This window comes from Nicotiana tabacum, chromosome 7, assembly GCF_000715075.1.
Source record: "Nicotiana tabacum cultivar K326 chromosome 7, ASM71507v2, whole genome shotgun sequence".
Classification (NCBI taxonomy): domain Eukaryota; kingdom Viridiplantae; phylum Streptophyta; class Magnoliopsida; order Solanales; family Solanaceae; genus Nicotiana; species Nicotiana tabacum.
In genome coordinates this window covers 67,588,019-67,660,107 of record NC_134086.1, presented here as the reverse complement: position 1 = coordinate 67,660,107, position 72,089 = coordinate 67,588,019, and the positions used below count along the sequence as shown (strand labels likewise).

General features: G+C 39.1%; 2 protein-coding genes and 1 pseudogene across 4 annotated transcripts; 2 read left to right on the top strand and 1 right to left on the bottom strand.

Annotated features, from left to right (window-relative positions):
- Window positions 1–1,563: 1,563 nt before the first annotated feature.
- LOC107814249 (uncharacterized) lies at window positions 1,564–2,932 on the top strand. The gene is made up of 2 exons (XM_016639625.2): window positions 1,564–1,768; window positions 1,861–2,932. Exon 2 carries the CDS (start codon window positions 1,919–1,921, stop codon window positions 2,825–2,827), a length of 909 nt encoding a protein of 302 aa, XP_016495111.1. The 5' UTR covers window positions 1,564–1,768; window positions 1,861–1,918; the 3' UTR covers window positions 2,828–2,932.
- A 1,524-nt stretch (window positions 2,933–4,456) lies between these two features.
- On the bottom strand, window positions 4,457–11,754 carry LOC107814250 (heat shock 70 kDa protein 8). Of its 3 annotated transcripts, none has more exons than XM_075257263.1 (2): window positions 11,516–11,754; window positions 4,457–6,487 (listed from the first exon to the last, which is right to left on the bottom strand). In XM_075257263.1, the coding sequence occupies exon 2, from the start codon at window positions 6,458–6,460 to the stop codon at window positions 4,739–4,741; it is 1,722 nt and encodes a 573-aa protein (XP_075113364.1). In that variant the 5' UTR covers window positions 6,461–6,487; window positions 11,516–11,754; the 3' UTR covers window positions 4,457–4,738. The 3 variants fall into 3 exon arrangements, with proteins under 3 accessions (XP_075113364.1, XP_016495112.1, XP_016495113.1); XM_016639626.2 differs by lacking the exon at window positions 11,516–11,754 and adding an exon at window positions 7,366–7,572; XM_016639627.2 differs by lacking the exon at window positions 11,516–11,754 and adding an exon at window positions 7,388–7,535.
- Window positions 11,755–30,598: 18,844 nt separating this feature from the next.
- On the top strand, window positions 30,599–65,729 carry LOC107795511 (amine oxidase [copper-containing] alpha 3, peroxisomal-like; annotated as a pseudogene).
- The last annotated feature ends 6,360 nt before the right edge of the window (window positions 65,730–72,089 follow it).

The window sequence follows — 72,089 nt, the reverse complement described above, 5'->3', positions numbered from 1 at the left end:
GAGCCATTTCTGTTGCAACTGTGTTAGCTTTTCCAGTGGGAAGAGACGGCTTGAAAAACTTTATTCAGGAGCTTATTTGGAGATGAGGAAGAGAATGGAATGTATCAAAGTAGAGAGAGAAAGAAAATTGTGTAACTGATTAGTGTATTTAGTGGCTTAGGGCTAGGAGGTAACCAAAATTAAATATTTTGCAATAAACCTTAAAAGGTATATATAGAATATAATTTTTTTAAATGGTATTTATTTAAAATAAATAAAGTGTTTCATATTTTTATCATCCCATCCAAGTCCATATTCCCAATAAGCTATAATTCCATTTTGGCCGCTTAAAATTTTGATGCACCATTATTTTCCATCTATCATTATTTTTTTCCAGATATTTTTTACAAAACATGGGATTTCATCCCAGTAAAAAGAATTTATCTTGATCAAAATTATTAGCTAACATTGAGAATTCGATCTGAGTTTGATGCAAAATTGGGCTAGGGCTAATTAATTGAATTAGCCGTCCCGTCATCCATGTAAAACTAATTACATTATCAGAAGTTGTAATACACTTTATTAGCCATTTATATTTTTCTTGTTTCACTCAAAAAGAAAGTAAATTTAAGTAAGATGAAAGTCAAATACGAGATTTATTTTAGATGTATTTAGCAAAAAGTAATAGAGGTCCAACTGATGAGAGATTTAAGTAGTACACATGGCGATTTGAATTGTAATTTCTTGACAAAACAAAATGAAGATTTTGGAAGTAAACTAAAATTGAATCCTTCATATCCTCAGAAATGGACATATTTCATATTCCATTATGTACAGTTTCCTTAGCACGTGATAGTCTTTCTGTTTTCTTTTCTTTTTATCTGTACCTAATATGCTTTTTTAAGATTCATGTTTGAAATGTTGAAAAAGAAATTTGCCTGTGGAGTTTAGAGGTAAAATGACAAATATCACTGTCAGTCCACCCCCTATCCCCTCTCTCTCTCTCTACCCTTCAAAATTTTTTTTTTATGACCAATTTATGAGAACACCCTAATGGACTGCTGAAATCACATACTCCCCTTATGATCAAATTAAGACAAATTATCTGTCAAAAAGTGTCAAAAGCATGTGATATCACCAAAATGGGGAGATTGTTTTATAAAAATTACTCCTGACAATATGATTTCTTATATGTTATATCCCATGCTTACTCATTCTTATTTCTTCTTTAAGAAATATCTCTACACACTACTAGGCTTTTTATTTTTTTAAACATTACTTTATTTTATATTGACCATCTTCGAGCTTATCTTAATCTTCTATTAAAAAAAATTAAATAAAAACATGGTTGGAAATGTTAGTTTAACATATACTACTATAACTTACAAGAAAAAATTTAATTTAACATACTATAACTAAAGCCGGTATTTTGATAGTACTATATATAAATCTCTCTGACTCTTTATATCTCTATTTTTTAGCGTTTATTTTCTTTTTTCAAGGAACACAAACGATATATAAAGGTGAATGTATGTTTCATTTGCCGACCCCCCCCCCCCCCACCCCCACAAATCCTAATCTTTCACTTTTTACCACCGCAAAATTTGGCTATAATCTAAAGCATAGATTGTCATTTCCTTAAACAGTGGATTCCCTTGTACTTTATAAACAACACTGCACCCATTTCACTTTTAAATAACTCCATTAGAAACCTCCTTGCTTCAATGCTCTGAACAATAAAACACAAAGTTCAGAGCTTTTAAGCTACTTCCGTTTTTGGTTCATTCTGGTATGCTTCACTTACCCTTTTTCCTTTCATATTTCAATTGTTTTAATAATAGAATCTTGAAGGGTGTTTTTTTGTGATGTTGTATAATTAAGGGTGTGAAAAAAGAAGAATCTTGGTTTTATCTCTTGTCTTGATTTTGCTGGAAAAGAAATGAGGGACTTTCCATCTTGTTTTGGTGAAAATGGGGTTCAAGTTGCTGATGCTTCTTGTTCAGCTGTTGGGGGTGTGACTAAAACCCCACAGAATTTAGTCACCTGTGTTTATCAGTGTAAACTACTTGGGAAATCTTGTTTGATCACTATTGTTTGGACCAAGGGTTTGATGGGTCAATGCCTTAGTGTTGAAATTGATGATATGTCTCATCAATGTCTTTGTAAAGTTGATGTAAAGCCTTCTCTCTTCTCCAAAAGAAAAGGGTCAAGGTCTTTAGAAGTAAATTCTTGTAAAATTGACCTACACTGGGACTTTTCACTAGCCAAGTTTGGATCTGGCCCAGAGCCTATTGAAGGGTATTATTTAGCTATAGTTTGTAAAGGACAAATGGTTTTGGTCATTGGAGATCTGAGGAAAGAAGCATTTAAAAAGACCAATGCAACTCCTAGTTTTTCAAATGCAATGTTCATTTCTAAAAGAGAACACATATTTGGGAAGAGGGTGTTTGGTACAAAGGCTCAATTTTGTTATACAGGTCCAATTCATGATATTACAATTGAATGTGACTCTAATGGCATTGACGATCCATATCTTTTGGTCCGTATTGACTCTAAAACAGTAATGAAAGTGAAGCATTTGCGCTGGAAGTTTCGCGGTAACTATACTGTTTTAATTGATGGACTCCCTGTTGAAGTGTTTTGGGATGTTCATAACTGGTTGTTCAGTAGCAATTTTGGAAATGCAGTGTTCATGTTTCAAACATGTTTATCGGCTGAGAAGTTGTGGACAACACAAACTTTGTCTGATCTCTCTGTCATGCCTTGGCCATACGCAGAGAGTTTGAGCAATTCCAAATCATCTGGTTTGGGTTTTTCTTTGGTTTTGTATGTTTGGAAGAACGAGTAATTGGAGTGTTCTTCTAGTATTCCCAACAAAGATAGTATAGTTTTAAGATCTTGTTTGTGAACTTGATTGAGTTAATTTCTAATGAATATACTTTTTTTCTTTTCATCTCTTCATGCTATGACCTTTAATCTTGTTCCTCCAAAGAGTAATTTCCTTTGATTACTGGTTGTCATCTAATATTATAACTAATAATTATGTCCATAAAGTACAACTTTCCTTTAAGTATACGCAAACAAATCTGCATCATTATAGATTAACCAGTCAATTTAGCTCGTCATCATGCTAGTGTCTAACATCATAACTTTGTACAACAACAAACCCCGGAAGGGCACAGGGGCAGATAGGCTGTTTCCGATATCATAACTTTGTATAAACCAAAATTAATGAGTTACCTAAACAAAAGAATTTTTAATTACTGAGGTGGAGAAGGGATTGCTGACTTGGTTGCTGTGGAAAAGTTTCAGGTAATTGGCCTAGATTTTTTCAGCTTTTAATATACTATCTCTTGGTGAGTGTGTGTATGTGTGTTTTCCTCTTCTTTTTAAGAAAAATGTGGGGATTTGTGATATATTAATTTCACTCTTTTAGATTGTTGTCTTTGGACTTACGTTTAGAGGCTTCTATAGTAAACCATAAAGTCATAGGGTCATGAAAATTATTAAGCAGCTTCTATGTAAAATGGAAAAGAAAACAAATCAATATCATGATTAATATGTTATAATTATTGCGAAAGGATCAAACTTTGCGCAGTAAAATGTGAAATGACTCCACAAACTGGGAAAAACAAGTTTTATGGAGCCCCGAACTTGAAAAGTTTGTGATATGGTTTGGAATTTGATGACTGTTATAATAAATAAGGTTGTCGCTGATTTTAAACTTGTTGCTGTAACCTTTGAGATTAAGAACATGAAAACTAGGAACAGTTTGAGTTCAGTTGGTCTGCTATTACATCTTTCTGCGCAAAAAATGATATCTGGTTTCGTCCGTTAAGTTCAGGGTATGATCTTTTGAAGTACCACTGAAATGGAATAACATCCATAAGTTCGATTGTTTTGTAAATAAAACCTAGTGCTTGCCACTTATACATGCATTTCGTGAGGGGTAATAAATTAGGAAGCAGAAAGAGGATGATACATTTGCACTGCAATCTTGTGTTGGCAAATGTATTCTCCATTTATTTCTTAGTTTTATTAATTTCATTTCTTTCGAAATCTTTGGGTAGCTATCATTTGTCACCAGCCATTCGATGTTGTCCTCTGGCAGTAATAACATTATTGAAGATCACACCCTCACCCTTTGCAGGGTCAAAGTTATAGGATGCTTGTTATAGGATGCTTCGTGTACCGAACTGTCTTTTTTATTGCGTGCGCCTGACTCACAGAAAGGAAGTTCTCAGTCCATATCTCTAGTCAATTGGACAAACTGAGACAACACAAATTTGATTGACAAAAGACCTGCTTAACAGAAGTTCATCAGGATCTACTCGTAGTCAAAATGTAAAATTTTACACGATTAGATTATTTTCATTGACAATAACGGTCTACACCGAGTACATATAGATTATTTTGAAAGAGGGTTTCTTTACCTGAGACTGATTATAAAGAAAATTGTAACGAAGGAGAATATAAATTAAATTCAAACGCAGACATGACTTCCAATTCCAGATAAACCAAAGCAGTACATGCATGCCAGATTTTTAAGGCACATGCACAATGAAGCAACATGGATAACAGTTGCTATTATGGAGTAACTATTAGGGAACTACTACTACTATTAAGGCACAACCAAGATTATTCTCCAACTCAGACACATATTTACAATAAACAGTTACCACACTTGATTCCTTCTTCACTACTAAGAACAGCATTTCAACTACCTATATCTCTTTCCTATATCATCTATTCAGCAATCTCAATGCTTCCCTTTCTTCTTCACTGTGACCAAATCTAAAGTAGAGCCATATGTTTTATGCAGAGTTTGAGCAGACCAGGCATGTCCATCATCAACTGTAGGCATCCTAACTTCCATGAAAGGAGGAGGACATTTCGCCCCCGGAATGATTACACCAGCAAAGACTCTCAGCACATTAGAAGCATCAATGTCCATGCACACGTTAATCTCCGGTACACCTTTTGGTACTGGAGGTATTCCCGTGATCTTAAAATACCCTAAGAGATGGTTATCTTCCACAGTTTTCTCGTCACCTTCATAAACGAAGATCAATGCTTCGGCTTGATTGTCGTGGACGGTAGTGAAATTCTGTTCTTTCCTTACCGGGGTTGTGGTGTTCTGATGAATAATTGGTACAAAGTTGCTTCCATCAGCTTGAATGCCAATGCTTAAAGGAGTTGCTTGAATGGTTAAAAGGTCCAAACTCCCAAATGGATCGCTAATTCCCGAAGCTACTGCTCCTTCCAGAGCTGCACCACGTACAGCTGCCTCCAGCGGGTTCATTCCTGAATAAAGCTCTTCTCTTTTGCATATACTCATTACAATATTCCGAACCTTTGGAATGTAGGAACAGCCACCAACAATTATGACATCATGTACATCTTCCGCTTCTAGTTTAGCGTCACACAAGCAGCGTTTTATCAAGGTCTCACATTTCTGGAACACCTCTTTGTTCACCTCTTCAAACTCTGCCCTCTCGAGAAACTTAGATATTTTTGTTCCATTTCCCAAGTCAACATCGACTGGGACAGTCATTTCAGATGAGAGTTTGTGGATGGCATCCTGGGTGGCAACTCGAAGCATTCCCATTTTCTTTATTTCTTCGATTCCGTGGTGTGAGAATAGATCTTTCATGTTTGGTAAGAGGTGACGCATCAGATTTTGAAGTAGGTCCTCACCTCCAACTGTGCTGCCCGCCAACGCCTTGATCTGCGAAACACCTCCTGCTGTAGCTGTTATAGCTACGTCACAATACCCTGCGCCCATATTGAATATAAGGGCTATCTTCTCACTCCCGCTACCCATATTTTCCTGTTCAGACTGTTGTTGCTGCTGAGCATATAACAGAGCAACTGCAGTTGGTTCAGGCATCAATCTTAGAACATGAAGCCCTGCCATGGCGCATGCTCGTTCAATTCGGGTCAACTGGAATCGGCTAAATGAAACCGGAATTGTTAAAACCACATTCCTTACAGGACGTCTCAGTTTAACTTCTGCCATGGCTCTTAGTTCAACTAGAAAGATAGCAAGAACTTCTTCAGGAGTAGTGGACCTCCACATATTGTTCACTAGGGCAGCAATAAATGGCCTAACCCCGATATCTAAAGTTTGAACCAAAAAGGGGAGGTTCTTGCTGGCGTGAACCACAGGATCTGTATCAACTCTGCCAATGAGACGCTTCATGTTGAAGATTGCAGCTCCAGACAACATATCATGTTCGTGAGCCAATTCATCGCTAACACCACCAGCTGGGACCTCATCTTTGAAGGTAACATATGATCTCATCAATTTCCGATTTCTCGTGTTTCTAAGGAGCTCAACCTGAGATCCATTCCAGACTGCCACACTGCATTGAGATGTACCAATGTCAATTCCAATCGCTATCTCAGGGAAAGCAGGTGAAGTCTTTTCCTCCCCGGTTGTTTCACTGTCTGATGCCACAGTGTATGCTTGTTCAGCCATGAACACACTACACAGACTAAAGAACACCTGCAATGAAAATACATACATATCCGCTGATTAAAAAATTGAAAAGTAATCCATTTGATACTTCGTACAAGAATAATCGGTAATATCTATCATGTTCAAGGCCCATCTCTCTGTCCCTCACACACACACACACACCAAAATAAATTAAGAAATATGTACAGATGATTTTTCTCTGCACTTGTGTATTCAATTACCATATGTGACTGTTTTCATTCCAAATTCTGGAAAAAAGAAAAGGGGGAAATGAAATTGAATCAAAATACAGAAACTCAAGCAACATTCCAGAATTAATTAGTGACAAACAAAAGCAACACCACTTCATCTGTGATTAAGCAGATTAAGGATATGAAATAACGAAAATACTTTTACCAAACCCACATGAGTCAAAGCTGAATTTTTGCATTAGGCAAACCAACATTGATGAATGAAATAATCAAACAAAACAAAATATCCATATTCATTCAGAAGGAATCATCTTTCTTGTGATAAGTTTGAGTTAATGGATATGACAAAGAGATGGACAACCCCACCTGAGTAAAAACTGAAGCTTGATTAATGACAAAATCAAACAAAGAATATACACGTGTTCATTCACAAAGCAACATGCTTTCTTGTATACCAGTAAGCTTTAGCCTAAAGAGTATAAAACAGATATTGAAATGGAATAAATATAATAGAATTATCAACCCCACATAAGCAAAAATTGAAACTTGCAATAGACGTACCAACAGTAAAGAATTAAGCAACCAAACAAAGAGAACAACATATTCATTATGAAAGAACAATTCTTTCTTCACTTGTGATAAGTTTTAATGTAAAGGGTACTTATTAAAATCAAAGAAAGCTCAAGAAAATGCAGAGTATAATAATACTATTACCGCACAAGCTAGAAAAGCTCACTGTTTAAGCAGAGACAGAGGGAAACAGAGTAAGCGGAGAAAAAGAGAAGATAATAATATAGAAAGTGCTGAGCAAATGGGAGAGAGAGCCAGAAACTTCTAATAGAAAGAAGAGTCGAGCCGAAGTGTCTACATGTTCTAGAGAGACAAAGAAGGGTCACGAGAGACGGTGGGTAGCTGCTTCCATGGTCGGGTCAGGTCGTTCTGCCTAACCCGTTAATTGAGATGTGGGTTTGGGCCATGAACAGATTTAGGGCGAAGTGTAGTAATAGCCACTTTTAAGCCCGTTATTTAAAATATATCCATAATTTATAATATATTTAAAGATTAGTCATTCGTCCAAACTTCAGAACTAAGTATCATGAATTTGGAAATTTAGGACATAGTGTCCGAATTTTTGAACTATTAATATAAAATTCAGGACATAAGATTCGAACTTTTGAACATAATTTTTAAACTTTAGGACACGATATCCTGAAGTTAAAACTTTGAGGTCTAAACTCTAGGAACTTTGAGCGAAATTGGCTAATCTTTAGATATATTATAAATTATGGATATATTTTAAACAACGTACTTAAAAATGGCTACGTGATATCATTTCCACTTAGATTTAGCCTAAGGCCGAGTCAAACAAAAAAAGGAGAGGGGAATAGTCATGATGTGGTCTTCTTTACAGCATTTTCGACTTCATGCCATTTAATTAATTTTTGGCCAAATGATATTAAAGAACCCAGTTAGTCGCTAAAAATAATAGTATTAAATAATCCAGTTAGTCACTCCAAACCTACTTTGCCTACAACTTTTCAAAATTCCACAGGACTTTTGTTTGGCCCGATCACTGTTCCTCCTCTTTTCTTACGAATTGCCCTCTTCACCTCCTCAAACTTCATACACCTACAATACCCAAATCTCGGCGGCTTTCAGAGTGCTCTAAATCACCAAGCACAAATATTCCTATCCCCTTCTATATTTAAGAGTATATCAAAATATGTCTGCCATCTTCGTTGAATGTATGCATCTTCCACCAGTACTTTGCCATCCTCGTCTTTAATACACCTCACTTGGTCTAGGTCGCGAGTCATCCTCTCTCTCGCCTTGGCAAGCCTATACAATTTCCCCCCCCAGCTTTGTCCTCTAGTTCTTCACAGAAGCGTTTAAATACTGTCGTTTTAACCGCCATAGCCGCTATACTTGCTTTCTTCTTCGCAATCTTATGCCGTAAAAATTGTATAGAGTGCCCTATTTGGTCGCCCTCATTTAACCTATACCCATTTTTTTAAAAAGTTTTAACTCGTGCATACTTTTTAAACAACTCAGTCCCCTTTCTCCTCCTCCTTCTCGTCCTTTGTTTTCTTCTTCTTCTTCTTCTTCTTTCTTCTGCTGCTATTGGTGCTGCTATAAAACTTCAGTTCATGGGATGATTACCATAAATATGTTTATCAGATTATTTAGAAACAAATTATAAATAATTACGTAAGTTAGTAGACAATAATTTGTGAATATTTCCACGTACGTAAGTTAGTAGACAATGATAATTCTATTTTTTTCACGTTTATTATTTCCAAAATTTATGATTTAGATACCGTTGGCAATCTGATTATTTATCTAGTATGTTAGAAAGCTTTTTCAAAAACTTCAGCTTATATAGTGCTGAAATTTTTACAAATGAACTAAATAACTTCAGCATTTTATGCTGAAGTTTTTGAAAAAGCTTTACGACAAAACTAATGAATCCAGGACAAAAAGACTTCAGCTTTTAAAGCTGAAGTTTTTACAAATGAACTAAATAACTCCAGCATCTTCTGCTGAAGTTTTTGAAAAAGCTTATCTAGGACAAAAAAATCTTCAGTTTATTTAGTGCTGAAGTTTTTATAAATGAACTAAATAACTTCAGCATCTTCTGCTGAAGTTTTTGTAAAAGCTTAATGACAAAACTAATGAATCTAGGACAAAAAATTTCAGCTTATTTAGTGCAATTAAAAATAAAAACTTCGGCAAATAGAGAACAAAACTTCAACTACTATGCTTAAGTTCAGCAATTACAAACAAAAACTTCAGCACACTTGCTACTTCAGGCCCGTTTACTAGAATGCTGAAGTTTTGCGTGATTGCCTTTGCTACTTCAACCCCGTATGCTGAAATTACGCGAAAAAGTGGGTACACTTGTAATTTTTTTTGCAAAACGGACACAAGTTAAAACGTGACCCAAAAAGCAGGTATAGATACAAATGCCCCTCTTATACCTCTCCTTATTCGTCCTTGTTTTTGCTCTTCACTAACTTCATGTAAGAAGCCTTCTTGGCTTCCACTCTCCCTTGGACCTCTCTATTCCATTACCAATTCTCTCTATGCCTACCAAAGTTACCTTTAGAGACCCCTAATACCTCTCTAGCCATTTCCCTAATACAATTAGTTTTCCTAGTCCACTTACTATTTGCGACCCCGCTAAACTCCCAAGCCACCATATCCATCAACTTCTTCTCCAACTCCTAAATTTTATCAATAGTCAATTCTCCCCCCCCCCCCCAACACACACCTAAACCCCCCAAACCCAACCCAATCCTTGGTGGTCATAAAAACAATGTGGGAGAAGTTTTAGTCAAATAATTTTTTTTTTCTGATTCACTCTTCAATTAATTTGTTATTGTATAAATTGGAATAGAGGAGAGCTGGTATGACACTTACATTTGAATATTTTGTTTCTTTTGATCTGAACATATCACAGTCTTATATTTATATTACGTTTAAAATCAAGAAACGACAACAATTATATCTCAATTCAAAGTAATTGCTATATGAATTCCACAATGCATGTCGCAACAGCTAAAATCAGGAAATGAAGGAAAAAATTCTTTGAAATTCCAAAGGTAAGAAAATTGATTTGTTTCCACATTTTAGGCTGTTTTTTAAGTTTAGCGTATTTATTATGCTCCTATGTATACTGATCTTTTCAGTTCTATGTCAAATTTTCAGATATATAAACGATTAGACGAGTATTGATATATTTTAGTACCATGCTGGTAGAAACTTAAAGGTGAAATTATAGTGAAAATATTTTTTATGTCACGACCCAAATCAGATAGGCTGCGACGAGTGCCCGAATCCTACTTGTCAAACACCCCCAAGCATGCGTCTAAGATATAAACCTGAATAACATTTGCTGAATTACGAGAATAATGTACATGAAGGAAATCTACCCAAAAAGACATACATTCATATACGTGCAACATACGTAGGGCGAGCCGACAAGGCTGCTATAGATAACTATACATCTCAAAACTAGAAGTCGGCAAGGCCACATACTATCCAACTAGACATACTGTCTACAGACCTCTAATAGAAATATAACTGTACAAAGACGGGACTGAGCCACGTCAGCTTGACTACCTGCACCTGCGGGCATGGAACGCAGGCCCCATGAAATAGGGTGTCAGTACGAAAAATGTACTGAGTATGTAAGGCATGAAAATTAGTACATAAAAGACATAGATGAAACATGGAATAAAGAAATCCATATGTAAATCTGAATAACTTTGTAAATTCTGAAAATTAGTGCATAAAAGACAGATGAAACATGGAATAAAGAAATCCATCTGTAAATCTGAATAACTTTGTAAATTCTGAAACACTTATAATGTCATGCATGTGCGTACAAATGCCGTGTCATGCATAGGTATGGGTGTACATAATATCATCAAGCTATTGAGGGCATCTCATCATATCATCTCGGCCACTGTGGGCAACATCATCAACATATACCAACTCATCAGGTGGTGGTGCGTATATAACGCCGTAACCTTTTTCCCATATCCCATATACATAAATATATGCGTATAAATACGCATATATAACGCCGTCTGGTCATGAGTCAATGTATATGCACAAATGAATAAAATACATGGAAATATGTTAAAAATTTCAATATTCTTTTAGGATAAACTTTATCAACTGCGTATCATTTTGAGACCCATAAACATAAGATATAATAATATGTCACATGGGGAATCAAGAACACAGAGACCCCTAGTACTTTTATGAAATAGAGTAATTTAGGGAAACTGTGTGTTTGCTCGTTTCTTCTGTATAATTTGAACCATGCTAAAAGAAAGAAGAGATAGCCTTAACATACCTGGAGTAGGGAAAACTCCGTATAATATTCCGTTGGAAACCTTCGTGGATTGAACTTAGAATCCTAAAAATCGGATTAAGCTTCTGCTATTTTGAAATTGTTCAACAATTTAGCTTTTGTTTTTTTGAAATTCTTGAAAGAACTTTAGCTTCTGCTTCTTCGAACCAAATGAACGAAAATAGGCTTCTTCTAGTTGAAGAATTGAAAATGGAAAGGTGGAGTATGTTTCTTGTTTTAGATTTTGAACGTTCTTTGTTCTGTTTTTGTCCAAGATAATGGAATAAGATCAATTTCCTTATTAAATTCAAGTGCTTCCTAGATAGCCACCTATGACTTATATGACTACTTAGTCATTTCCTTGATTTGTGTCTTCTTGCCACGTTTTGGAGGGGTGATTTATAAATTTTTATCTACTTATTAGTTAACTGGGTAATGTCTCGTTACCCGGTAATTAATCAATTATCCGTATAATTAAGAATTATTTCAATTTACCTAAAAATACTACTCATTTTTAATATACTTTATGCATCACTTTATCACGGCCATATGATACCTTGCATGGTACTAGTTCATAATTATCGGGTATTATCGCTTGACCGGGATTTTATCCCAGTTTGACCACTTTCAACGAAACTCGTTTTCTTTAATTCGTGTACTCTTTGTCAGCATGTGATTTTTGCCCTATACGAAGTACTCCCATAAATTCAAGAAAATAAAATTTTCCATTATTTGCAATTTCGTAGATTTTTTGTAGGATTTTTGTTAATTGTTCGCATTTGTCTGTGCACGTTTGTTTTATTTAAATCATAAAAAATACAAAAAAATACTCTGCATTGCATTTGGGGTTTATTTTTATATTTTTAGGTTAATTAGTAAATTAGTTGTTTTATAAAAATGAAAAATCACAAAAAATAGCTCACTTTGTATTTTTACCCTTTTAATTTTAAATTTGTAGTTCTTCTTTTAATTTAGGAGTTAATTAATTTTTGTAAATATTATGATGGGTAATTAGCTTAATTTGGTAAATTATTTTAATTTAAGAGTTAATTTAGTTTGTTAATTAATTTGAAAAAGAAAAGGAAAAATTGAAAATTGAAAAAAAGGAAAAGAGAATCAGAAGGGCTGTTAGAGCCAATTCAACAAAGCCCAAATGAATTCCAGGCCCAAAACCCAGTCCCACACCCGGTCCAAGCTCTCAGTCAATGAGACCCTTAAAACGATGTAGTATGGGGGCAATACTACGTCGTTTTGAGTTCATTTGTGTTAAGTAGATCCTGGCCCTTCATCTTAATCCATCCAACGGCCATGAAAGTCCCTCCCTTTTTTCGTTTATAATTATCTGAATACCCCTAAAATAACTAGGACCCTATTACAGCTTATCTTTCATCCTCATATCTCACCACCGCCTGCCACCCGCCGGATTTCGCCTTTGGCGGCGTTGAAGCTCCAAATCCCACCAAAAATCAACCATACACTCCCCATACTCCCTCAAACATTAGGCCGGTGTCAATTTCCCCAAAATCTCCACCAGTCTCCCTTAATTTTAGATCTGAAGACAAAACCCTAGATTCGTTCTTGCCCTTGATTCATCATGTAAAAGGCCTGGGTTCATGTTCTCCAATCTTTGAAGTCAATTTTGGCCTGAAACGAGTGTTAGTCGTTTGTTCTCACAAGAACAATCAATTAACACTCATTTCGGTTTAAATCGAAAAGCCGGGGTGCTGTTTTATCCAAGTCGTCTGGCCGCCCAGAGTATTAGGTATTTCTATCTATCTTGGTCCCTTTTTCTGTCTATCTGTTCCCCTTCGTTTCTTTATCTTCTTCTCTTTTTCTTTCAAGAACGAAGAATTTTAGCTTTCCTTTCTTTGTGCTTGACCTCAGGGTCGTTTAGTCTGTCAATTATCGTTAAATGTCTTAACATGATTTAGTTTTGTTAGGCCTTTGAATCGGTGTAATTCCTCACTAATCATTTCTAATTTATCTCTTTAATTTTGTTACGATTCTGTGGTCCCGATGAATTGGTTCATTGCAGTTATTTTTTATTTCGCTGAGTCGGATTATTGTTGATTTCTTCTTCTTCCAAAAATTGCTTTGTTTTGGGCTTTGTTTGGTTTGGGGTCTGCCCTGCATCCAGACAGGCCCATTAGCACTAAGGCCCAAAGGGTTGTGAGGGTTTTGGGATTTTCAATTGTTTAAAGGGGTTCAAGGTCTGGTGTGTTAAAGTATTTAGTAAGCCTTTGAGGGGTAGCTTAGGGAATTTAATAAGGGGAATCTCCCTTAAACTGATTGGGAAGCTTCGAGGAAAGAGGGGATTGGGTAGTTCAGTAAATGGGTTTAAAATTCAGGGTGTTATTTGAGCAAAAGGAAAATTGGGGAAGGGGTAATGAACAAAACTCTGAAATCAATTCTGCTGCCCTAAGGTCCTTTATATAAGGGTTGTTTTCAATAAAAATGGGCAGCGATTACAAGACTAAATAACTAGAAACGGCTGAAGGGTACACTCACTACTAAAGTTTAGAAATTAGCAAGAAAACACAAAAAATTGGCAAATACTGGTCTGTTGTAGCTATTTTTTCATGTTTCTTGGGTTTTAAAGGCTAGAAAAATTGCTATTTTCTTCTGGGTTCAAGACATAAAAAACTGATTGATGAACTGTTGTTTGTTGCTGTTTAGAAGCTGCTGATATTTTAATTTCTTTGCTGAAAGTTTCTGCTATTTGTTTTTTATTATTCCAGGTATTCCTTTGAACCTTGAATGGCAAATGGAGCTTGAATATGTTTTATATGGAAGATATGTTTCTACTGAAGTCAATGAGGATTATTTTGTTTGGGGCTTTAGTTTCTATATTTTTTTAGGTTATTCAGCTTTCACTCTATTTCTTCCTGTCCATTTCTTCCTTGTTATGTTTAAGTTTGTTGTGATAGTGTTTGGTTAATGAAGTTGTTCAGGGGTATATGTTCCGTAGCTCATGCTGATGGTATTAAGTCTGTATAAAAGTCCTGGTTAAAGTCGTAGTATAATCAGCATGTTTGTTTATTATTCATTGAAATGGGGGGGGGGGGAGTTGAACGTTTGTAATGGCTTTGGGGTTTGCTTGTCAATTTGAGGGATTAATTTTGAGCCCATTTTTTTGTACTTTTTGAAAAAATTTTCATGTGATTGCATAAACATTCTCCAAATAGGTCATCTTAGAAGTCAGACACTGTTATGGGTAGTTGAATGTATGGATTTGGCAATTCATTACTTGTTCAAAATCATTTGGACTATAAAGGTCCAAGTCATCTGATTTGGTAGCATGCCAATAGTACGTTCACTATTCATGAATGGATTGATATTGTATCTTGTCAATCATATATGTATATAACTTATTCTGATACGTTAACAAGGGAGTGAGTGTTTTATAATTTCTATTTGGTGAATTATTCAGCGCTGAAACTGCTCTTTGTCGATAATTAATTGGATTTATGGAATGGGTAAAATGTTAAGTGAATTTGTCTGATAATGGTATCATTTTGGGCTTTGGGGGTTTGAATGGGAGCTGGCCTTAAAGTCAATAAACCAAAGTAAGTCTTGCTTTCAGGGCCCAACAAATAATGCATTGATTCTAATTGAAATACTCTTGCCTATGCCACACTAGTCCTAGTCAGTAGATCAAAGTAGGTTTCAGTTTCGTAATTGTCACTCCAATAATCGCAAATTTATTTAAGAATGCCCGAATCCCTTGGTTTCCTTTAAGTGCGGTTTATTAAACAAAGTGAGGTGTGCCATATCAATGAAATATATAATTTATGGCCCTCATAAGACTAGACCAAGAAATCGTTTGAAGAAACAGACTTGAGGTGTGCCATAAGCAATTAAATCATCCATGGCCCTCACACATGTTTTAATTTAGATATTAAAAATGAAATTCACAGTTTGCTTTAGGTGCGCTAATTATAATTATCACAGTTATTACTAGAACCCGGGAGTACATTTCTTGTGGCTTGGTTCTAATTTCCGACAAGGTTAAATAGAACGTGTCGTGAACCACAGGTGCATTTCATGTAGCGTGACTTGCGATATGTTTTAAATAACCTTGAATTAATTCTTTAAATAAGTAAAAGCGGTTTTCAAAAGTTAAAAAATGCACATAGTTTTAAAAGTATTTTAAAATCAAATAAATATGCCAATAATAATAGTTGAGCGACCGTGCTAGAACCACGGAACTTAGGAATGCCTAACACCTTCTCCCGGGTTAACAGAATTCCTTACCCGGATTTTTGTGTTCGCGGATTGTAAAACATAGTCAATCTTTCCTCGATCCAGGATTTAAACAGGTGACTTAGGACACCATAAATCATCCCAAGTGGCGACTCTGAATAAATATAAATAATCCCGTTTCAGTTTTGTCACTTAAATTGGAAAAACTCCTTTATACCCTCTCGGAGTGGTAAAAAGGAGGTGTGACAGCTCTGGCGACTCTGCTGGGGATCGAACCCAGAATCTCTGGTTTAGGGTCCAAGAATTCAAACTTAGAATAATTGTTATATTTGGCTTTATTTATTATCTAATTTTACTTACATGTTTGAGCCTAATGTGCTAAATGTTGCTTTTTACCGCTTTGATATTGTTGAATTGTTTATAAATTGATACGAAACCCTCCTATCTCCGAGTCTTCTAAATTATCTGGGAAGTATGCACTTCGTGTGACATCTCTTCTGTTAGAGTCATATCCCAATTTTAGAACAAGGTTCGTACAAGTTGCAAAGCCGGTAAAGCTTCTGTATTCCCGGTACGCTGCCCCCCTCGGCTCGAGCTGCCCGCTCGGGTAAGCCAAGTCTAGAACAAATAAACCTAGGTTTTCAAACCTAGTATAACATAGCCTCTTGCCGGATCCCTAGTAGGAACGCTTGTTTGCATCACGTGCATTTTGACTTTGGGGACTCAACACATGGGTTGGGTCCGTCTAGGACAGGTGCACCTGAAATCATAAGACCATCCTGATGCATTTTATTTGCTACTTACGCATTTATTTGACTCGGACTGCATGTTGACCGGCTTCTAGAATAAGGGAGAAAAATTGAGAAAAACCAAATTAAGGTGAGAGAGAGGAAATTACCTGCCTGTAAAAACCCGATGTCCAAAATACCCCGAAACTCTGCCGAAATCTTCAGAAAAAAAGAGAAAAGGAAAAAAAAAGAAAAAAAGGAAAAGCTATTTCAAAAGTTTGTGTTTCCTATCGCGTCAAATTGACCGAACTATGCAAGTTTGATTCTCACCGGATGTGGGATACGTAGGCAACCCTCATCGGGTCCAACTCCTTTTTTGCAAAAAATAACCCCAAAAATATGAAGTGTCGCTGTTTTTGTCACAAATAAATTAGGTGACGCCGTTCTTGTCCAAAATATCCAAAATGCCCCAAAAGGGCGTCGGAAGGCTGTTTTGCAAGAATAGCCACCTAGGGTCCTTTTCAAATCTCGGTTGATTAACAAACACATCCCTAAAATTTTCTTGAGGTGTTGAAGGGCTGTATGCGCAAAAATATTTTTGTTTAAATTTCGTGAAAATTGGTGTTTTTCTCTTGAGTCAAAGTAAGCCACATTATTTTAATCAATCACCTTAAATAAATGTGCAGGATGAGCACAATTGAAAATGAACCTTTCACAATCCGCGAGAAAATCCTGTTAGAACTACATATGTGGTGGAATGATTTGGAAGAAGTCAGCAGAAAAACTATGATAAAAGCTTTGGTTGGTCTTGTTGGGCTTCTGAAGATTAAGCCGAGGAAGGATATAATTGAGGCTTTGATACCCTACTGGGACCCAACACATAATGTGTTCCATTTTGCTAATTTTGAGCTAACTCATACGCTTCAGGAAGTAGCGGGCTACGCTGGTTTTAGTGGGAATCTCAGAAATCAATACCCAGTGGCACCTAGAATATTGACTCCTCATAAGTTTCTGGACCTTCTAAGCATCAGTCGGGAAGTTCAAGAAGGAAATTTGGCCAAGGGATTCTGCACATTCTACTTATTGTACTGACGTTGCAGGGATCCCTGCGGTTTTGAGATGCCAGATACCGATCTTACTCATTCGGAGGACAAAGATAAGTGGGAAGCTCGGCGAGGATTGGCTTTTATAGTGGCATTCCTGGGTGTTTTAGTTTGTCCAAGAAAGGATGGAAACATAGAATTGGGGCTTGTAGGGATAGCCGACTTCATGACTAAAAAGGCAAATGGCACCATTGTACCACTGATCTTGGCGGAAATCTACCAAGCACTGACTATTTGCCGAGAAGGAGGAAAGTTTTTCGAGGGATGCAATATGCTTCTACAACTCTGGATGGAGGAACACCTGTATTGCCGCCCGGGGTACATGAACCTTGGTATAACCGGTCTTCAATGCATTGAAAAACATGAACAACGGGTGGAGGGCTATGAGTTTCTGGAAGGTACGGAAGCATGGTTTGCACACTTGAGCTCCCTGACTGCAAACAATATTGAATGGACATTCAGGTGGCTCTCGGTTAGTGAAGTCATTTATATGTCGACCGAGGTGTGTTTCTTCTATTGATGGGTCTCTGGAGCATTCAGCCTTATGCCCCACATAGAGTTCTATGCCAGTTAGGCAGGTACCAGACTGTTCCAGATGATGATGATTTGAGTCGGCAGGTCATCGAATTGGAACCAAAAGCTGCGTTTCCGGAAGAAAGGGTGCGTCGGATTTGGCATCAATGTAGGTTCTTAGAGCCAAAGACTCATGTACGAGATCTGTCTAGAGGTGAGTTAGAGCCTAGTTACACAACTTGGTACGGTAAAAGGTCTCAAGTCCATCAAGAGCCTTAACGGCCAGCAAAGAGGCCCCATGTCCAACAATTTACTGATGGAGCACATGAGCAATGGGATTGGTTGGCAAAAGAGGCAAGCTACAGATCCACCATAAGCAAATTGGAGGGACAAATTCAGGATCTTAAATTTGACAAAAGTGTACAGGCCGCTGCTGATGAAGGGGAAAAGAAGAAATTGGCTTAAGAAAATAAGGCCCTTCGAGCACAGATCCAAAAAATGAAAATAGCTGCTGAGAACCAAGAAAGGAGCCGAAAAGATGAAAGACTCATAAGTGGTCTTAAGAGGAAAATAGCTGAGGGTGAGGATGATTTGGAAAAATCCGAGGGTAATTTTGTTACACCCCACTATATTACGTCCCACAATATTATTTTACGTCGATATTATGCTCTGGAGTAATATATTACGATTGATGTTACATTCTGCAGTATTAAGTTACAACAGTGTTGTACCCAACAGTATTACAGTACGGTGGTGTTACGCTTCGCAGTAATAAGTTACGACGATGTTGCACCCTGCAGTATTTTACGTTGAATTTGTCGTAAGGTAATTGACATCAGTCTAAGGAAAAGATTATTTAGGGATTATAAGGATTATGCTATTTCACAAGTCATTAGTAAATTCATGAAGGTGAAAGGGGGAGCAAGTCAAAGAAAACGAATTTTGTCGAAGTTTGGCATTTTGGAATAAAATGCGGCCCAAGCTAAAATACTCGATATTTATGGACTAATACCATACAAGGTACCATATGACCACAATATAAAGGTGTATAAGGTATGTGAAAAGTGAGTAATATTTTAAGTAAGTGGGAATAATTCTCAAGTTTTCGGGTAATTGGTTAATTACCGGGTAACAGAACATTACCCGATTACCTAAAAAGTGGATAAGATTAAATCCCTTCCCCCAATAAAACGTGGCAGAATGCCACTATTTGAGAAAGTGACTCTTACTAATTTTAGGATTAGGTGGCAAAACCATGTTAGTTACATAATACTTCACTTTGAATATATCCAATACAAACCAAAGGCAACAATCCCATTTTTTTAAGTTAAGGTTGATGGGTTAAGAGAAGTTCTGGCAAGATTGTTCATTTGGTTGCCCCTCTCGGTCACTCTTAGCAGCTAACGCTCAATAATTGTTTACCAATTTCAATTATTCTTTAGCTAAGTTCACTACGGCAGTGACGATTTTTATCCTTCAACCAAAAATCCAACAAGATTTCTTAGCACACTACCAACGTGAGATTTTGCGGTTCTAAAGGAGTATGGTACAACGTTTTCCAAGAATATCACACGAACTTTTCCCTGCTCCAGGTATGTTAAGGCGATCCCTTCTTTCTTTTGGCATGATCCATACGATATGAACGAAACGTGCAAATGCACAAATTCCATAAGTGACTCTATTCATAGAAGTATTAGAAATATCTATGTTCTTGAATTTTCATGTGTCATAATATTTTATCATCTGTTCATGGGTCTCAGAAAAATACGAAAGTTGAAAAGATGTTACTTTATGATATTGCTCAAGAGGCAAAGTGGTCGTATGACTTTCGAATGATTTTATTGACATACTTTTCATGCATTGCATTCATGTGCATTGACCCATGACCAGATGACATTATATACGCGTATATATGTAAATATATGTATATGGGATATGGGAAAAGGTTATGGCGTTATATACACACCACCACCTGATCAGCTGGTATATGATGATGTTGCCCACAATGGCTGAAATATGATTCAAACGGCGTTATATACGCATATATGGGTATGTATTCAAATGGCGTTATATACGCATATATATGTATGTATTCAAACGGTGTTATATACGCGTATATATGTATGTATATATATGTATATGGAATATGGGAAAGGTTATGGCGTTATATACGCATCACCACCTGATCAGCTGGTATACGATGATGATTTTGCCCACAGTGGCCAATATGATATGATGGGATGCCCTCAGAGGCTGATGATGTTATGAAACATGTACCTATGCATGACATGACATTCATACGCATATGCATGATGCTAAAAGTAATTTATGATTTACAAAGTTATTCAAACTTGCAGGATGAGTCATGTACTCTATATTTCTTCCATGTCTCTTATGTACTTATTTATATGCCTTACATACTCGGTACATTATTCGTACTGACGTCCCTTTTCCCTGGGGACGCTGCGTTTCATGCCCGCAGGTCCGATAGACAGGTCGAGAGCCCTCCAAGTAGGCTATCAGCTCAGCGGAAGATATTGGTGCGCTCCATTTGCTTTGGAGTTGCTTGTTTGGTTAGTATGATTTGGATGTGTATTGTTTGGTATGGCGGGACTCTATCCCGACCTTTATGATATTTATGTATTCTTAGAGGCTTGTAGACATATGTCGTATACGTGAAAGATTGTATGGCCTTGTCGGCCTATGTTTGAGTTATAAATAATTATGTTGGCCTATTAGGTCTGTATGTCACGTGTATATAATGATGTAATACGAAAGATACGTTACGTTGGTACTCGGTCGAGTAAGGTATCGGGTTGCCCGTCGCGGCCCATCGGTTTGGGTCGTGACAAAAGTGGTAGCAGAGCAGTTCTGTCTTAGGGAGTCTACAAGCCGTGTCTAGTAGAGTCTTGTTTATGGGTGTGTCGTGCACCACACTTATAAGCAGGAGGCTACAGGGCATTTAAGATTGTCACTCTTTCTTCTTACTCTAGATCGTGTGGTAGAGCTCAGTCATAGGAATTCAAGTTCCTAAATCCTATTCATAATAAGATGGTACCTATGCCTACGTTCAGAAAGATGATTGATAAGAGATATAGCTGTGGAAGTGTTGAATTAGAGGAACTCGACTTCGTATCATGCTTATGATAAGTAAATATGAGGTCTTCAGCAGATCATGTGCGTACTAAAAGGGTGTAAGCCTCTTGATAAGGAGCCTTAAAGCAAGAATGCCTATCCACCTTTATGGTGAAAGACAATGAGAGATTAAAAAGATAAATACAAGTTTCAACAAGCAAAAGAAGCAATATGAAGAAGGGTACGAGGCGCCCAATTAATGAAGGTTAACAATGTTTATAATTGAGGCAGAGGAACATAAGCTTTTTGAGTTATATTCAACAGTAACAGAGGTATGTACAATTGGTCACACCTATTTCAGGTATGCCCTGTGGGGGCTAACAAGTATAGTTAAGAGAAGGATGAGATATCAAGATCCGACTGGGGTTAGAGTAACCCAAATTGGTAAATGGATTACTTTCGTCAGTTGACATTTCCGAAGGATATTGCAAATATGCTAATAGATCTCTTTATGAGACACCTAGATGGTGCACTCTAAAATAGTGCAGCCAGATATGAGTACTACAAAGACATGCACTATAAGACTTGAAGGGATAAATATTACCTTAGTGTGGCACGTGTCCCTAGTAAAGCGAGAACGTTAAGAACTTGAAGAGTTACGGGATGGAGCAAAGGAAAGCTAAAAGCGAAAGAATGTTGTATTGAGGTTTTCACAAGAAAAGGGATATGCAAAAATATTAGCAGAGTAATGAGAAGAGAGAAAAGGAGGCATTATGAATAAGGTGTGATACATGGATGAAAATGGTAGAGTGTTACAGAACCTATAGTCAAATGAAGGAAGAGACGAAAGGTGATGGACCTTAAGACAACAAAAGAGTATAGGACATAAGGTTATATCCTCATTTCTAGAAATAAGTTCGCAACTCTAGCGCGATTACCAAGAGGAAAAGTTAGACCCTAGAATAATAGAACCAGTATGGACTGGTAAACAAGATAAACTAAACATGAATTAGGGACTGAGTGATTCTATAACGGTCGGCGTCATGAGAATTTCAGATCGCGTTCCGACGATAACAGAATGGATAATAAAAAAGGATTCATGGGAAATTCAGAGAATGGTCATTTAGGAAGACGTTTCTCTAGCAAGCAAGGGGAACAAAGTTCAGCTTAAGGGAATATATGTGCCAGTTACACTAAGTATCACCATTGTGAGTAAGGAAATTTGTATCCTTGGTACATAAGGATTACCGCAAGGCGAGTAAGGGCCATCGATGATGTAAAAGAACGGCAAAGATGAAAAGGTGAAACATCTATAGCCAGGTCGTCGTAGCTCCAACTCTTAGTACTCCCCTAAAGGGGGAATATGGAATGATAAAAGGAAGAATGCGATAAAAAATAAGAAAGGGATGATATTGCACTTATCCAAATGCTACAGATATGATATGACTCCAGAACATTATGCAAACGCAACGTCTAGGAGAAGTAAGGGTTCTTGCCCAAGATGTTGTTAATAATTAAGGAGCCAATGCGAGACGTAAGTTAAGACCAAGGAAATAACCCAGGAAAGATTTCACGGAATATTGACATGAGAATGGGCCAACGAATAGTTAGTAGTTGATTCAGAAAGAGCCTAGCCATGGCTAGTCAAGAGAATACAATACAAGACAGCAGGTTGTGCAAGGTAAAGATAGTAAAACCCAATATAGTGAATTTAGCCCCACAGTTATGACATTGTAATACTTAAGAAATATTCAAATAGGAGTTAGAGTAGTTAAAGGTACCGTATGAGTGTTACAGAAATAAAAGATAGTTCCACTGGGAAGACAGTCAAAACTTCAGTTCAGAAGAAGTTGTACGAGCAGATGAGTATGGAGGTAAGTAACTAAGGATAATTACAAGTGAGCACGAACATCAAAAATTCAATCAGGAATACAGGATAATAAGCTCGCATCTTTACAAGAGTCAGAGGGTCTTCCCTAAGTACTACGACGAAAGACTAGCTGAGGAAATAAGGAAGAAGGCTTCAACCTCAGTACAACGACATAAAGAGGAAATGGTCGTGTGACAACAGTCTCAAAACAACATTGTAAGCACTCCAAAGGAAAGTGGCCCCTACCGTGGATAATGAATGGGAAGAAAAAGTAATAGTAATATTTGAAGGTCATATGAGTTGCACGAAAACTCTAGCATGCGTGGGAACTAAGATAAGCTAAGTATGCACGCAACAAGGGGGCGAAAAGACCAGGAAAGATAATAGCTTACATTGAAGAAAGCTAAAAAGGAACGAAAGAAATTATTTGATCAATGATCCCGAGTTGGTGACGTTATGAACGCACTTAAGAGTTTGGAGTTTTATACCTGCATCATATACAACCGTAGAAGATTCTGGTATATGTTAAAAGAAAGAATTGAGCCTAGGTCATAGATGAAGGATTGAATTGTTAAAGTATTTTATCATAAATATCCCTCAACGCCTATGAAAGGTTAAAGTAATAACTAATACTAGGAGCCATAGGTCTATATAGAGGCTGATCAGAAAAAAGAGGAGACTAAAGAATTACATCGACTAAGCAAAACAGGAGGGACCAAGATAATTATAGACCTCAGGATCACTCTTAAGTAGTAGAGGTTTAAGAATGATAAAACAGTAACCATATTTTATAATAGCTCTATGATGAAGCCAACTAAAGAGTACTAGCCTCATAAAAAGTCAGTACGAAGCTCCCACCGGATTGTGTATGCACCAGAGGTGTAAGAATTATAATATAGCTTCAAGTTATGGACGTGAATTATACCTATGTGGAAGGGAGGTCATGAAAAAGATAGAAGATACGATGCGAGATTTTAAGGTAAGTAAGGTAAAGGTGAACAGCGTACGAGATACTCAAAGGCAGAATATGTGAATAGTCCATACTTCGGATAGAAGGATAGAAGTCCTGGGATTCAATATCCAGGAATGATAGTGGCATACTCAGTAACATATCTTATAGCCTATGGTTTCTAGGTATCGAGGAGGCTAATTAAGACAGTAAAGAAGCGTTAGAGACAATGTGATATCTCGCTTGATGTCCCATAATGACATAAGGAAATCTATGATGCAAGCAAGTTGAAAGGTTGCAAGTAATATAAACAGAGTTGTGTAGGTATCAAGCCATTGTATGGTGAAGCGACAAGGTTCTAGAAGACAAGAGTAAGGATAAGAAGGGGCGAGTGAGAAGGTAATGAAAATGGATAAGTCCTCAGGATTAAGCCTATGAAAATAAGAAGAGCAGATGATTTCTCTAAATTATACAAAGCTCACTATAGCCTAAATGAACTCAAAGGAGTCTAAGGCTAATAGCATTTAGAATGCCACCCTGGTAATAAATAAAAGATGACGTTTGGGCCTTCGATTGAGTAATGATTCAACGAAGAAAAGAAACGCATCTTATGAATTGGACAGGATTAAAGTACACACGCAAGGTGAATCGTATTGGGATGCTGTGAGGTACAGTTATGAAAGTAGGGTATCGCCCCAGGTGGATCAATCTAATCATTTCAGACGTTCCCCAGTGAAACGTGAATCCTAATAGCAATATTACATAAAAGGTTAAGTTATCAGTGGTATATTGTAGATCAATATTGAGGTGAATCAACAATGGATGGACAAAAGTTACAAGGTATGAGATAAGATTAGGCTGTCATTCTAAAGACGAACAGTAATTAGGAATCATTAAAGGACTTAAATTTATACATATGGAATAAGCAATGGGAGCAAGCTGGGATTTGGTAGCAGACCTCAGCAACGATAAATTAAAGTAAGAGTTATGGCAATAAATTCATACGGATGGTTAAACGGACCTATGCAATGAGATATAACAATATTCGTGAATTCAAACAGGTACCGAGCGATGAACTTCAGTATACTCATAAATGCCCAAAGGGACATCTTATCAAGCTATACATGTGAAGCCTAAAGATTGGGCACACTTACAAGATTAAAACTATACAGGCTGCATGATGAAAGGTAGCAACAGTTACGAGATTGGAAAGATTCCGACTACAAGTTGTGGTGTGAGAAGGAGGCCTTAGGGGGGATGCCCTAGACTTTGGACTTATTCATAGAACAATCACCTAGATGGCAAGGAAAGTTCTAAAGTATTCGGAAGATATAAGTTAAGAAAATGATAAGAGAATTAGTCAACATTCGAGGACGAATGTTCCAAAGGGGGGGAATGATGTTACACCCCACAATATTACGTCCCACAGTATTATTTTACGTCGATATTATGCTCTGGAGTAATATATTACGATTGATGTTACGTTCTGTAGTATTAAGTTACAACAGTGTTGTACCCAACAGTATTACAGTGCGGTGGTGTTACGCTTCGCAGTAATAAGTTACGACGATGTTGCACCCTACAGTATTTTACGTTGAATTTGTCGTAAGGTAATTGACATCAGTCCAAGGAAAAGATTATTTAGGAATTATAAGGATTATGCTATTTCACAAGTCATTAGTAAATTCATGAAGGTGAAAGGGGAGCAAGTCAAAGAAAACGAATTTTGTCGAAGTTTGGCATTTTGGAATAAAATGCGGCCCAAGCTAAAATACTCGATATTTATGGACTAATACCATACAAGGTACCACATGACCACGATATAAAGGTGTATAAGGTATGTGAAAAGTGAGTAATATTTTAAGTAAGTGGGAATAATTCTCAAGTTTTCGGGTAATTGGTTAATTACCGGGTAACAGAACATTACCCGATTACCTAAAAAGTGGATAAGATTAAATCCCTTCCCCCAATAAAACGTGGCAGAATGCCACTATTTGAGAAAGTGACGCTTACTAATTTTAGGATTAGGTGGCAAAACCATGTTAGTTACATAATACTTCACTTTGAATATATCCAATACAAACCAAAGGCAACAATCCCATTTTTTTAAGTTAAGGTTGATGGGTTAAGAGAAGTTCTGGAAAGATTGTTCATTTGGTTGCCCCTCTCGGTCACTCTTAGCAGCTAACGCTCAATAATTGTTTACCAATTTCAATTATTCTTTAGCTAAGTTCACTACGGAAGTGACGATTTTCATCCTTCAACCAAAAATCCAACAAGATTTCTTAGCACACTACCAATGTGAGATTTTGCGGTTCTAAAGGAGTATGGTACAACTTTTTCCAAGAATATCACACGAATTTTTCCTTGCTCCAGGTATGTTAAGGCGATCCCTTCTTTCTTTTGGCATGATCCATACGATATGAACGAAACGTGCAAATGCACAAATTCCATAAGTGACTCTATTCATAGAAGTATTAGAAATATCTATGTTCTTGAATTTTCATGTGTCATAATATTTTATCATCTGTTCATGGGTCTCAGAAAAATATGAAAGTTGAAAAGATGTTACTTTATGATATTGCTCAAGAGGAAATGTGGTCGTATGACCTTCGAATGATTTTATTGACGTACTTTTCATGCATTGCGTTCATGTGCATTGACCCATGACCAGATGGCGTTATATACGCGTATATATGTAAATATATGTATATGGTATATGGGAAAAGGTTATGGAGTTATATACACACCACCACCTGATCAGATGGTATATGATGATGATGTTGCCCACAGTGGCTGAAATATGATTCAAACGGCGTTATATACACATATATGGGTATGTATTCAAATGGCGTTATATACGCATATATATGTATGTATTCAAACGGCGTTATATACGCGTATATATGTATGTATATATATGTATATGGGATATGGGAAAGGTTATGGCGTTATATACGCACCACCACCTGATCAGCTGGTATACGATGATGATTTTGCCCACAGTGGCCGATATGATATGATGGGATGCCCTCAGAGGCTGATGATGTTATGAAACATGTACCTATGCATGACATGACATTCATACGCATATGCATGACGCTAAAAGTAATTTATGATTTACAAAGTTATTCAAACTTGCAGGATCAGTCATGTACTCTATATTTCTTCCATGTCTCTTATGTACTTATTTATATGCCTTACATACTCGGTACATTATTCGTACTAACGTCCCTTTTGCCTGGGGACGCTGCGTTTCATGCCCGCAGGTCCGATAGACAGGTCGAGAGCCCTCCAAGTAGGCTATCAGCTCAGCGGAAGATATTGGTGCGCTCCATTTGCTTTGGAGTTGCTTGTTTGGTTAGTATGATTTGGATGTGTATTGTTTGGTATGGCGGGACTCTATCCCGACCTTTATGATATTTATGTATTCTTAGAGGCTTGTAGACATATGTCGTATACGTGAAAGATTGTATGGCCTTGTCGGCCTATGTTTGAGTTATAAATAATTATGTTGGCCTATTAGGTCTGTATGTCATGTGTATATAATGATGTAATACGAAAGATACGTTACGTTGGTTCTCGGTCGAGTAAGGTACCGGGTTGCCCGTCGCGGCCCATCGGTTTGGGTCGTGACAAATTTGGCGAGATCCCGGGCACAGTTAGTGAAGAACGCAGAGGGACGAGCGGAGTTCGTACGGTAGATGAAAAAAAAAATGAGGGAACAGTCAAAAATTTGAAGAAAAGGCTAGCTACCCTTGAAAATGAGATGGCCAAACAAGCTAAGAACTTTAAAGCAGAAAGGGAACATTGCTATGCATTAATGGCCCAGCAAGAGGAAGATATATAACTATTGCAGGGGCAAAACCATCGTGATGACCAGGTGCTAGAAGCTAGGTCTCAGGAAATAGGGTATTTGCTCCAAGAAAAGGGTATCATCAGGGAGAGGTTTAGGGCAATTGCTGACTACATCGTCATAAAGTGCCATGAATGTGAAGACATGACTAGAACCACCTTCTTTGCTGTAGTAATGACCTTTGTTCTCCAAATAATGGGTGACCTGAAACGTCTTCAAGGGGATCTTGCGTATAGGCCCGTGGCAAGACCGACTGATGTCCTGCGGGCCCCTGGAGCAGTTGAGGCATTGATGTATTCATGATTTTCATTCGAGTCTATGTTTTCATTTTCTTTGTTGGAGTCTGTTAGTCTGTTTTCGAGTCTGTATTTTCATCTTTCTATTGGAGTCTGTTAGTCACCCTTTTGAGTCGGTTAATTTTATGATTAAATTTTGTAGGATGAGTCATTGTAATCAAGACATTTTTATTTTATGAGAAATTTGAAAACCCCAAAATGTTTGTTTTATTTATAATATTTTACACCTATTCCCAAAACTACGCTTGGTCTAATTCATGCGGTGCCATGATACATAGGCAATCCCCATAGGATTGGATCATAACCGTGAAAAAAGAGAAGAAATAGAGAAAAGAGAGGAAAAAAAGAAGAAATATAGAAAAGAGAGAGAAAAAAGAAAAACTATGGAAAGAAATAATGGCAAAACAAGAAGAGAAAAAAATGAGAGAATAAAAAACAACGAGAAATCTAGCAAATAAGGGCAGAAATGAAAAAGAGAGAAGTTGTAAAATGGAAATTAGGGAAAGTCAGGATGACACAAGCAACCGATCAAATGCATAATAGAAATGGTTAACTGCTTAGGTGCATTGCATCCCCAACGTGTGGTTGCATATCTGTTAAGCCCTAATCGCTAACAAGTTTGTCGTTGTCACCAAGTTCAGGCAGGTGGTTTGTTTGTTTGGCATTCTGGAAACTCACCCGTACAATACCAGGTCCAAAGACAAGTTGATCATGGCCAACCAGGAACTGGATGAAAGTGTTATTGATCCGTCAAGAGAGGGGGAAGCGTCTGATGTTAATCTGAAAGAGGAGTTGTATAAGCTGAAACACCAGATGACAGAGATGTACCAAGCATGGGTAAAAGGGCATCCACCACCATCCTACCCTGCTTTTGTCCCACCGCTGGCTCATTGTTGATTCATCTCAAGACTTTCCCATTTACCACCACTACCAGGGCACCACTTCCCGAACACCGCAAGCTCCACCACCCAAACCAGTTCCATACCCTTCTCCACAAGACACCCCTATTTTCGTGGCACCCCCACCCGCTACACTCCATCGATCCTCCAGTGAGCCCTTATTCTAGACCCAGGATAACCAATACTACCCCCCGTAGCCTACTTTCAAGGCCCCCGAGCATTACTCTTATACTCCTCGTTTCGACTTCTCTGTTGAGACTGAGAAACTACCTAAAAACCTAGAGCATGCGGAGATGTTCAGGAAGGTTAGAAGCCTGGAACAGTCATTCAGAAACATACAGGGATTGGGAGGCTAGGTGAGCGTAGCCTACAAGGATTTGTATCTATTTCCCGATGTTCAACTGCCGGTGGGATTCAAGATTCCTAAATTTGATCTATATGATGGGCATGGAGACGCGGTGGCCCACCTGAGGGGATTTTGCAGTAAACTGAGAGGAGCCGGTGGGAAAGATGAGCTATTGATGGCATACTTTAGCCAGAGTCTGAGTGGCTCGACATTAGAGTGGTACACTCGTCAGGATCACAACAGATGGTATACCTGGGATGATTTGGCCTAAGCATTCGCCTGTCATTTCCAGTACAACATTGAGATTGTTCTAGATCGTTTGTCTTTAACTAAGATTGAGAAGAAGCCTAGTGAAAGTTTCAGAGAATATGGTTTTCGTTGGAGAGAACAAGCGACAAGAGTTAACCCCCTGATGGAGGAGAGCGAAATGGTGGAGTACTTTATGCAGGCTCTGGAGCCCACTTACTTTGGCCATCTGATATCGGCCATAGGCAAATCGTTCAATGAGGTAGTGAAGATCGGTGGCATGGTGGAAGAAGGGCTTAAATCAAGGAAAATCATGAGTTACTTGGCTATTAAGGCAACTACCCAAGCCATTCAGAACGGTATTAGGGGAGTGATTGGAAAGAAGAAGAAAGAAGATGTGGCAACAATCGATTCGGGATCATGGTTTGGACCCCGGGGCCCGTCACACCAATATACCCAGCCTCGACCCCATCATCGAATCTACACTCAAACCTCATATAATCTACCCCAACACTACTTCCCATCACTAGACCCTCATATTTCTGTCCACCACGCCCAAACATATACTCAACCTCACAATGGTGTTCCCCAGCCCTACAAAACACCTACCCAGCTCCACAAAATGCTTACCCACCCCTACGAGCCTATCGAAACCCTACCAGCCCAGGTTTCCGGCCCAATACAACATTCAAAAATGAGAGGTTGCAGCAGAAGAAAACCTTCACCCCGTTGGGGGAGTCCTATACTAGTTTGTTCCACAGATTGAGGCAGTTGGATATGCTGAGGCCAATTGAGTCGAAATTGCCAAACCCTCCTCCAAAGAATCGTGATTACTCCATAAGTTGTGAATATTGTTCTGTTACTCCGGGGCATGATACAGAGAAGTACTGACACTTGAAAAATGCCATCTAGGAGCTCATTGACACAAATTGGATTGAAGTCCAGACTCTAGAGGCACCCAACATCAATCAGAACCCACTACCAACCCATCAGGAAACAAACATGATCGAGATAGTACGCAGGGGGAAGCCTAAGAAGCCTTCACAAACCGTCATGATGATTCGGTCTAATGAGGTCAAGTCAGTCAAAAAACTAACGGTTGAAGGATCAGTGAACAAGTTGAGCATGACAAGCGGTGAACCATCTGGGGTAGTCAAGAAAATATACCCAAGTGCTGTTGCGGCAAAACAAGAAAAGTCAAAAGTGGTTGTGCCAGGAATGGCAAACAAGCCTATCATAGTTGTAAAGGGTGCCCGAACGGATCCTGTCATCATCAAGCCTGTAACCCAGTTGCCGGTAATCAGCACCAAGGCCATCCCATGGAACTATGAACGGGTGATAATGACCTATAAGGGAAAGAAGTGAAAGAAGAAGTCAATGAGGCCTAGGGATTAACTTGTTCGGGGAGATGATTTGCCCTAGAAGAGTTAAGGAAAGCTAAAACATTCAGAGATAATCCAGTCCTAGTAAAGAAAGTAGTGACTGAAGAAGAGGCGGAGGAGTTTCTGAGAAAGATGAAGGTATAATATTATTCCATCGTGGAGCAGCTGAGAAAAATGCCCGCTCAGATTTCCTTGTTATCATTGCTAATCTATTCAGACGAGCATCGTCGGGCCTTGATGAAAATTCTGAACGAGGCTCATATTCTCGACAAAATTTCAGTAAACCATCGGGAAAAGTTCGCCAACAAAATATTTGAGGTGAACAGGGTCACCTTCTCTGATGATGAGTTGCCTATGGAAGGTACTAAACATAACAGAGCTCTATATCTTACGGTAAAATGTGAAGATTCTGTGGTTACCAGGGTATTAGTTGACAATGGGTCCAGTGTAAACATCTGCCATCTCTCAACTCTGAACAAGTTGAAAGTGGATGATGAGAGGATTTACAAGAACAACATCTGCGTTCGGGGATTTGACGGTGGAGGGAAAGATTCGGTTGGTGATATAGTGCTTGAGTTGACAATAGGACCGGTGGAATTTACCATAGAGTTCCAGGTGCTGGATGTAGCCATCTCTTACAATTTGCTGTTAGGTCGACCTTGGATTCATGCCGCCAAAGCAGTCCCATCCACTCTGCACCATATGGTCAAGTTCGAATGGGATATATAGGAGATCGTCGTGAATGGTGAAGATAACTTGTGTGCTCACAGTGATGCCTCTGTCCCGTTCATTGAGGTTGAAGATGACAAAGGGCCTTGGGTCTATCAAGTTTTTGAAATAGTACCGGTGGAGAAGGTTCCAGAAGGGAAAGTGTTCCAGCCCCAAAGATAACTTCCGCATCAGTCATCGTGGCCTTTGAAATGTTGAAAAATGGCTTTGTGCCTGGTAAAGGTCTGGGTGCATCTCTGCAGGGTATTATACAGCCACTGTCCCTCCCTGAGAATTTAGGTACGTTCGGTATTGGATTTAAACCTACAGCGGCAGATGTGAAAAGGGATAAAAGGTTGAAATAGAAGGCGTGAGCACTTCCAAAGCCTATTCCACGTCTCTCCAAGTCTTTTGTCAAGCCCGATGCCAGGAAATGCCCAATGACGACAGTTCCAAGTTCCGTGGTTGACATTGACGAAGAGTTAATTGAAAGGTTCCAGAGGTTGTTTGATGATGTGAACATGGTGGAAGTTAGAGAAGGTTCTAGCAAAGTGGACGTGCAGTTCGTCGGGCCTAATGCAAAGCTTAACAATTGGAAGGCTACTCCTCTCCCTACCCGAAAGGAGTCTTGGTAGTTTGTTTTGTTTTCCTTTCTATCTTAGTCATTCCAAGGTTGTGACTCACACTTTTATTTTTCGCTTGTTGATGTACAAACCCTGTTATCCTTTATTTTCAATGAAATGCAATTTCCCTTTTCCATCATTCCTGATAGTTTTATTTTTGTTTTTCTTTTCTTCTTTGTACAGTTCTTTTTATGCTGGTTTCAATAACATGACATGCATGAGGAATCTTCGGCCCAATCTTAAAAGTCAATCTAATTCTGAAATAATAATCCAAGAATAGAGTGTGATGATGAATCAGAATATAATGAGGAAGAGGCCTTTGAAGAGATTAGTAAAGAACTAAGTCATTTTGAAGAAAAACCTAAGCCTAATCTGAATAAAATGGAAGCAATCAATCTAGGGGATCCAGATAATGTCAGAGAAACTAAGATAAGTGTCCATCTTGAACCGCAGATCAGGGAGGAAATAATTAAGGCACTGTTCGAGTATAAGGATATTTTTGCATGGTCTTATGATGACATGCCAGGCTTAAGTACCGATTTGGTGGTCCACAAACTACCAATTGATCCAGCATTTCCTCCCGTTAAGAAGAAGTTGAGAAAGTTCAAAACTAACATGAGTATGAAGATTACAGAAGAAGTCACAAAGCAGCTTGACGCAAAGGTCATTCGAGTCATGCGGTATCCCAGTTGGTTGGCCAATGTTGTGCCCGTGCCGAAGAAAGATGGCAAGACCAAAGTGTGTGTTGATTACCGTGACCTCAACAAAGCAAGTCCAAAGGAAAACTTCCCACTGCCAAATATCCACATCTTGATCGATAATTGTGCCAAGCATGAGATTGGGTCTTTTGTGGATTGCTATGCGGGGTATCATCGGATTTTAATGGACGAGGAAGATGCGGAAAAGACGACATTCATCATGCCGTGGGGAACATACTGCTATTGGGTCATGCCTTTTGGTTTGAAAAATGCTTGGGCCACTTACATGAGGGAAATGACGACCATATTCCATGACATGATACACAAGGAGATCGAGGTTTACGTGGATGATGTGATCGTAAAGTCCAAGAAGCTGTCTGACCATGTCAGAGATTTGAGAAAGTTTTTCCAGAGGCTCCGCAGGTACAATCTTAAGCTAAACCCTGCCAAGTGCGCATTTGGTGTTCCATCGGGGACATTGTTGGGATTCATAGTTAGTCAGCGGGGCATTGAATTGGATCCGTCAAAGATCAAAGCTGTCCAGGAATTGCCACCACCAAAGAACAAGACCGAGGTGATGAGTCTGTTAGGGGGGCTGAACTACGTTAGTAGATTTATTGCTCAACTCACGATAACTTGTGAGCCCATTTTTAAGCTGCTAAAGAAGGATGCTGCGGTCAAGTGGACTGATGAGTGTCAGGAAGCATTTAATAAGATAAAGGGGTATTTGTCAAACCACCTGTGTTGGTCCCACCGAAACTTGGAAGACCTTTGATTTTTATTTGACGGTCCTGGATAACTCATTTGGTTGTGTGCTGGGTCAGCATGACATCACTGGCAGGAAAGAACAAGCCATTTACTATCTCAGCTAGAAATTCACATCTTATGAGGTTAAGTATACTCCCCTTGAGAGGACGTGTTGTGCCCTAACTTGGGTAGCGCAGAAATTGAAGCATTACTTGTAGTCCTATACTACTTACCTCATTTCTCGCCTGGATCCTCTAAAGTATATCTTTCAGAAGCCCATGCTCACAGGAAGGCTCGCAAAGTGGCAGATCTTGCTCATAGAGTTTGACATCGTATATGTGACTTGGACGGTGATGAAAGCCCAAGCTTTGACCGATCATTTGGTCAAGAACTCGGTGGATGAAGAATATGAACCTTTGAAGACTTATTTTCTAGATAAATAGGTAATGCACATTGACGAGGTCCAGAAGGAGGAAAAGCCCGGTTGGAAACTCTTCTTTGATGGGGCTGCTAACATGAAAGGTGTTGGGATAGGAGCTGTGCTCATTTTTGAAACAAGGTATCATTACCTTGTGACGGCTCAGTTCCGTTTCTACTGTATAAACAATATGGCTGAGTACGAGGCATGTATTTTGGGATTAAGGCTAGCTGTAGATTTGGGAATCCAAGAAGTCTTGGTCTTGGGAGACTCGGACCTTCTGGTGCACCAGATTCAAGGAGAATGGGAGACGCGAGATTTAAAGCTTATACCGTATCGACAATATCTGCACGACCTTTGTCAACAGTTTCGATCAATAGAATTTAGGCACATTCCAAGGATCCATAATGAGGTTGCCGATGCTTTGGCTACCTTGGTGTCGAAGTTACATCATCCAGATAAGGCTTATGTTGACCCTTTACATATTCAGGTCCGCGATCAGCATGCTTACTGTAACATGGCGGAAGAAGAACTTGACGGTGAACCTTAGTTCCACGATATTAGGGAGTATATCAGAATGAGGGTATATCCGGTACATGCCACAAGGGATCAAAAGAGAACAATTCATCGATTGGCAAGTGGATTTTTCAGTGGAGGAGGTTTGTACAAAAGAACTCCAGATCTTGGATTGTTAAGATGCATAGATGCTAGACAATCCACGACAATCATAACCGAAGTACATTCCGGGGTTTGCGGGCCGAATATGAGTGGGTATGTTCTGGAAAAGAAGATTCTTCGAGCAAGTTATTATTGGCTCACCATGGAGCGAGATTGTATTAGTTTTGTGCGCAAGTGTCATCAACGTCAAGTACACGAAGATTTGATTCATTCTCCGCCATCTGAATTACACACAATGTCCGCACCATGGCCCTTTGTTGCTTGGGGTATGGATGTCATCGGACCAATTGAGCCAGCAACATCCAATGGACACAGGTTCATTATGGTGGCCATTGACTACTTCAGTAAGTGGGATGAAGCTAAAACTTTCAAATCTGTGACCAAGAAGGCACTGGTCGATTTTGTTCATTCAAATATCATTTGTCGGTTCGGAACCCCAAAGGTGACCATAATAGATAATGGTGCTAATCTTAACAGTTATTTGATGAAAGAAGTGTGTCAACAATTTAAGATTACGCATCGCAATTCCACCCCATACCGCCCAAGGCGAATGGAGCAGTTGAGGCGGCCAACAAGAATATAAAGAAGATACTTCGGAAAATGGTGCAGGGTTCTAGGCAATGGCATGAAAAGTTACCCTTTGCATTATTGTGTTATCGCACTACTATTTGCACTTCAGTAGGTGTAACTCCTTATCTGTTGGTATATGTCACTGAGGCGGTGATACCCGCAAAAGTTGAGATTCCATCCCTTCGGATCGTTGCTGAAGCCGAAATTGATGATGATGAATGGGTCAAAACCCGTCTGGAGCAATTGAGTTTGATTGATGAGAAAAGATTGGCAGTAGTATGCCATGGCCAGTTGTATCAAAAGAGAATGGCGAGAGCATACAACAAGAAGGTGCGTCCGCAGAAATTTGAAGTGGGTCATCAAGTATTGAAACGCATCCTTCCACACCAGGCTCATGTGAAAGGCAAGTTCACCCCAAATTGGCAGGGGCCGTTCGTCGTAACAAGAGTGTTGTCCAATGGTGTTTTGTATTTAACAGATATAGAAGGCAAATGTGTAGACATGGCTATCAATTCTAATGCAGTCAAAAATATTATGTATGATTCTTTGGTTTAAATTGTGTTTGTTTGTACTTGACATGTTTTGAAGATTGGAATGACGAAGGCATTTTGTTTTGCTATCTAAACACTTTATCCTTTGTTACCCCTTTAAAGCCTTATTTATTTCCTTTCATACCCCTCTTTTGGAATCAATAGTGAAATTCAGAAACACGAACGCAAAAGGTAAGTAAAGAAGTAAAAAAGTAAAGAAGGAAAGAAGAGAGAAAACAAAAAGGAAAAAATGGGAAAAGAATGAAAAGAAAGAAAGAAAGAGAAAGGAGAAGAAAAAAGGGAGAAGAAAGAAAGAAAGAAAGAAAGAAAGAAACGAAAAGAAAAAAAGAAGAGAAAGAAAGGAAAAGAGAAGTAACAACAACAAAGCAATTCCTATGACATGAACTACGTTCGACCTGATTCCTTTTAAGGATATATAGGCAGCCTCACGGTTCGGTCCCATCAAAATAAAAATTCAAAAGTCCCCAAGCAAAGAAACTGGGTAGAAGTTGCATTTTTTGTAAGAGATCTGATTCCAAAAGTTGTAATTTTTAACCCATTCAAGCTGTTTTGAGCCTTTGTGATACCTTTTCTTTCTAGCCCTATCCAAAACCCACATTACGGTCCAAAGAATGACCTTCCGATCAGTCTTCGAGAGATGTCAAGTCGATCAAGCAGTGGTGTGATTCATATCAGGGGCAACACTCCAGTCTAAGCAGGAAAAATAAAAATGAGAGAGTCTTATTGGTGAAAACCCTCACGGGTACCGTAAGGCGATGGAAAGCTGAGAGAAATTAAAAATAAGAAAGTCTTATTGGTGAAAACCCTCACGGGCACCATAAGGTGACGGTGAGTTGAGAGATAAACAAATGAGAGAGGTTTGTTGGTGAAACCCTTTAGGGCACCGCAAGCCAAACAAGGTCAGTGATTTGGCGAAGAAATTGGGTTATGGAGATCCTGGGGAACAAAGCATGACAACTGAAAGGTGATTGGTTGAATAGGTCGGGCTGATTAATCCGAAATGCATGTCATGATCATTGGTGCCAGATGTTCCACTCAGACAAGTCTCTTTTCCTTTTCCCTCTCAAACAATCATCCTGTTTTGGATTCTCTTTTATTCCTAACTCTCAAAGTCATTGCATTTCATTTCTTCTGGGTTTATTTCTCTAAGGTTTTCCAATGTCAGCTTTGTTTAAGCAAGTAAGAAAGGATTTCAAAGCTTACTACCTACTTCCAAATTGCACAAAGCAAAATGCGGCCAAAGCATACCAGAGATAGCATGATGTAAAGTGGGAAATAAGGTGTCAGTGAAAGTTCCGTTGGTCGAATGGTTTAGTAATCTTGTAGGAGATACAGAGGTTCAGGTAGAAGGGTTAGAAATGTAAAACAACAGTTTGGGTGTAGAGCACTCGGGTCATCCAAGGTCCTGCAGTTGAGAGTCAGTCAGAAAGTCAAACGGTTCTTGGCCAGTTCAAGGCAACTAGTCAAAGTGAAGCACGACAGTGGAGAGTCCACCTTCAGCAAGAATTCCACAAACTAACCACCATATTTTAAACTGACAAGATTTTTATTTGATTTGAAACAGGGAAGAAAATTCTGTTTGTGTCGGAGAAACCTTCCATAAAGAAAGCAAGTACCGAACAAGCTCGATCATAAATCCACAGGACCCTCATGAACAGTGGGACTTAGTTAAAATTCAAAACATTCATAGATAACAAGATTTAGCGGAAGTCATACCTTTAGAAAATATAATTTAGCGTTAAAACTGTCATTTCACTAGGAGTTTTCAGGACCCTCCTAATTAATGAGATCTAGCTTTTAAATTCTTAGAGATATTGGGTAACAAAATTCAATTAACATTTACAGATGTGCCCATCTACCAAACTGGGGCAGAAAATTTCCTTTGTTTTGTCTATTATGTTGTAATCAAGTGCCCACCTAGAGAGCAAGGGAATACAATTGAAGTTTTGGCAATCAGGTGCCCACCTTTAATAACATGATTCGATTAACACTCACAGATGCTCCCGATGTCAAACTAGGGTAGAAAAATTTCTTTTGTTTTGTCTGTTTTGTTGTAATCAGGTTAAAAAGAAAAGCAGTTCAAGTGTTGGAAATTAGGAGCCCACCTGGAGAACAAAGGGAAAGCAGTTCAAGTGTTGGAAATCAGGAGCCCACCTGGAGAACAAAGGAAAAACAGTTCAAGTGTTGAAAATCAGGAGCCCACCTAGAAAACAAATCAAGTTCCGAGGAAAATAATTAAAGTGTTGGAAATAAGGAGCCCACCTGGAGAACAAAGGGAAAGCAATTCAAGTGTTGGTAATTAGGAGCCCACCTGGAGAACAAAGGGAAAGCAATTCAAGTGTTGGTTATCAGGAGCCCACCTAAAGAACAAAGGGAAGAGAAATCCAAATGTTGGTAATCAGGATCCCACCTGGAGAACAAAGGGAAAGCAATTCAAGTGTTGGTGATTAGGAGCCCACCTGGAGAACAAAGGGAAAACAATTCAAGTGTTGGTTATCAGGAGCCCACCTAAAGAACAAAGGGAAGAGCAATTCAAATGTTGGTAATCAGGATCCCACCTGGAGAACAAAGGGAAGCAGTTCAAGTTTCAAGGAAAAATAGTGCAAATATTGGTAATCAGGCACCCACCTAGAGAACAAAGGGAAAACAATTCAAGTTTCAGAGGAAAAGATTACAATTCAAGTTCAACAATCAGGCGCCCACCTGAAAAACAAAGGGAAAACAAGTCGAGTTTCGGAGGAAAGGAAGATAATTCAAATATTGTTAATCAGGCACCCACCTAGAGAACAAAGAGAAAGCAACAATGTTCAAAGGAAGACGGTTCAAGTTCAGCAATCAGGTGCCCGCCTGGAGAACAAAGGAAAAGCACTTCAGAATGCAATTCAAGTCAGCAACAAAGAAATTTCACCTGGAGAGTACGAATCAACAGAGCAATAGGAACTGCAAGATCAAGTTTGAAGATATAGTTAGGATTCTTGCAATTCATAGATCATAGTTTAGTCTAGTTTCTTTTATTTTCCCTTGGTGTAATAAGGAGTTCAACAAGCAGTAGCAGCAGCAGCAACAGTGAAATCATAGTTTCCTGGTAGTCCCAGCTACCAAAACTTCCCGAACTACACTGACCTGATTTCTTTATAGCCAAGGATATGCAGGCAACCTCGGAAGTAGGGTGCAGTCACATTTTCCAAAAATGCTTCCCACGGAGTATTCAAACGGGCAAAAATCGCTCGTATCCGCTCACTTTATCTTTGCACGAAAACTCTTCGTGTTTCCAAGCAAAGAGGGGCAGCTGTGAGCACGTGATTTTTGCCCTATACGAATTACTCCCATAAATTCAAGAAAATAAAATTTTCCATTATTTGCAGTTTCATAGATTTTTTGTAGGATTTTTGTTAATAGTTGCATTTGTTTGTGCACGTTTGTTTTTATTTAAATCATGAAAAGTACAAAAAAGTACTCTGCATTACATTTGGGGTTTATTTTTATATTTTTAGGTTAATTAGTAAATTAGTTATTTTATAAAAATGAAAAATCACAAAAATGGCTCACTTTGCATTTTTACTCTTTTAATTTTAAATTTGTTGTTCTTCTTTTAATTTAGGAGTTAATTAATTTTTGTAAATATTATAATGGGTAATTAGCTTAATTTGGTAAATTATTTAAATTTAAGAGTTAATTTGGTTTGTTAATTAATTTGAAAAGGAAAAGGAAAAACTGGAAATTGAAAAAAGGTAAAGAGAATCAGAAGGGCGGTTAGAGCCAATTCAACAAAGCCCAAACGAATTTTAGGCCCAAAACCCAGTCCGACAACCGGTCCAAGCTCTCAGTCAATGAGACCCTTGAAACGATGTAGTATGGGGGCAATACTATGTCGTTTTGAGTTCATATGTATTAAGTAGATACTGGCCCTTCATCTTAGCCCATCCAACGGCCGTGAAAGTCCCCTTTTTTTGTTTATAATTGTCTGAATACCCCTAAAATAACCTAGGACCCTATTACAGCTTTTCTTTCATCCTCATATCTCACCACCGCCTGCCACCCGCCGGATTTCGCCATCGCGGCGTTGAAGCTCCAAATCCCACCAAAAATCAACCATACACTCCCCATACTCCCTCAAACATTAGGCCGGTGTCAATTTCCCCAAAATCTCCACCAGTCTCCCTTAATTTCATATCTTAAAACAAAACCCTAGATACGTTCTTGCCCTTGATTCATCATGCAAAAGGCCTGGGTTCATGTTCTCCATGAAGTCAATTTTTGTCTGAAACGAGTGTTAGTCATTTGTTCTCACAAGAATAGTCGATTAACACTCATTTTGGTTTAAATCAAAAAGTCGGGGAGTTGCTTTATCCAAGTCGTCTGGGCGCCCAGAGTATTAGGTATTTCTATCTCTCTTGGTCCCTTTTTCTGTCTATCCGTTCCCCTTCGTTTCTTTATCTTCTTCTCCTTTTCTTTCAAGAATGAAGAATTTTAGCTTTCCTTTGTTTGTGCTTAACCTCAGAGTCATTTAGTCTGTCAATTGTTGTTAAACGTCTTAACATGATTTAGTTTTGTTAGGCCCTTGAATCCGTGTAATTCCTCACTGATCATTTCTAATTTATCTGTTTAATTTTGTTACGATTCCATGGTTTAGATGAATTGGTTCATTGTGGTTGTTTTTGATTTCGTTGAGTTGGATTATTGCTGTTTTCTTCTTCTTCCAAAAATTGCTTTGTTTTGGGCTTTGTTTGATTTGGGGCCTGCCCTATATCCAGACATGCCCATTAGCACTAAGGCCAAAAGAGTTCTGGGGGTTTTGGGTTTTTCAGTTGTTTAAAGGGGTTCAAGGTCTGGTGTGTTAAAGTAATTAGTAAGCCTTTGAAGGGTAGTTTAGGGAATTTAATAAGAGGAATCTCCCTTAAACTGATTGGGAAGCTTCTAGGAAAGAGGGGATTGGGTAGTTCAGTAAATAGGTTTAAAATTCAGGGTGTTATTTGAACAAAAGAAAAATTGGGGAAGGGGTAATGAACAAAACTCTGAAATCAATTCTGCTACCCTAAGGTCCTCTATATAAGGTTTGCTTACAATAAAAATGGGCAGAGATTACAAGACTAAAAAACTAGAAATGACTGAAGGGTACACTCACTACTAAAGTTTAGAAATTAGCAAGAAAACACAAAAAATTGGCAAATACTGGTCTGTTGTAGCTGGTTCTTCATGTTTCTTGGGTTTTAAAGGCTAGAAAAATTGCTGTTTTGTTCTGGGCTCAAGACATAAAAAGTTGACTGATGAACTGCCGTTTGTTGCTGTTTAAAAACTGCTGATATTTTAATTTCTTTGCTGAAAGTTTTTGTTGTTTGTTTCTTATTGTTCCAGGTATTCCTTTGAACCTTGAATGGAAAATGGAGCTTGAATATGTTTTATATGGAAGATATGTTTCTGCTGAAGTCAATGGGGATTATTTTGTTTGGGGCTTTAGTTTCCATATTTTCTTTAGGCTATTCAGCTTTCATTCCATTTTTTCATGTCCATTTCTTTCTTGTTATGCTTAAGTTTGTTTTGATGGTCTTTGGTTAATGAAGTTGTTCAGGGGTATATATTTAGTAGCTCATGCTGATGGTATTAAGTCTGTATAACAGTCCTGGTTAAAGTCGTAGTATAATCAGCCTGTTTGTGTGTTATTCATTGAAATAGGGGGGGGGGGTTGAACGTTTGTAATGTCTTTGGGGTTTGCTTGTCAATTTGAGGGATTAATTCTGAGCCCAATTTTGTGTACTTTTTGAAGAAAATTTCATATGATTGCATAAACATTGTCCAAATAGGTCATCTTAGAAGTCAGACGCTGTTATGGGTAGTTGAATGTATGGATTTGGCAATTTATTACTTGTTTAAAGTCATTTGGACTATAAAGGTCCAAGTCATCTGATTTGGTAGCATGCCAATAGTACGTTCCCTGTTCATGAATGGATTGATATTGTATCTTGTCAATCATGTATGTATATAACTTATTCTGATACGTTAACAAGGGAGTGGGTGTTTTATAGTTTCTATTTGGTGAATTATTCAGCACTGAAACTGCTCTTTGTCGATAATTAATTGGATTTATGGAATGGGTAAAGTGTTAAGTGAATTTGTCTGATAATGGTATGACTTTGGGCTTTGGGGGTTTGAATGGGAGCTGGCCTTAATGTCAATAAACCAAAGTAAGTCTCGCTTTGAAGGCCCAACTAATAATGCGTTGATTTTAATTGAAATCCTCTTGCCTATGCCACACTAGTCCTAGTCATTAGACCAAAGTAGGTTTTAGTTTCATATTTGTCACTCCTATAATCACAAATTTATTTAAGAATGCCTGAATCCCGTGGTTTGCATTAAGTGAGGTTTATTAAACAAAGTGAGATATGCCATATCAATGGAACATATAATTTATGGCCTTCATAAGACTAGACCAAGAAATCGTTTGAAAAAACAGACTTGAGGTGTGCCATAAGCAATTAAATCATCCATGGCCCTCACACATGTTTTAATTTAGATATTAAAAATGAACTTCGTAGTTTGCTTTAGGCGCGCTAATTATAATTATCACAGTTATTACTAAAATCCGGAGTACATTTCTTGTGGCTTGGTTCTAATTTCCGACAAGGTTAAATAGAACGTGTCGTGAACCACAGGTGCATTTCATGTAGCGTGACTTGCGATATGTTTTAAATAACCTTGAATTAATTCTTTAAATAAGTAAAAGCGGTTTTCAAAAGTTAAAAAATGCACATAGTTTTAAAAGTATTTTAAAATCAAATAAATATGCCAATAATAATAGTTGAGCGACCGTGCTAGAACCACGCCGGGTTAACAGAGTTCATTACCCGAATTTCTATGTTCGCGGACTGTAAAACAGAGTCAATCTTTCCTCGATCGGGGATTTAAATCGGTGAACTGGGACACCATAAATTATCCCAAGTGGTGACTCTGAATAAATATAAATAATCCTGTTTCGATTTTGTCACTTACATTGGAAAAACTCCCTTATACCCTCTCGGGGTGGTAAAAAGGAGGTGTGACATCCTTTATACTTCATGACACTTATTTATCACTTGTTATAAATAACATAAATACGTTAACCTCAAGATAATCTCATTCCCGATTCTATGTCAATTAACTGAAGATGAAACTTTTAACATACAAAAACGCAAGATGAAACATCCTTCCCCCCTTAGAAGCATTCATCCTCGAATGTTCAACTCCCCGTGATCTATATAACTTTGGCAGGGTCACCTTTGTAACAACACTACTACCAACTTTCCCCGTAGAAGCTTAATAACCCAACTCCACACAGGACCATAATTATGAATAACGACCATGGCCTCACACGACCAACGACAATAACCAACACAAGAATTTATACACGTACCTTATGGTTATGACGTCTCAGTCGGACCCTTTTCTGGAGGAGGAAATAAGTAGGGATCTCTAGACTTCATGTCTTCCTCGGCCTCCCAAGTCATTTCTTACACATTGTTGTTCCTCCAAAGTACTTTCACAGAGGCTATCTCCTTATTCCGTAGCTTGCGGATTTTTCGGTCTAGGATGGCAACTTGAATTTCCTCGTATCACAAGTTCTTTGTAATCTGTAACTCATCTGTGGGCACCACTCAGGTAGGATCACCAATGCATTTCCGTAACATAGATACGTGAAAAATTGGATGGACAGACTCCAACTTCGAGGGCAATTCTAACTCATAAGCTACTTGCCCTACTCTTCGAATGATCCTATAAGGACCAATATACCTGGGCTAAGTTTGGCTTTCTTGCCAAACCTCACCGCACCCTTCATATGTGACACATTTAAGAATACCCACTCATCAACCCTGAACTCTAGATCTTGTCACCGCACGTCAGAATATGACTTCTGCCAATTTTGAGCTGTCAACAGTCGATTCCGGATAAACTTTACTTTTTCTATGGCTTGCTGAACCAGGTCTGGCCTATGTAACCCAAATTCTCCAACATCAAACCACCTTATAGGTGACATACACTTCCGCCCGTAAAGAGCTTTGTATGGAGCCATCTGAATACTGGAATGATAGCTATTATTATATACGAACTCAATAAGCACGTATGATCATCCTAGCTACCTTCGAAGTCTATTACACAAGCTCGTAACATATCCTCCAGCGTCTGGATAGTACACTCAACCTGTCCGTTTGTCTGGGGATGAAATATTGTACAAAGACTTACTTGAGTCCCCAATCCCTTTTGGAAGGACCTCCAGAAGTTAGCTATAAATTGAGATCCTCTATTCGAGATAATAGATACAGGGACACCATGAAGTCGTACTATCTCCTTAATATAAAGCCTTGCAGAATCCTCTGAGAAATATATAGTTCTAACGGGCAGAAAATGGGCTGACTTTGTAAGCCTATCAAAACCACCCATATCAAATCGAACTTACGCTAGGTACGAGGTAAACCTAATATGAAGTCCATACTGATTACTTCCCATTTCCAAGTCGGAATCTCCATAGCTTGCAATAACCCACCGGGTTTTTGATTGTCAATCTTAACCTGCTGACAGTTAGGACAATAGGCAACAAATTCTGCTATATCCTTTTAATTCCGTCCCACCAATATACTTCCCTGATATCATGATACATCTTTTTTGCTTCTGGATGGATAGAATAATGAGAATAGTGAGTTTCTCCCATAACCTGTCGATGCAGCCCTACAACATTAGGCATACATAATCGCCCTTGATATTTGAGGACTCCATATTCTGTAATTTCAAACAATGTCTTCTCCTTTTGAAGAGTGGTATCCCTTATAATGAACTAACATAGGATCCTCGTACTGGCGTTCCTGTACTTCAGTTACTAAAGAGGATGTTGCCGTATCTTGAATAGTAATTCCAATATCACCTGAATCCAGTAATCGAACACCAAGACTAGCTAGCTGATGAGCCTCATGGGCTATTCCCCTATTTTCTGGCTATAAATACTATAGGCTACCCATAGATCTTTAGCTGAGGGCATCAGCTACTACGTTCGCCTTCCCCGGATGGTATAAAATATTAACGTCATAGTCTTTAAGTAGCTCCAACCATATCCTTTAATGTAGATTCAATTCCTTTTGCTTGAAGATGTACCAGAGGCTCTTATGATCCGTATAGATATCAACATGAATGTCATACAAGTAGTGTTCCACATCTTTAGTGCATGAATCATCGTGGCTAACTCTAAATCGTGGGTCGGGTAGTTCTTCTCGTGCTTTCTTAGTTGTCTAGAAGCATAAGCCAAAACCTTACCATGCTGCATCAACACACAACCCAACCCAACGCCTGAAGCATCACAATAGATAACGTAATCATCAGTCCCTTCTGGAAGCGTTAGAACTGGTGTTGATGTTAATCTGTCCTTTAATGCCTGGAAACTCCATTCGCAAGCATCAGTCCATTAAAACTTTGCTCCCTTCTGAGTCAACTTTGTCAAAGGTGCTGAAAGGGAAGAAAATCCCTCTACAAATCTCCTGTAATAACCTGCCAAATCAAGAAAGCTATGAACCTCCGTCGGTGTTGTGGGTCTAGACCAAGTCTTTATTGCCTCAATCTTTTGTTTATCCACCCGGATTCCTTTACCCGAAACGATATGCCCAAGGAAAGCTACAGAGTTTAACCAGAATTCACACTTAGAGAATTTTGCATGCAACTTCCCTTTTTGTAGAACTCTGAGCACAGTACACAGATGATCTACATGCTCAGCCTCTGAACGAGAATACACCAATATATCGCCGAAAAATACAATTATAAACAGATCTAAAACGGGCATGAACACACGGTTCATCAAATCCATTAATACTTCTGGGGCATTGGTCAAATCGAACGACATAACACGAAACTCAAAGTGCCCATATCTAGTCCTGAATGTTGTCTTCGGAATATCTTCCTCCTTAACCCTTACCTGTTGGTAACCGGACCTCAAGTCTATTTTTGAAAAATACTTGGCACCTTGCAATTGATCAAATAAATTGTCAATCCTCAGGAGCGGGTACTTATTCTTGATCGTCACCTTATTCAACTGTCTATAATCAATACACATCCGTAAGGAACCATCTTTCTTCCTGACAAACAACACAGGTGCTCCTCATGGTGATGTGCTAGATCTGATAAAACCTTTTTCAAGCAAGTCCTTTAGTTGTTCTTTCAACTATTTCAGCTATGGTGGGGCATTCTATAGGGAGGAATAGATATTGGGTGAGTATCTGGTAGTAGGTCAATATCAAACTCAATTTCTCGCTCTGGTGGGAGACCTGGAAGCTTATCGGAAAAAAATCGGGAAATTCATTAACCACTGGGATGGACTGAATGGTTGGTGACTCTACTTTCACATCCTGAACCCGAACTAAGTGATAAATACAATCCTTTTTGATCATCTTCCTTGCCTTGAGATAGAAAATAAATCTACCTCTCGGCGACGCCATATTACCTTTCCACTCAAAAACAGGCTCCCATGAAAATTGAAATTGGACTATCTTTGATCTACAATCGACGTTGGCATGACAAGAAGCCAACCAATCCATACCCATTATAACATCAAATTCTACCATATCTAACTCGATTAAGTCTGCTATGGTAGATCAACCATGAACTACTATTGTACAACCCCTATATACTTGCTTAGCTATCATTGAGTCCCCAACGGTTTAGACACCTCAAAAGGTTTAACCAATTCAGGTTTTATTTCAAACTTACTAGCAACTAATGGAGTAACGTATGATAAGGTGGAATCTGGGTCAATCAGTGCATATACATCATATGAGGAGACTGATAATATACCTGTAACAATATCAGGCGATGACTCCTGGTCGTACCATCCTGTCAATGCTCAAATGTGGTTGTGAGGATTACTTAAATTAGATGCTCCGCCTCTACCTCTACCATGACTCATTAGTGCTTGTGGACCTTGCCCGGGGAGGAAGGGGGCGTACTAATGATGATGAACCAGCTACAGATCCCGCTGTCTGAGCTATGCTTGCATCACCTCTCATCGAACAATCCCTCATAATGTGGCCCAGATAACCACAAGTATAACAAACACCTAATCCCATATGGTACTACTCGGTATGCTACTTACTACATTGAGCATATCGTGGCAAGGGCAGCCTCATATGATTTGACTCACCCCTATATTGTGAACCTGAGGCCCTAAAATTCTGACCAGACCCTGAATATAAGGAACGATCAAATCTCTTACCGCCAAACTGAGGGGGTGCGCTAGCTAATGGCTGGTCTAGATACCTTGGGTATTACTGCCTCTGACCACCTCGAAACTCACCAGAAGGACCCGAAGACCTCACTCTCTTATTCTGGGCCCTATCATGCTCACGATCGACCCTCTATTTCTGTTTACGCTCCTCTACACCCTTAGCGTATGCCTGAATATGAGAAATATTCATGTCTGGCTGAAGTGAGACCGACATACAATCATTAAACAAGTGAGGCTCTAATCCCATCATGAACAGGTGCACCCGATCCTCCATCTTTGATACAATAGTGGGAGCATACCTAGCCAATGAATCAAACTAAAGGTTGTACTCCCGAACACTCATGTTACCCTGCCGAAGGGTCAAAAACCTATCAACTCTGGCGCGTCTAAGCTCTGGTGGAAGATAATGATGAAGAAAAGCTTCTGTAAACTCTTGCCATACTGCTGTAGGGGCATCCTCACCTTTGGACAATTCCCAAGACTCGTACCAATTAACTACAACATCTTAGAGTCTATAGGAAGCTAGCTCAACTGACTCAGTCGTAGTGGCCTTCATTACCCATAACGTCCTCTGCACTCTATCAATAAATACATGAGGGTCCTCATTCGGAACTGGCCCAGTGAATACCGAAGGGTCTAAATTAATGAAGTCACGAACCCTCGCACTGACGGACCTATCTGCATGACCAATACCTATTTCCTGATGCTGATCCTGCGCAGTTACTAATCGGGTTAATAGCTGAATAACATATCTCATCTCCCGACGGTGTATTTGGCTGAGGTGCTAAATGTATAGGGGCAGGCGTTGGGGCTGGTGCCCCTCAGAGCTCTTCTGGAAAAGAAAGGGTATGTGAAGTCTGAGATGGAACCTCACCATGAGACTTTCCCTGAGCCGTGGTAACTTGTGGCGCTAGACTAATAGTCTCACCAGCCACGGACTTTCCCTTCTGGGCAGCCGTACTCTTTGGAGGCATCGCTGAAATATAACATATCGTTAGAAATATGAATTCTTGTATTGTACGATTTGAGATAAAAAGAGAGGATAACACCCTATATATCCTATAGCCTCCTGTCTATAAGTGTGGTGCATAACACTCTCATAAACAAGACTCTACAAGACACGGTCTATAGACAACCTAGGACAGAACTGCTCTGATACCACTTTTGTCACAACCCAAAACCGATGGGCCGCGACGGGTGCCCGAGTCTTACCTATCAAATACCCGTAAGCATGCATCTAAGATATAAACCTGAATAACATCTGCTGAATTATGAGAATAATGTACATGAAGGAAATCTGCCCAAAAAGGCATACATTCATATACGTGCAACATATGTAGGGCGAGCCGACAAGGATGCTATAGACAACTATATACCTCAAAACTGAAAGTCGGCAAGGCCACATACTATCCAACTAGACATACTATCTACAGACCTCTAATAGAAATATAACTGTACAAATATGAGACTAAGCCACGTCATATATATATATATATATATATATATATATATATATATATATATATATATATATATATATATATATATATATATACACACACACACACACACACACACACACACACACACACACACACTGGAGTACGCAAACTCTCGCTGATGAAGGATCCTAAGGAGGGGGACCATCAGCTTGCCTACCTGTACCCGCGGGCATTAAACACAGGCCCCGTGAAATAGGGCATCAGTACGAAAAATATACTGAGTATGTAAGGCATGAAAATTAGTACGTAAAAGACATAGATGAAACATGGAATAAAGAAATCCATCCGTAAATCTGAATAACTTTGTAAATTCTGAAACACTTATAATGTCATGCACGTGCGTACAAATGTCGTGTCATGCATATGTATGTGTGTACATAATATCATCAAGCCACTGAGGGCATCCCATCATATCATCTCGGCCACTGTGGGCAACATCATCAACATATACTAACTAATCAGGTGGTGGTGCGTATATAACGCCGTAACCTTTTTCCCATATCCCATATACATAAATATATACATATAAATACGCGTATATAACGCCGTCTGGTCATGGGTCAATGTATATGCATAAATAAATAAAATGCATGGAAATATGTTAAAAATCTCAATATTCTTTTGGGATAAACTTTATCAACTGCGTATCATTTTGAGACCCATGAACAGAAGATATAATAATATGTCACATAGGGAATCAAGAATACAGAGACCCCTAGTACTTCTATGAAATATAGTAATTTATGGAAACTGTGCATTTGCTCATTTTTTCTGTATAATTTGGACCATGCCAAAAGAAAGAAGGGATAGCCTTAACATACCTGGAGTAGGAAAAACTCCGTATATATTCCGTTGGAAACCTTCGTGGATTGAACTTAGAACCCTAAAAATCGGATTAAGCTTCTGCTATTTTGAAATTGTTGAACAATTTAGCTTTTGTTTTTTTGAAATTCTTGAAAGAACTTTAGCTTCTGCTTCTTCGAACCAAATGAACGAAAATAGGCTTCTTCTAGTTGAAGAATTGAAAATGGAAAGGTGGAGTATATTTCTTGTTTTGGATTTTGAACATTCTTTGTTATGTTTTTGTCCAAGATAATGGAATAAGATCAATTTCCTTATTAAATTCAAGTGATTCCTAGATAGCAACCTAGGACTTATATGACTACTTAGTCATTTCCTTGATTTGTGGCTTCTTGCCACATTTTGGAGGGGTGATTTATAAATTTTTATCTACTTATTAGTTAACTGGGTAATGTCTCGTTACCCGGTAATTAATAGATTACCCATATAATTAGGAATTATCTCAATTTACCTAAAAATACTACTCATTTTTAATATACTTTATACATCACTTTATCACGGCCATATGGTACCTTGCATGGTACTAGTTCATAATTATCGGGTATTATCGCTCGACCTGTATTTTATCCCAGTTTGGCCACTTTCAACGAAACTCGTTTTCTTTAATTCGTGTACCCTTTATCCTTCATGACACTTATTTATCACTTGTTATAAATAGCGTAAATACGTTAACCTCAAGATAATCTCATCTCCGATTCTATGTCAATCACCTGAAGACGAAATTTTTAACGTACGAAAATACGAGATGTAACATTTTAGCATCAACGAACACAAAGTAACAAATAAAATAGGATGGGAGAATCATTTTAATGCATTTGTCCTTACATGTTGCAACTGTCCTTATATGTCTAGCTGGTTATGAATCATTAAATATTTAAAGCTTCACAATTAGAAAAGGTATTCATAATTTGGTGTGGAGAATGACCTTCACTTTTGAGTATAGGGCCAGGGGTGATGAGTTGTGAACTTCCTCCAAAGATTGAGCACTTAAATAAAGACTCAACAATAACAACAAGGCCTCATATACAGAAATCCATAGTTAGCTATATGAATTCTCATTGTTCAGTGTCGTCATCTTTATATTAAGACTCGAATGTGCAATATTTATATCAAGAAATAAGCCGATGTATCTAAGAAATGAGGTAGATTTAGACTGCTTCTGCTTAAATTATTACAAGAAACATGTTGTAACTATACTGCAGACTTCCCACACACCACACTCAAATTTACTAATTAAAGTTAAATATAATAAACGCTCAAGCTTAGAGCTGTCTACACATAACTCTTATGTTTCTCACTTATTTCCTGATGCCTTGAAGTCCCAAAGTCACTAACATTTGTTAGAACTTGCATAAAAACTCAAATGTGCAAAATATATTTCAAGAAATATACCAAAAAATCTAACAAGTGAGACAGATCTAGTATGCTTTAGTTCAAATTGTTACAAAAAATACTTGGCAGTATATTACACATTTTTCACACACCACTCTCAAATTTACTAACTTAAAATAAATACTTAAGCTTACAGCTATCTACACATATAGCTCTTTTGTTTCTCACTTGTTTCTTTATGACTTGAGGCCCCAAAATCACAACTATTTGTAGGAATCTTGACTTGAAAAGTCAAGGTGTTGCAGAATTCTGTCTACAGTATCATTTAGTATATGTGGCTGCTGAATTATTTTGTGTTCCTTTTTTATTTTAATCTCAAAAAATTCATCAGGATTCATGTCTTTCATGGATTAACAGATCCTGAGATTCTCAAGTTACAATTTTCTATTAGCAAGAACAATGCCTTTATTCTTCAAGATTTCCCTCATCTTCTTCTTTTTCTTCCAATATTCTTTTCTTTTCTTCTTTGTTAATGCAACAACATCATCCCTTGATTACTACCACCACCACCCACTGGACCCTCTCACACAATCTGAACTCAATCAAGTAAAAACCATAGTCAAAAAGTCTATTATTTCCCTTAATGTAACCTTTCATTATGTAAATGAACCAGAGAAACCATTAGTCCTCTTCATGGCTATCATCCAATCATTCCACCAAGAACCTACCTCGCCAAGCTATTGTTATCGCTTGAATTGATAACAAAACACATGAAATCATCATAGACGTGTCGAGTGTTTCAGTTTTATCAGATAAAATCTATGATGGACATGGTTACCCCTTGCTTACTTTTCAAGAACAGAACGCTGCTGATATGTTACTTATAACGCCAAACTATGCCTTATAAAAAGACATACACGGGCGTAGCAAATATAATCTAAGTAATTCTGCCAAGAGTTGAACCACAAAGAATTAACCTATCAATTACTTTTGACCGTTTTACTAAATTCACAGAATCAATTTTTCCCAAACTTTGTAATTCACAATTGATGATATTTCTAACAACTAAAGTCTGAAAATAATTAACAGCTGAAAATTAACTATGCTTGGTGTGTAAACAGTTGGAATAAGGTCTAAGGTAATGGTTTCCCCCATTGGTGATTTCCTTGGTTGTATGTTTCTTATAGCGATACCTTAGTTGTCTCTATCAATCAAGAACTCTCCAGCTATCATAAATCTCTCTTAAGCAATTACGATAATTTACTAGACGCACTCTCTCAAGCTACGCTAGCTAGATTCACATTACTGTTCTTTTAAATTGCAACCGAGGTATCGTTATCTCTAATCCAATCTCTAAAACCTCGGTTATGACTCTCGTCTATACTCCGAGAGTGATGTTGTTCAAACAACTACCTAAATATGCACTCTCTCTCAAGAAGATACATAATAAATATGAACGGATAATTGAGGGCCCTTTCAACTAACCACAATCAAAACATAGATGAACAAATAGAGATTAACAACTAATTCAAACTATATTAATATAACAACCAAGTCATCCCCAACGGGTTTCACCAAAACCTTAGATTAAAGTATTTAGCTACTCATGACAACGTAAGAATAAACTACAAAAATATTCATAATGGAAAATTGCAAGAAAAATAGAAGAGAATAAGAACTATGATGTTTTGGGTGATCTCTCACACTTGTTCTTCTTGCAAAAGTAATCTCAAAATAAGCCCCCCTTTCTCTTGCACGAGTTTCCTACATCTTATAAGGGTTTTACAAAAGTTTTTCCGAATTGACACTTTGGGACATGCCGTCGCGGCCGCGGCGCTGACCGCGGAGAACACTACCTCCGACCGCGGAGAACACTGCCTCTGACCGCGGCGCGGACCGCGGTGGCAACCGCGGTGCGTGTGCTGGGCCTTTTTGTCTCCGTGTTCCTTCTCTTTTTTGCTCTTTTGTGTTTGGGTACTTCTTGAGTGGGTGTTTTCTTCACGTTATTGCCTCTAAACACTTCATGTTGCTTCCTCACATCTTATATTCCCTGCGAAACCAAATAGCATTAATTAAAGCATTTTATTGGCAACTTACATTATAAAACAACAACAAAGCATGGGCAATTATGGTGTAAATAACAACTATATAGCCTATTATCAACACCCCACACTTAAATTATTGCTAGTCCTCGAGCAATTCACCACACTCCATAAAAATTCATTCCCTATGCTTTTACCTCAACGACTCATGCCATGAACATTTCACAAGAGTTACACCTAGTAGTGAACAACTTTTACCTCAAGAATCAAGTTTTTCGTACCCTGTAACATTTTCACTTACTCAAACCACTCAACACAATAGTCAATATGTACATTTTCCTTTGTGAATCACATACCCTCACATCCCACAAGAGAGTAGTTCCATATATATAATGATAGTGATAACAATTAGCAACTCAAATAGACAGAATTCGCTCACTCTCAAAAAGAACATTCACATGCCACAAAGATGCACCATAGGCTTGCCACTAGTGTAGTACTCGACTAATCGAGCCCCACTCAGTCTAAGATCAATAGGACTTTATTTGGTTGTAATGTAGGCTAAGGGACGGGTAGGATACATTTGGATATAGTGACTAACCTCCATAAACACTTTTAATACAATTACGTTGAATTTAAAAATCATCACTTTGTAAGCCAACACTCCACCACATTTATTTAAACATCCCCATACATTAGGTGCAATTTTTACAAGCTACCACTTATTAATCACTACAAAGTATATTAACTTTTTTTTTTCGCGGTGCTTTTCTTTTTACGCTTCACATTCTGCACCTTTTCTCTATTTCCATGGTTCCACTTCAAAAACCAAACCACCACCCCACACTTTTATTTTCAAATAATCTCAATACCAATCTAGTGCTTATTGAGAAGGAGGAAAATTGGTTCAAACAACAGGCTATTCAAACAAGTGGTTAAGGTTCACATTGTGGTTGCCAAAGAAACAGGCTTACAGGCTCAACGGGGTTAACTAAGATGTAATGCATTCAGGTGGGTTCACTTTATATGTCTGGCTTAACAAATAAATGCCTATATCACTTCTAAAATCGAATAAAGCTACTATTTCGCTTTGCAAACACACAGGGCAAGTTCTAGGCATCAAATGTACAACATGGAATACAATGATACTCACACCCACATGGCAAATGACTCACTCCAGATTAGTTTATCAAAACATTCTCTTTTGAGTGTTCAAGTTAGGTACAAACATACAATTTTTAATGCACTTAAAAAAGATTCAACCCTTGAAGCTAAGCGCTACACTCTAGCATCTATCGTGTTCGGGTGTAAGAACGTTAAGGGTTTTTCTTCTTCAATTTTAAGCTCGTCACCCATTAATCCTAACCTAAAACAAAAAAAATCTACCTATACCCGGTTCAAGCTAAACCCTTGGAAAAGAACCGTGGCCCAAAGAAAAACCAAGGGGAAGTTACTACACTACCTAAGAAATAAAAAATCTTTTTGGTGTTTTCTATAGACTAGCTTCCCTCAAGAAAATTGTCTAAAGAATACGTCATTAGGAAGAGTCTTTATATTTCAATTTTTTTTCTCGACTTAGTCCCTCAAGAACCCCACCGAAAGAGATCCATCATCGGGACAAGTCGCTTCTATTTTAACTTCCTAAAAGAAAAAACTGTTACTCTATTTCTAAAGCAACTAACACAAAACAAAAACAAACAGATAATATTCACAAGTACAACAAACAACGAAGTTTCCCCCACCCCACACTTAAAATTAAGACATGTCCCCATGGCTTGACAATATAAAAAGCAGTGAGGTAAAGAAACTTCCCTGAAGGGTCACTCTTGATCTGAAACTGTGTCTGGGTTCACGTTGCAGGCGCAGCCCAGTGCTCTCAAACAACCCATGAATTTCTTTTCCGACTTCACCTGTCGGTTAGCCACAACATCCATACGGGACCCCAAGTCAGTGACGGAAGTCCGCAGTCCAGTCATTTCCCGCTCCAAAGCATCCATCCGAGTGCTCCGGCGTGGCTGTGACCATCCTGCCTCATCCCCTCTAGGAGGGGCTGTGATCTCAGCAGCTTCAGCAGTATCAGAATCATCCTCAGACTCATCAGACGAGTCATCATTGAGTCGTACTGGCTCTCGTCCCTCTTGCCCAATTTTTCTCGCCCGGAAAAGGGTTTTTATAGGTAATTTCCCATCAACTCGGGAGTTCTCAGTAACATTAGCAAGGCGACATATACGGGTGACAAGCGAAGGGAAGTAGTGGCCTTTGCTTAGTTCAGGCGATCGAATGAACATTTCTTTAGAGAGGACTCGGGCGACATCAAACCCTTGGTGAGTCATGAAGCAGTAGATCATAGCGGCCCGTGGCCCATTTACATTGGTGGTATTGCTGGATGGTAGCAACCGAGTGGTGATGATAGAGAGCCAACATTTGGCCTCCCAAGTAAGAGACTTGGAATGCAGAGTAGTCGGTTGTGCTACCCATTTGGGCTGTCTACCAGGTATACAAATGACCTCCAAAATTCTGTCCCAGTCAACCATCGGGCGACTAGCTATGATGTAATGATCATCACCCGTGAATGCGAGGAGGCGATACACTCTGCGGATGACCTCTATAGCAGCATTAACCGGGGTGTTTCACACAGTCACAACCTTGTCCTCGTGTTCTGGTAGGTTTGCATAGAATTCCCTCACTAGCTAAATATTTGCTTCCTCGGGAGCCTCAAAGAAGAAGTCCAGTTGACACCTCCGTAGCTCATCAAACATATTGGCGCATTCCTTCACCAAAACCTTTCTATCGATATGGACCTCATGGAGTAACTTCTTGGCAAGTTTCTGATTATACCTTGCCTCTGCTTCTGTAGAGACGAACCAAGTGCTATCAAACCGTGGTGCACTGGTTTGGCCCCTAGCTCATGAGGAGCCTCCTGGGCCACTAGCAAAGGACTCGGTGTTTCGTCTCTTACGGGCTGAACTCATAATACCTGTCAAAATAGAGAAACACGTATTAGGATGAGCCTAAAATGTGTGACTGTGGGTGGTTACTCAAACTTCACCACAACCATGTTACAACATCTCCTTATATCACCATTGAGGCAATTTCTCAAACACATTGTGGGCAAGGCATTTTCTTCATATTCATGGCCCCAAGGGAATCAATAAAACTTCCCCAATTCAACTATCTACTACACCCACACATTCTACATTTTTTGTTAATCATAACCTACCAACAACACCATTCCAAACATTCAAAACACAACCCCTTCACCAGACATATGCTAAAAATGAAACTACACTAAAAAGAAGAAGAAGAACTAAACAAAACAAAATACTATCACTAACACTACATTAGAACAATATGAACTAGCATAATGCAACAAAAACAATAGAAGGAAAGGAGAAGGGGGGTCGGAAACATACCTTGGGGGGAAGAAGATGAGGGGTGTTGTGAAGGAAGAAGAAGAAGAGAGTATGGAGGGGAGGGTTATGGTTTAGAAAGAGAGATAGAGAGAGGGAAGTGGAGATTTTAGGGGGGGGGGGATTGTTTATTTTGATATAGGGAAGGGTTTTAAAATTAAAAGAAGAGTGGGAAAAAAGAGAAAAAAAATTAGAATATCAGCAGACGTCACCGCGGTCGACGCCACGGTCTGAGACAGAGTCCCCCGCGGTCGTTACCGCGGTCCGAGCCGCGGTCACGATGAAAAATTGAACATTCAGTGATTTCCGCGGTCCACCCGCGGTCCTAGCTGGCAAAAATTTTTGTTTTTGTTTTTTGTTTTTTTTACACGAAGTTACATACTACACTTACAGCACATTCGTGGGTTGCCTCCCACGCAGCGCCTTATTTAACATCGCGGCGCGACGCAAGTGGTTGAGCCTTCACTCCTCATTCGCGTACTGGGGTTCTTTCAAATTGATCACCACTGTATTCCCTTTTTCTTCAGCTATTCCAAGGTAATGTTTCAACCTTTGCCCATTTACTGAGAACTCGTTTGTCACATCTTCTGACTCAATCTCGACAGCTCCACTTGCGAATATTTGCACCACTCTAAATGGTCCTGACCATCAGGACTTTAACCTACCCGGAAACAATCTCAGCCTTGAATTATACAATAATACCTTGTCACCGGGTTTGAAAATTTTGTCCACAATATGCTTATCATGCATCTTCTTCATTCTTTCCTTGTAGAGCCTCATGCTTTCAAAGGCTTGATATCTAAATTCTTCCAGCTCATGCAACTCTGTCAGTCGATTTTGTCCAGCTGCTTCGGGATCCATGTTCAATTGTTTCAGTGCCCACCAAGCTCGATGTTCTAGCTCCACAGGCAGGTGACAGGCCTTCCCAAATACCAACTTGTATGGTGACATACCTATTGGTGTTTTGAACGCAGTTCTATAGGCCCAGAGTGCGTCATCAAGCTTCTTTTCCCAATCAATTCGTGTGGCATTCATCACCTTGGTTAGTACACTTTTTATCTCCCTGCTGGACACTTCAACTTGCCCACTGGTTTGTGGATCGTAAGGGGTGGCCACCTTGTGACTCCCTTTATTTATACCCTTCCGGGGGTGTAGGTAAAAAAGGAGGTGTGACATCCATCACTGATGATCGCTCTTGGTATCCCAAATCGGGTGAATATATTCTTTTTCACAAAACCTATCACCACTCTTGCATCATTAGTGGGCAACGCTGCAGCTTCCACCCATTTAGACACGTAATCCACAGCAACAAGTATGTATTTATTGCCAAATGAGCTGACGAAGGGGCCCATGAAGTCAATCCCTCAAACATCAAACACCTCTTCCTCTTGAATCGGGTTCATGGGCATCTTATGGCGACAGTAAATGTTCCCGGTTCGTTGACATTCGCCGCAGCCCTTCACCCATAGGTGTGCATCTCTAAACACTGTTGGCCAAAAGAACCCGGCCTCTAGCACTTTCGCAGCTGTCCTGGCTCCTGCAAAATGTCCTCCATATGCTGATGTGTGACAAGCCTACAAAATAGAAGATTGTTCTATCTCGGGGACACACCTCCAGATCATATTATCAACACTGATTCTAAACAAATAAGGCTCGTCCCAATAATACATGCGGCAATCACGATAAAACTTTTTCTTTTGGACAGATGAAAGGTCATAGGGAACAATACCGCAGGCTAGGTAGTTTGCAAAATCTGCATACCATGGCGCTTCCTCAAGACTGGCTGCGAGCAGCTGCTCGTCTGGAAAGGTTTCCAGGATCTCTTCGACCTCGACTGATTTTTTAGCTCCTTCAAGTCGCAATAGATGATCAGCGACTTGATTTTCTGTGCCCTTACGGTCACGAATTTCGAGGTCAAATTCTTGCAACAGTAGCACCCAACGAATCAGGCGCTGCTTAGACTCCTTTTTCTAAATTAGGTACTTGAGTGCTGCATGGTCAGTGTATACAATTACCTTGGAACCAATCAGATATGATTGGAACTTGTCAAACGCAAACACCACCACCAACATCTCCTTCTTCGTCACTGTGTAATTGAGCTGTGCACCGCTTAGCATTCTGCTTGCATAGTAAATTGGGTGCATCAGCTTATCTTTTCGCTGCCCCAAGACTGCTCATATAGCATAGTCACTGGCATCACATATGAGCTCAAATGGTTGCTCCCAGTTGGGTGCAACAATGATGGGTGCAGTGATCAATATCTTCTTCAGTTCCTCAAATGCCAACCTGCAATTATTAGAAAACACAAAGGGCTGATCCTTTTCAAGGAGTTTACATAATGGGTTAGCAATTTTAGAAAAATCTTTTATGAAACGCCAGTAGAATCCAGCGTGTCCAAGAAAACTTCTCACCGCCTTGACTGAAGTGTGCGTTGGTAACTTCTCAATCACGTCAACCTTAGCATGGTCGACCTTAATTCCTTTACTGGACACTCGATGCCCCAGGACTATACCTTCTTGTACCATAAAATGGCACTTCTCCCAATTTAGCATTAAGTTTGTCTCCACACATCTTCTAAGCACTCTCCTTAAGTTGTGAAGACACTCTTCGAATGAATCTCCCACCACGGAGAAATCATCCATAAAGACCTCCATAATATCCTCCACCATGTCTGTGAAGATGGCTAACATGCACCGTTGAAAAGTCGCGGGTGCATTGCAAAGACCAAAAGGCACTCTCCGAAAGGCAAAGATGCCATACGGACAGGTGAAGGACGTTCTATCTCTATCTTCGAGGGCTATTGATATCTGATTATACCCCGAATATCCATCCAAGAAACAGAAGTACGATTTCCCAGCCAGCCTGTCCAACATTTGGTCAATGAAAGGTAGGGGAAATGGTCCTTCCGGGTGGCTGTGTTCAATTTCCTGTAATCCATGCAGATACGCCACCCTGTGACTGTACGAGTTGAGATCAACTCATTGTTCTCATTTTTTACAACAGTTATTCCCCCCTTTTTCGGCACACATTGGACAAGGATGACCCAATTACTATCAGAGATGGGGAAGATAATTCCCGCATCTAACTATTTGATTACTTATTTCTTTACAACCTCTTTCATGTTTGGGTTCAGCCTTCGCTGGTGTTCCCTGGAAGGTCTGTGCCTCTCTTCCAGGAGAATCGTATGCATACAGAAGGCTGGGCTGATACCCTTTATGTCTGCCATGGTCCAGCCAATGGCAGTCTTGTTTTCCTGCAGTACCAGAACGAGCCATTCTACCTGCACAACTAACAAACCGGATGATATGATAACAGGCAAGGTCGAATCAGGGCCTAAGAACACATACCTGAGGTGATCTGGGAGTGACTTCAGTTCCAATTTGGGTGGTTCCTCTATTGATGGCTTTGCTGGAGGAGTGGCCCTTTTTTCTAACTCAAGGGACTCGAACTAAGGTTCCCTTGACCAAAATCCTTGGCCTTCCAGTGCCATGACCCATTCAGCTAACCCTTCACCATCCATTTCTTCTAAATTCGTCAGACATGCCTCCAATGGATCTTTTACAGTTAGGGTCATATCATCTTCTTGCAGGATTACATCCACTGCTTCCACTAGAGAGCAATTAGCATATTCACCAGGTCTCCTCATAGATTGCTGAACATTCAATATGACTTCTTCATCGTTCAATCTCATTTTTAATTCCCCAGTTTCACAGTCAATCAATGCTCTCCCCGTGGCTAAAAATGGTCTCCCTAAAATAAGGGGTATCTCCTCATCTGCCTGACAATCCAAGATAACAAAATCTGCAGGGAACAAAAATTTCCCCACTTGTACCAACACATCATCAAGAATACCAGTGGGCCTCTTCACTGTGCGGTCAGCCAGCTGTAGCAGCACCGATGTTGGCCTAGCTCTACCAATGCCCAGTTTGGTGTACACAGCCAGCGGCATCAGATTTATGCTGGCTCCCAAATCACACAACGCCTTTGCAAAGGCATAACTTCCAATTGTGCATGGAATAGTGAAGTTACCTGGGTCCAATATATTTTGAGCCATTGGTTTTGCCACCACTGCGCTGCAGGTCTATGTCAAAGTTACAGTGGATAGATCCTGAAAATCAAACTTCCGTGACATTAGATCTTTCATCATCTTAGCATAACCGGGCATCTCCCTCAAGGCATCCATCAAAGGAATATTCAACTGAATTTGATGCAGCATCTCCATGAACTTCTTATATTGGTCTGCCTTCTTTTGTTTGACCATTCTCTGAGGGAAGGGTGCAGGTATCACCCTTTGTGCATTGCTTGCTAGCTTCTCTCTGTTAGAATTTTCTGGCACAAGAGGTGCCACATGTTATGCAACTTGCTCATTCATCTTTTCTTTGCCTTTTTCCTCCTGACTCTGCTCAACCACCACTTCAGTAAGTTCTGTTGGTTCCTCTACCTCTAATTGAACTGGAGTGGCTGGTGTAGTGTCCTTGCTGGCTTGTGCAATTTCCTGCTCTCTGTCTAAATCTCTCCCATTCCGGAGACTTACTGCCATCAGCTGATTCGGGTTTTAGTCCTTGGGGTTTATGTTTGTGTCTGCAGGCAAAGTTCCCTGAGGAAGGTTGTTCAAAGCCATGGACAGCTGACCCAGCTGCGTTTCAATATTCTTTATGGCTGAATCATGCACTGCCAATTTTTCCTGCACTTTATTATTTGTCCCAATGAGTTGCTGAAGCATACCCCTGATTTCCACCATGTTGTTATCTTGTTGTTGATGGGGTGGTTGGTATGTCAATTGTTGCTAATTTTGCTGTGGATAGCCCTGTGGTTTCTGATATGGTACTGGCACCAATTGGTTTTGAGGGTGCATACCCCCAGGCTGCTGCATATTAGGCATGTACTGCTGATTTTGCTGCGGTCTCCACTGATGTGCTCCTTGCCTCTGACCTCCATAGTTGTTGACATAATTCATATCTTCCCTTGCCCCTTGATTTTCACCTTCTCCTCTCCATGAACACACATAAAACTGATTAATACAAGGTGTACACAGTCCCCCATTTGTTGTATCAACAATGTGCACCTGTTTTGTACCCATCTCATCAATCTTCTTTGTCAATCTGCTCATCTGGGTCATGAGTGTGGCCATGTTCTCTACATACAAATTATTTGGGTCAAGAGGAACTGAATACACTATAGGTGCCAGTGTTGTACCTCTAGTCATCCACCCTGAATTTTGTGACATCTTATCGAGAAGGATTTTGCACTCAGTGAATGTTTTACTTAAAAATGCACCTCCAGCTGACGCAACCACATTTGCTTTCAAATTGTCAGCTAGCCCCATGTAGAATCTCTGACCGAGCATCTGGTCTGGGATGCCATGGTGAGGACACTTCACTAACATCCCTTTAAATCTTTCCCAAGTTTCTTGCAAGGACTCAGAGGGCTGCTGCCTATACTGCAATATGTCATCAATCTGTTTTGCAGTCTTGCTAGGCGGATAGAACTTGTTCAGGAACTGCTTGACTAATTCCTCCCAGGTGGTAATAGAGTTGATAGGGAGCGAATTTAGCCAAGTCTGAGCTTCCCCGGTTACCGAGAATGGAAACAGTAGTAGCTTGATAGCTTCCGGAGTTGCATTTGGCTGCCTTTGGGTCATACAAATTGACAGAAAATTCTTTAAGTGTTGTTGCGGGTATTCAATGTGTGACCCGGAGAATAGTCCTTTATTCTGCAGCAGATGCAACATGTTGTTGGTGATCTGGAATGTCTCCGCTTGAATTGCGGGCACAGCTATGGCAATGGCCAGATTATCAGCTGTGGGTTGTGCCCACTCATAAAGTGCAGCTTAGGGCACAAGAGGTGCCACACTTCTAACATTTAAGTCAGCTGGCTCATTCCTGACGTTTCCGTTGACGTTATCTACGTCACCCATGTCAATTTCGAGTTGGTGTGATTGTTGAAATTGTTGAAGTCTTTTGTTGGCATGGTTCAATGCCCTGAATGTTTTCTCAGGGTCTAAGAGTCCTTCTAGCAGTTCTCCAGTCCTCGAAGAACTTCTAGGCATACACCTGCTTTCCACAAGAGTTCAAACGTTAGAATTTCAATGAAAAGATTGGGTATAGAGAAAACTGACTACACATAGAATTTTTTTGTACTTCTCTCAATTGTAATTGATAATACCGTTAATTCCCCGGCAACGACGCCAAAATTTGATAACGCCAAACTATGCCTTATACAAAGACACACACAGACGTAACAAATATAATCTGAGTAATTCTGCCCAGAGTCGAACCACAGAGAATTAACCTATCAATTACTTTTGACTGATTTACTAAATTTACAGAATCAATTTTTCCCAAACTTTGTAATTCACAATTGATGATATTTCTAACAACTAAAGTTTGAAAATAATTAACAGCTGAAAATTAACTATGCTTGGTGTGTAAACAGTTGGAATAAGGTCTAAGGTAATGGTTTCCCCCGTTGGTGATTTCCTTGGTTGTATGTTTCTTATAGCGATACCTTAGTTGTCTCTATCAATCAAGAACTCCCCAGCTATCATAAATCTCTCTCAAGCAATTATGATAATTTACTAGACGCACTCTCTCAAGCTACACTAGCTAGATTCACATTACTGTTCTTTTAGATTGCACCCGAGGTATCGTTATCTCTAATCCAATCTCTAAACCCTCGGTTATGACTCTTGTCTATACTCCGAGAGTGATGTTGTTCAAACAACTACCTAAATATGCACTCTCTCTCAAGAAGATACATAATAAATAGGAACGGATAATTGATGGCCTTTTCAACTAACCACAATCAAAACGTAGATGAACAAATAAAGATTAACAACCAATTCAAACTATATTAATATAACAACCAAGTCATCCCCAACGGGTTTCACCAAAACCTTAGATTAAAGTATTTAGCTACTCATGACAACATAAGAATAAACTACGAAAATATTCATAATGGAAAATTACAAGAAAAATAGAAGAGAATAAGAACTATGATGTTTTGGGTGATCTCTCACACTTGTTCTTCTTGCAAAAGTAATCTCAAAATAAGCCCCCCTTTCTCTTGGGCGAGTTTCTTATATCTTATAAGGGTTTTATAAAAGTTTTCCCGAATTGACACTTTGACCCCTTAAATTTCTGGACAGTGAACATGCCGCCGCGGCCGCGGCGCTGACCGCGGAGAACACTGACTCCAACCGCGACGCGGACCGCGGTGAGTATGCTGGGCCTTTTTGTCTCTGCGTTCCTTCTCTTTTTGCTCTTTTGTGTTTGAGTACTTCTTGAGTGGGTGTTTTCTTCACGTTATTGCCTCTAAACACTTCATGTTGCTTCCTCACATCTTATATTCCCTGCAAAACCAAATAGCATTAATTAAAACATTTTATTGGCAACTTACATTATAAAACAACAACAAAGCATGGACAATTATGGTGTAAATAACAACTATATAGCCTATTATCAGTTACCATTCACACATCCATCATTTATATCCTCCATTAGAAAGAGAGGGCTAAAGCTAAAAGAGGTGGTGTGCCAATGTTCTGCTGTTGGATGGTTTGGAGAGAAAAGGAAGCGCAGTAACAGAATGGTTAAAGTCATGTGCTATTACTTAGATGGAACAGTTAATCTATACATGAGACCTATTGAGGGAATTACAATAACTGTTGTTCTTGATCAGATGAAAATTGTGAGGTACCTTGATCGTTTGATGCTCCCGGTCCCCAAAGCTAATGGGACCGATTACATGGAACCAAAACAAAGGCCTCACTCCAACTTGCAATGAGATGGAATAAAAATAGTGCAGCCAAATGGACCAAGTTTTACTCTAGATGGAAACATAGTGAGGTAAAGATTAGATTCATTAGAAGAAACGCCTTGATATATTATGCTTTTAAAGAAAAAGAAGCTGAATAGTTTTTAATGATAAACCAAAGCATAGTTCATTGCTGAAGTTTTTTCCTGAATTTAGGTGGGCTGATTGGAAGTTTCATGTAGCTTATGATATGAGAGCAGGAATAATCATATCAGTAGCATCAATGTTTGATGCTGAAAAGGAAGAATTTAGGAGTGTTTTGTACAGAGGATTTGTGTCAGAGGTTTTTGTGCCATACATGGACCTGACTGAAGATTGGTACTATAGGACCTATTTCGATGCAGGCGAATATGGATTGGGTCTTTGTGCTGTGGAGCTTCAAGCATCAAAGGATTGCCCAGAAAATGCAAAGTTTATTTTTCATCGGGCAAGACGGTACTCCAGGGAAAATGCCTAACGTAATTTGTATATTTGAACGTTATGCTGGAGATATCATGTGGCGCCATACAGAACTTGGGATTCCAGGAAAAGAGGTAAGTTAGCATAATATTTAAGGTTCTTGCTTAAATTACTTTTGGGGTCACTTTTATTCCTTCATTTGAAAATTTTCAACTGCAGATACCAGAAGTTAGACCAGAGGTGAGCCTGGTGGTGAGAATGGTGTCAACTGTAGGGAATTATGATTACATTACTGATTATGAATTCAGGCAAAGTGGAAGCATCAAAGTCACCGTAAGTTACGTATTTGTGATTTTTGAAGAAAAATGTTTTTGAGTACCGTACAGTAAATACCAATTGTTGTTTAGAAGTAACGTTTAAGTACATACAGAATCATCATCACATGTTGGCTTAACTGGTCTACTTGAAGCAAGGGGGTCGATATACACTCACAAGGACCAGATAAAGGAAGAAGTCTATGGTACACTGATAGCAGAAAACTTATTAGGCGCATATCATGATCATTTCTTTACCTTTCACCTTGACCTGGACGTGGACGGTCATGGAAATTCCTTTGTCAAAAATAACTTAAAAACTAACCGCGTGATCAACAAAAGTTCACCAAGACAGAGTTATTGGAGAGTTGTTGGTGAAACAGCTAAAACAGAATCTGATGCAAGGATTCAGCTAGGGTCAGGAGCCTTTGAAATGATAGTGGTGAATCCAAACAAGAAAACTAAGCTTGGGAATAAAATAGGCTACTGTCTAATCCCGGGATCTGAGAAATGGGCTAGTGTATCATCCCCAGCCATGTGGAGCCTGAGGTAATGTAATAGATTATACTTCTGAAGTGCAGCATTTTTTTATTAGGTAAATGGATCAGATTGATTAATGAAGTTACAATTTTCTTTTATGATGTAGGGATAGGGAAATTGAGTAACAAGGATATCGTATTATGGTACACATTATCTGTTCATCATGTACCAAAGCAGGAAGATTTTCCAGTTATGCCAACATTAAGTACTGATTTTGAGCTCAGGCCTGCTAATTTCTTTCAGCATAATCCAGTTCTTTATTAAGTCTCTTAAACAAGTCAACTGGCCAAATTTGTATCATGTCTTCATTTATGAGAAATTTCCATTATTATTATTATTAATAAAGAAAGCCAGCTCTTGTCATAGTTGAATGCGTGTACCAATAGCATTTGTTTATAATCTATTTGGTGTCTCATCTACTCAATGGTGTTTATACATCTTCATCAGTTAATATGCCCCTTAACCATCCAAGATTTCTGGCCATTCCTAGCCTCTCATCCTCCTTAATATCCGGTGCATTTTTCGAAAGATTTAACAAAAAATGACCACACCCTGACCATTATATGAATATAAGTAGCATTGTTATTTCTTTTATTTTATGATCAGGAACTAGGGAATCCTTTGCTGGTAGGCCAGTGGCTATTCACCATAAGCTTATTGATCGTCGAACGCAACAACATCATCAACATCTATGTGAAACCATGAATTGCAATCCCTATGAGAACATTTGAGCCCACACTATTTGTTATTACCCATTTGCATACAATTGCAACTGAAGGTTCAAGGGCACAATGCAAGCATTCCACTGGGTAAACGGCATGCATTTATCAGGCTTCAAGCTGCCCAACGCATCACAGAATACGAAATTTCTTGTAGCACCAACAGATGTGGAAGGCAAACTTGAACCGGGATCAAAGGGAACGTCTAATCTAGAGTGATCAGGTGGAAATTGATGCAAAGTGAATAAAAGTTCAGCACAACCGCGTTTACACAAGTAATCAAGTATACCGCTACCGATAAATTGGTCGTGTCGGCAAGCGAAAAGCATACTAAGGCAGTGTAAGTTGATTATCAAGCATGACAAGATCATTGTAAGCACAATTAACTGCAGGAACTACGTGAAACACTTTTGTTTACCCTAAAATTGGATAAAAATTAAAATTATAAGTGGTTTTAAGGGCACGTGATTTCACCTAATACCAATTGATAACTATAAAGAATAATAAACAGAAATTAACAATAATATAAAGCAAGCCAGTGTTTGATCAACTGTGGCCCTCAAGCTAAATCACCTTCGAATCAACTGAATATGCTATTGAAAAAGTATGAACTCGAATAGTAAAACTTAAGAGAATATAATAGAGAAAGATATAGTATATTGCTTGATTATAGTATAATTCTAATTACAGAAGCAAATCTCATGATGGGCTAAGTATCTCTGCCTCGATCCTTGCCCGATCACGGATATCTCGGCTTTCTGTTATTCGACCTGGCAGGCTTGATTTTTGATCAGGAAATATTAGATATAACATGTTAAGCTTATCTCCTTCACGTGTATCCCTTATGATTGAATCTGCCCGTATCTGTGTATACTGTGGATGGACTTGGTTCATATTTGAGTTCCTTTGTCAATCTTCAAAACCAACTTCACTTGGCCAACAGTACTAATTTTTGATTTGATGAAGCCTTTTAGTGCTTGTGGTTGACTAGTTTGGTATATGCATGGATTGATCTTGGGTTGTTTGCAGGAATAGCTAGATCAATTGAAAACAAGGATATTGTGCTTTGGTACACACTTGGATTCCATCATATACCTTGTCAAGAAGACTATCCGATAATGCCAACAATTTATGATGCTTTCGAGCTCCGGCCAACAAATTTCTTTGAAAAAAATCTATTAATGGAACAATGATTTATATTTGTATAAGTTCTTGATCAGTCTGAATGAATGTAAAAACCAAGGTTCTTGTGTTGTTATGGAAGGAACTGAGTTTAACAAACAGGGCTTTGATGATTATTGATATACTTCATCTCTATCCTTTCTGCCTCTCTCTCTCACTCCCCATTTTTATCTTCGCATCGTTTTCTACTTCAACTCCATTGATCTTTTCATTCTCTTCTAATTATTTTTATCAATCTTTTTATCCCGTCAAACTTTTAAACAAATAATCACTTTTGATCTTTTTTACTTACATCAATATATATATATATATATATAGTTCTAAAAGAAAATGTATACGGTTGAAATCAGGCACGCCCGATTTCCCAGGCTCGAGGGATCACCTTAGGTCCGAGTTCAAGTAAGCTCGAGTTCGAGGTCGACAGATTAGACTCGAGCTCAAAGACAGAGTGCAATGCCCGAAGATAGGAGTACGAGGAATATCGAAGTTAAGTATGCTCGACCACGAAATTATACTGTTATGAATTTATAATAGAATGGGCAAGATTCCTGCCACGTCCCCAAGATCATGACGTAAATCCCGGAATAGGATTGTACGATTCCGTACTAAGCGGTTAGACAGCTGTACCAATAATATTCCTTACTGTAAATAGAAATATACCTTATTTAGGGTTCCTCTATTATATAAAAGGGGTCCCCAATTATTTATAACATCATCTCATCATTGGCAAGAATATACTATCCTACTTTTCTCTCTTACTGTTCATCAGAATTGTCGATTACATTTATTGTTCTTACTTTATTGCTCTTATTTCATCTCGAGGTCACTAAACTTGAGGTCACTACTGCTGAGTAACATTGGTTTGATTCACTTATTTCTTTCATTTCTACTTCATATTTCTTGATTATTAATTGGTATTGAATTAAATCACATATCTTTAAAATAACAAATCAAATTTAATTATTACTCATATTTTCGAGGTAAACAGTTTAGCGCCCACTGTGGGGCTAAAGATAATAGTGATTATTTCTTTACTGATTCTCATTACACACGTTATTTTTACACTTTTTCTTGTGAAGATTCTTTGATTCTCAAGCTGAAACATGTCTAGCTCACAAAATACACATGTTCATGACAACGAAGATCTTGGAGAAAACAACAATGCAGGGGTCGGTGTACCACCGATAAACTCATGGGAAGTGACAAATATGGAACCAGTTGATGTTAGTTCACACATCGCTCTAAACGCGGATTTAGGCACAGACCCCAGAGGGAATGTGCGTAGGGAAGCCCGATCTAGTGGCCAAGGAACACAAGAAATGGGAGACAGGGGAATCAGCCTCCAAGTGATATTTGAGATGCTGCAAGCACAGCAGATCGTCATCGCCCAACTCCAGAGTCAGAATAAAACTCCGAGTGCAGCCGAATCAGTAAACACTCAACGTACTGAGCTGGCGTAGAGAGGTCAAATGAAAGTGGCTCGGGGACTGATCCCACAATTATGAGGATGCTCGAAGAGCTAACCAAGAGGATCGAGTCCGGAGAAAAGAAGATTGAAGACAACGACGAAAAGGTGGAAACTTATAACTCCCGTATTGACCAAATACCGAGGGCACCTCTAGCCTTGAAAGGTTTAGATGCCAAAAAATTCATACAAAAACCATTCCCTCAGAGCGCAACTCCGATGCCCATTCCTAAGAAGTTTTACATGCCCTATATACCTAAATATAACGGGACAACCGACCCTAACGAGGATATTACTTCATACACTTGCAGGATCAAAGGAAATGACTTGAATGCCGATAAGTTCGAGTCAGTCTTGTTGAAAAAGTTTGGAGAACCATTGTCGAAAGGAGCTATCATTTGGTATCACAACTTACCTCCTAACTCTATTGACTCATTTGCTATGTTAGCATACGTCTTCGTGAAAGCACATGTCGGGGCCATAAAGGTAGCCACAAGAAAATCGTACATCTTCAAGATAAAACAGAGGAACGACGAGATGTTGAGGGAGTTCGTGTCTAGGTTCCAAATGGAGCGAATGGAGTTACCACCGATCTCGGATGACTGGGCAGTACAAGCTTTTATGCAGAGTTTGAATGAAAGGAGCTCAATTGTGTCTCGATAATTAAAGCAGAACTTGATCGAGTATCCAACTGTGACGTGGTGAGATGTGCACAACCGTTATAAATCAAAAATAAAGGCCGAGGATGACCAGTTGGGAGCCCGCTCGAGTTCAGTTCATCCTAACAGATCGGCAGCTAAGCCTCTGAGGGACACAGACAGAGAATTGAGATCGAATAAGGAATAGTATCAGCCATATGTCGATCGAAGAAGCAGCGGTTCAGGTTGTAACATTCCTCGGAATGATCGGAGAAACGATCGAGGTCAAAGCTCTTGGGGACTCATGAGTAAGAGAGGGTTCGATAAGCATAACGACCTCGCAGAGGCACCTCTATTGTTGGAGTATAACATTAGCATAGATGCGTCGGGGATTGTGTCAGCTATTGGAAGAATCAAAGACACCAAGTGGTCCAGGCCCATACAAACCGATCCTTCTCAAATTAACCCAAATTTGATGAGCAAGTATCATGGCACACACGGTCATAGAACAGAAGATTGCAGGCAGCTAAGGGAAGAAGTGGCTCAATTGTTCAACGAAGGTCAACTTCGAGAATTCCTCAGTGATCGAGCCAAGAATCACTTCAGGGAAAGAGGTGCAAGAAAGATTGAGCAGGAAAAACCGCACCATGTAATCTACATGATTGTTGGCGGTGTCGATGTACCATAGGGACCTGTGTTCAAACGCACCAAGGTGTTGATTACTAGAGAAAAATGGACTCGGAGTTATGTGCCCGAGGACATCATTCTATGACGAGGAAGCAGAAGGAATATCTCAGCCATACAACGATGCCCTGGTGATCTCTATCCTTTTAAATAAAATTCAAGTTAAACGTGTTCTAGGGGATCCAGGTAGCTCAGACAACATAATCAGATCGAGGGTCGTGGAACAACTCAGCCTACAAGATCAGATTGTACCTGCGTCTCGGGTCCTAAATGGCTTCAATATGGCAAGCGAAACAACACAGGGGGAGATAATCCTACCAGTAAACGTAGTCGAAACCATACAATACACGAAATTCCATGTCATCTAAGGCGACATGAGGTATAATGCACTCCGAGGGAGACCATGGATACACAACATGAGGGTAGTGCCTTCAACTCTTCACCAGATGATGAAGTTCCCAACAGAGGAGGGAGTGAAAACAGTTTACGAAGAGCAATATGCTGCGAAGGAGATATTTGCAGTTGAGGAAGTGGTGCCGATACCAGAACCTTTGACCTAGGAGAAATTTAACACCAAAGGTAAGCATGCAGCTATATAGCAATCACAACCCCAGCCTCGACGGAATCAGAGCAATAGGTAATCGAAGACAAAGAAGAGGATTTCTTTACTCCCCGAACCTTCGTCGTTCCTGAAGAGTCTGATGCAACCAAGTCAACTGTCGAGGAACTGGAGCAGGTCATACTGATCGAATACTTGCCCGAGAGAAAGGTATACCTGGGAACGGGATTAACCCCCGAACTCAGGAAAAAACTCATTCAATTTCTTATTTATAATATGGATTCCTTTGCTTGGTCCCATTTAAATATGACAGGAATCCCACTGGAGATAACTACGCACCGGTTTAGCCTTGACCCCAGGTTCAAACCGGTGAAGCAAAAAAGGAGGCCTCAATCTAAGGTGAAGCATGCATTCATAAAGGACGAGGTAATAAAAATTCTTAAAATAGGGTCTATTCGGGAGGTAAAATACCCCGAATGGTTAGCTACGTAGTTGTATTTCCTAAAAAGGGGAATAAACTTAGAATGTGCATAGATTATAAGGATTTGAACAAAGCATGCCCGAAAGATTATTTCCCACTGCCGAACATTGATCGTATGATCGACGTCACGACCGGCCACGAGATCCTAACTTTTCTCGATTCCTACTCCGGGTACAATCAGATTCAGACGAACCCGGAGTACCAGGAAAAGACTTCGTTTATTACTGAATTCGAAACTTATTGTTACAACGTAATGCCTTTCGGGCTAAAAAATGCAGGAGCTACATACCAACGCCTAGTTAACAAAATGTTCGAAGAACAAATAGGTAAAACAGAGAAAGTTTACATTGATGATATGTTGGTTAAGTTCCTGCGCGCAGAGGACCATTTAGCTCATTTGCAAGAAACATTCAAAATCTAAGGAAATAAAACATGAAGCTTAACCCAGATAAATGTGCCTTCGGAGTCGGCTCGGGTAAGTTTCTCGGCTTTATGGTGTCGAATCGGGGCATCGAAATTAACCCCGATAAGATCATGGATATCGAGGATATCACAATCGTGGATAGTGTGAAGGCCGTGCAGAGGCTAACATGTCGAATAGATGCTTTGGGTCGATTCATTTTGAGGTCATCAGATCGAAGTCATAGGTTCTTTTCCTTGCTCAAAAAGAAAAAGGATTTCGCATGGACCCCGGAATACTAGCGAGCATTATAAGAATTGAAGCGATACGTATCGAGTCCGCCTTTGCTTCACACCCCGAAGGTAGATGAAATTTTTTACCTATATTTGTTAGTATCCGAGATAACGGTAAGTGGGATACTAGTTCGAGCAGAGCAAGGTACGCAATTTCCTATTTATTATGTAAGCCAAACTCTATGAGATGCTGAAACTAGGTACCCTCACTTAGAAAAATTAGCACTTGTATTGATAAGCACATCTAGA

What these genes read in the sequence shown, in the direction of transcription:
- LOC107814249 (XM_016639625.2), top strand. Translation starts at nt 1,919, where the DNA reads ATGAGGGACTTTCCATCTTGTTTTGGTGAAAATGGGGTTCAAGTTGCT.
- LOC107814250 (XM_075257263.1), bottom strand. Translation starts at nt 6,460, where the DNA reads ATGGCTGAACAAGCATACACTGTGGCATCAGACAGTGAAACAACCGGG.